General features: G+C 34.3%; 5 protein-coding genes and 1 pseudogene across 6 annotated transcripts in view; 4 read left to right on the top strand and 2 right to left on the bottom strand.

Annotated features, from left to right (window-relative positions):
* Positions 1-4,218: 4,218 nt before the first annotated feature.
* Positions 4,219-5,871, bottom strand: LOC108347041 (uncharacterized). Its single transcript, XM_017586145.2, has 2 exons — positions 5,599-5,871; positions 4,219-4,558 (listed from the first exon to the last, which is right to left on the bottom strand). The coding sequence occupies exons 1-2, from the start codon at positions 5,805-5,807 to the stop codon at positions 4,468-4,470; spliced, it is 300 nt and encodes a 99-aa protein (XP_017441634.2). The 5' UTR covers positions 5,808-5,871; the 3' UTR covers positions 4,219-4,467.
* A 2,293-nt stretch (positions 5,872-8,164) lies between these two features.
* Positions 8,165-11,072, top strand: LOC108346452 (uncharacterized). Its single transcript, XM_017585532.1, has 6 exons — positions 8,165-8,242; positions 8,553-9,085; positions 9,837-10,029; positions 10,124-10,188; positions 10,318-10,528; positions 10,728-11,072. Exons 1-6 carry the CDS (start codon positions 8,165-8,167, stop codon positions 11,070-11,072), a joined length of 1,425 nt encoding a protein of 474 aa, XP_017441021.1.
* Positions 11,073-14,135: 3,063 nt separating this feature from the next.
* Positions 14,136-20,017, top strand: LOC108346451 (uncharacterized). Of its 2 annotated transcripts, none has more exons than XM_017585530.2 (6): positions 14,136-14,275; positions 17,475-18,013; positions 18,486-18,678; positions 18,774-18,838; positions 18,919-19,129; positions 19,550-20,017. In XM_017585530.2, the coding sequence occupies exons 1-6, from the start codon at positions 14,153-14,155 to the stop codon at positions 19,895-19,897; spliced, it is 1,479 nt and encodes a 492-aa protein (XP_017441019.2). In that variant the 5' UTR covers positions 14,136-14,152; the 3' UTR covers positions 19,898-20,017. The 2 variants fall into 2 exon arrangements, with proteins under 2 accessions (XP_017441019.2, XP_052724576.1); XM_052868616.1 differs by lacking the exon at positions 14,136-14,275 and adding an exon at positions 16,791-16,908.
* Positions 20,018-48,905: 28,888 nt separating this feature from the next.
* Positions 48,906-54,308, top strand: LOC108347445 (FT-interacting protein 3). The gene is made up of 2 exons (XM_017586687.2): positions 48,906-49,323; positions 50,985-54,308. Exon 2 carries the CDS (start codon positions 51,031-51,033, stop codon positions 54,055-54,057), a length of 3,027 nt encoding a protein of 1,008 aa, XP_017442176.2. The 5' UTR covers positions 48,906-49,323; positions 50,985-51,030; the 3' UTR covers positions 54,058-54,308.
* Positions 54,309-56,649: 2,341 nt separating this feature from the next.
* LOC108346450 (kiwellin-1-like) lies at positions 56,650-65,553 on the bottom strand (annotated as a pseudogene).
* A 5,017-nt stretch (positions 65,554-70,570) lies between these two features.
* Positions 70,571-72,089, top strand: part of LOC108346448 (probable serine/threonine-protein kinase PBL23) — a 2,233-nt gene continuing 714 nt past the window's right edge. The window contains exon 1 of the mRNA XM_017585529.2: positions 70,571-70,598. Within this exon, the coding sequence (XP_017441018.2) occupies positions 70,571-70,598 (28 nt within the window). The remainder of the gene's footprint in view (positions 70,599-72,089) is intronic.

Genomic DNA, 72,089 nt, shown 5'->3' with positions numbered 1-72,089 from the left:
AAGTGTTCCATTGTGACGCATCTCTCTTTCCTGGAAGTCTACTCGACAAGTTTTTAACTTAAATCTTGTTGAACAAATTATGTACTGTTAAACTATTGTGCAATATATCTCGTTGGAATGAATTCATGTTATTGTGGTAGATACGAAATTATGAATTATAATTGTGATGGTAGGATAGATGAATCTTAAAAACCGGAGTTGGTACATCCCTGATCATAGAGCAGCCCTGGTCCAATCCAGTAAGTTGTGACTAGTCATATGTACTGACGTTTATGGTGAGTTTGATTCGTCAAACATTTGATTCTTCTCCGGTGACCATTTATGGTGATATTTTAGTATTGTTAATTTATTTTGTGATATATTCATTTTGTATGATTTCTGCGATGATTGGATTTTATTGGATTTGAATTTATGCATCTGAACATGATATGAGTACTATGGGGATATTTTGTAAGGGTATAATGTGAGTTGAGGAATATGAGCATGGTATGAGTCTCGTGGAGAGATTTAGTAATGATGTGGTATTTGTGTATATGTTGATGTTGAGGGTCCTGTAGTTGGAGGTTATCCTAATACTTTAATAATCATCCAGTCTCAAGTAGAGAAGGATGAATTATGTGGTGAGAGGAGTAGGAGGTCCTGATCTATGTGTCGATTTTGGACATAGTGTTGAGGACTAACCTTTTGGATGGTATGAAGTATTTTGGAAATGTATTTGTAAGAGGAAGTAGAAGTCCTCACAAGTGCATAACCTCCCCTGACCGTTCATCAACGTATCATCCGGATGAGTGTCTATTGAGTATTGTGGGATGAGTGTCTATTGGGTATTGTGGAACGAGTGTCTATTGAGTATTGTGGGATGAGTGTTTATTGGGTATTGTGGGACGAGTGTCTAATAGAAATTGTAGTGTGATGGGATGAGTATCTATGGTGTAATTGTGGTATGATGGTATGAGGGTGTCTGACATAATTATTATATGATGTTTGTATCAAAGTAATTATGCATGTTTTATAAATGATTTGTTGCATGTTAGCTCACCCTACTTGTTTGTGTTTGTGTTTGGGTATGTGCGATGATCGTATAATTCTTATACGGGAGCAGATGAAGGAATGTCGTCTGATTCAGTGCCAATGAAGAGAAAGATAGAAGAATAAAGTAGAAGAGCTCAAGTTATAATTATGATTTTGTAGTTGAAATCTAAGTTTAAAACATGTATAGACATATATCAACTATGAATTTTTAAGTGTGAGACTACGGGATGTTACCGTAAATGTAATGTTACAATATATAAATTATGAATTATCAAGTGTGAGATATTGGGATGTTATAGTTTATGAAAAACAATACGTAAATATAATGAAATTTGAAATTTATTTTAATAGTATTTTCTGTATAATTATTGACTAATTCCATTTCTAGCGTTCCTTTTTGATACCAATGTGTAGGAGAAATAAATTATAGACGGATTTCATTTTAAAAATTATAATATTTTTTTTTCTATGTTTAACAGGGATAAAGAAGGATTTTAGGAAAATAATAATAATATATATTATGAGATTTATATATTATGAGAGTCTAGAAATTTAATTTTTTTGAATTAATAGTGTGATTAGAATAATGAAATTCATTTATTTTAATATTTAAAATGTAAAGTATAAATAAAAATTTTATAAATGAGTTTCATTATTTTAAAATACACATTTTTTTGATAAAAAATCCTTTTTAAAACTATAACCTTCTCTTTAAGTTATCTTATCAACCACTTGTCCTTGTGAAAGTTAGAGACCGTAGGATCTCTTCTGGTGGTGAACTCTACAAAATCATCTGATTAATTTCTGCAATAGAGTACGTTGATTCTCTGTCAATTTCTTGATTAGTTATTCTTTCTCTCGCATGTAGTTCTTGATTAGCTTGCATGTGACATTTATGCTTGATCTATGAATCCTCATTGATCAATGGTGCTAGTGTTGTGTCTTGATCATGTTTGTGTTGTTCACATGGACAATTTGGATTATCTATGCGTCTAAGGGTTCTTAGATGTTTTACGAGGTAAGAGAAGCTAGTTATCCAGTTTTAAGTTCTGATGCTTTTTCAAAGTTTGAACTGCATATTTAATTTGTCTAAGATTGGTTGAAATTCTGATATTGGTGGTTAAACTTGTTGAATTTCTGTTGATTGAATTGATTGTATTTGAATTGTAATTGTTTAAATTGATGTTGAATTGAAGAAAGGAGAATTTGGCCATTCAAGTAAATTGGTATGCAAATCTGACATTGAAATATATTTTTGAACCAAACTCTAAGTCAGGAATAACAATTTGGTCATCTGAAGAGGTCCTTGTTTCTCCAAAATCATAGAATGAAGTGTATTAGTTCTTGATGTGGCATTGAGTGCACTGTATGGCATTGAGCGACCATTTTATCAATGGTCTGGCGTTGAACGGTGACAGGGCATCATTGAACGTCAATTACCTCTGCAGACATGGAACTTAATTCATAATAATTTTGCTGAGCATGAGGTTTCTTACGCTGAGCGAGAGAAAATACGAGAGTTTTGGTGCTGAGCGCCACCTTGTGTCGAGATTTCCCTATTGTGAAGCCAATGCATGTTTTTTGTGATTTTTTTAATTCTTGTTGTTTTAAAGTGGTTTATATGGATTCAATGCATGCTTATTTAGAATTGTTAATGCTTTATGAATTGTAAACATGACTATGATTATGAATGGTATGTGATGTGAGAAGAATTGCAAGGAGAAATTCTATGATTGGGTGGATGGTTAGTGTATGCTTTATCATAAGAAAGTTCAGAGAGTAGATATCCTGATATACTAACAACCATTGAACTTAAATAGAGTTTAATGATGGTGAGAGAGAAAATGACATGAAGTCTTTACCCTATACTTAAAGATTAACCTCGTAAGTAGTAAGGTGATAACTCCTGTATTTATAACTATGTAGAAATACTACTACGGGTGCATATCTATAGTGAAGCTCTATAACAAAACATGTATTCAGATAATTGAGTTTAGAGTCAACTGCTTATATGTTATGTGATTTATAAAATGTTATAAATGTTGAAATAATATCATATGTTAAACTGTTTTATGAAATTCCTTTTGAATACTAGTTTACCTAATCTTCTTCTTTATATGTATGTGTTGTTTCTCTTTTGTAATAATCACATTTTGGTGTGAGTAGCGGATAAAGTAGGCGATGTCATGTCTTTAGTAGAGGCGATGTTGATGTTGCTGCTAAGTGATCTCTTGAGACTTTTAGTTAAATGTTTCAATTGTTGCTATTTCTCTTTTGTAGAACTTGTAATATTTTGGAGTCTTGAACTTATTCTATGTTAATATGATTATTTACACCACATAATTGTATTGATAATGTGTATGCTAATTATCTATATATTGTGAAATATCATAATTATGATGTTTTATTTAATAATTCATACTATTAAATAAGAGGTTAAATAAAATAAAAAAGTAAATATATATTTTAAATTTATGTAACATCAATATAAGATATTTTACTTTTTAGATTAAGTAATACATATATAAATTCTAATATATTTTAATAACTTTTTAGATTAAGTAATTTAAGTATATAATTAAGTTTAATAGTTAACTAATTTAAATAATAATAATAATAAAACAACAATTTTCAAATTATAAATAAATCTATAATACAACAATTTTTATTTTATATATTTTTGATAATTTTTAAATTTTATGCATTATTAAGTCAAATATATTTTTAGTCTTTAAACTTTAATATAGAATTAAAATTCGTTTTTATTCAAAATTTTAATACAATTTTATTTTTAAACTTTAAAATAAATAAATATAATCATTCAAAATTTTAATACAATTTTATTTTTAAAAATAAATAAATATAATTATTGTATATCAACGACAATATTGTTTTTCTAATGTCGACAAGTTTAATAACCTTGAATTGAAATGATTATTTTTATTTACTTTTAAAGTTTAAAAATCAATGTATCAAAGTTTGGAACAGAAACATTATAAATTCATATTCAAGTTTACGAACTTAAAAACATATTTAATCTCATGTTATTTAATTAAATTATACTTGTTAATTGAATTTATAAATTACTTATAAATGTATTAGTAGATTAAGTTTTAAAAAGTGGAAGAAGATGTTAATAATGAATTTCTCACAACCCATAAAATGCGATAAAGATGAGATAGGATATAATATCAAAGTCAATAAGAAAGTGGCTACTTTGTAATCTTATGGTTGCATTCCAGCTTGCAAGCAATTCCGGAAAAACTAATTGCAAATAGAGGACACAGACTTCAACCAAATTAGGTTTCAATTCTCAAATGCTTGGGTTTACAATCTGATAACAAAAGTTAAATGGTGTTATCACATGAACTACTAGTTGTCTTTAACTCAAAAGACTGTCCACAACAAGATTCCAGTGACTGGTGAAAGTTTCATTTATTTGTTGCGTTTGGCAGCACGCCTTCCTTGGCCCTTCTTTGGTGGTCCTTTCCCTCGCCGCTTCAACATTTCAAGCTTGGATAGACGTCTAGAAAAAAACAAGATAACAAATGATGTTGAATCCTGGAAGTCCATGTAAGATAACTTGTGAAGTTACCAGAGATTCTGACTGGAACATAAAAGACATCCCTCTACTGACTTAATGTACCACTTGATGCAAGACAACATAAGCATATTCACAGCGAAAATAAAAAACAAACATCACCTGATTTTAAACATAGTCATATTCTACTAACTCTCACTCAAACTTAACAGACATAGTCATCAGCCACCATCTTCAATATAAAGTTTATTCTAAGGTTGCTTAAACAGAATATAGTTTGCATATCAGACCTGCACTTTCTACAGTTCTATTTTGAAAAGCTGTAAACCAAGTTCAAAGGCATACAATAGAAAGGGATGACAAACATATACACAAAATGGACAAAATTTTAAAGGGTAGAATTTACCCTCCAGTGTGGAAACAATCCCACCAACAAAACAGTAGACTACTAATATCCACGTATTCAGGGAAGAGGGATGCTAACAAGACACTCCATAAATCATCCTTCTAACAGACATTTCACTGTTAATAAAAATGGTACAAATCACAAGTGAAGACTCATTAACTAAAGTGCGGAACCTACATAACTTTATACTTCTTAATCAATTTCAGCTAATAATAAAAGTATTACATGCATTTCTCATGTGCCAACAAATTATGAAATTCATACCAAATGCAGAACAACATAATGCCGTCCACACACACCAATCGTGTCAACGGGATTTTGGCCAACAGACATTTTAACATCTTCTCGATTAAAGGAAACACAGAACGACAAAAACTGCAAACCAAACTCCTCCACAGAAAAGAAAAACTTGATAATAACATTTCATTCATTAATCAAGATAAGAAAACCACATAAACTCTCACAGGCTACAAAACCACAGGAAACTCAAGAAGAAACCAGAACAAAAAACACCATCAGAGAGGCATAAACACAAACAGATGGTGGGCATTCCCGTGCGGGCGTGTGCAACCAAATTACGATGGACAACAAAGTGAGACAGAGTTGTGAGAGAGAATACTCTTGTTCTTGACGAGCCATGACAAGAGGGTCGTCTTTATTGATGTCGTGAGGGTACCACTGAGCGACTTTTTCACCGAAGAGCTTCATGCGGAGAATCTTGTGTGGAGATTTCTTGCCAGAGGGATTCAATTGGTGGCCGAAGATCCTTGCTCGTGCTTCCGGCACTCCTTGATTGATCGCTGCAGCCAACATCTTCTTCAAAGCCATCTTCGTTGTTTTCTGAGTCGCTCTGCCACTCAAAAGGAATGAGATGGAGGCCAAGCGGTTTAGTGAGATCATTTTGTTGTAATCACATTTTAACCCCTCAAATATTTGTATTTCCAATAATGTCCCTGTTTTTTTAAATTATGAAATTCATGTATTATGCTACCCAGACTCTTACCAAAAAATAAAATACTGTGTTTATATATGAGAAATATTTTTATTACATATTTCAAAGTAAAAAAAAAAATTAAAAAAATATATTTTTCACACTTTTACATTTCACACATTATTTCTCACTTTTCTATTATAAAAGTCAGGGTAAATAAATGTAGGTGTATCATCCTATTATTGTAAAAAAAATTAATAACTCAACCTATAAAATATAATAATAATAACTTGAAAAAATAGTAAAAAATAACATGCTTTTAATATATATATATATATATATATATATATATATATATATGTATATATTAATGTATTAGTCATTTATGTGGTAAAAGGGAAATGAAAATAAAAAACTAAAAAAATTATCAAAAAATCAACCCAAATCTAAAGATCAACTATTTCAAAAATAACATATTTATTAATTAATAGGATTGACAATATTTCGAAATATGTGAATATAAAAATTAAGAAACTTATTATAAAATGTATCATCAACGTTCCAAACTTAACTAAATATTTCTAGATGATTAAATATAAACAAAAAAAATATTATGAACAAATTTTATATCTTGAATTGAGAAAGGTTATCAACGATAACTTTATCTCTCAATCTAAAAGTATTCTATTTGCCCTAAAATGATTTTAACACTATGATTTGTTTTGATTTAGTTATATCTTATTATGTTGTGAATACTATTAGCATTATATTTAGAATTAATAACTTGAAAAGTTTCTATTCACGGAAAAACGTTGTGAATATTGAGAGAACAACATCAAACGATTTTATATCAAGCAATCTATGATCTAAAAATCGAATATAAAAATAAAAAACTAAAGAATTATTTGAAAATTGCGTTGAAGACTTAATTATAACATTACCATTCAAAGGATAAAGATTTGAAGATTAAATCAAAAGTTTATTTGTTTCAAGGGTTTCAACGATCATATGATTTGAAGACTTCAAATGAAGAAATACAAATATGGAAGTTATTGAGAGAAATCGAAAGAATAAATTTTAACGTATTTCACGGAAGAAAAACTAAAGACTATCTTGAAGTATACATTAGAAATTTCCTTTGAAAATACCAAATGAAAAGATTACGAGCTTAAACTACACTCTCTTGCTTTTAGAATTTGTCTCTTATATTTTATTGAGAGTTTTTAATTTAAGGAAAAAAATTAAGAAAGTATCTAAAGAGATTGATACTCAAAACCTAGAAAGGTTTATGTGCTTGTTTATAATCAAATTTTATTTAATTAGTAAAACCTCTTAAGATATGTGTCCAAAAGAATTGAATGTAATCCATAAGTTTTGGTGAACCAAATATAAATACTTTATATAGACATAAGTATGTGTCACATAAGACAATCTACAAATAAAACTATAAACTCTATATATCATGTTGATTTCAACTCAAAATTTTTGTTGATGCAAAAATGTTTAATTTTCAGTAGCAACATATTTTGTTTTACATTTTATTCCATAAGTTATACACCAATATGCTTAAAGGATTCATATACTTTCACACACAAAAAGATATCATGAAGGGACGATGGTTTGCGTTACATTTGGTGATCATAAATTCAAATTGTAAAAGTTCAAAAAACATGTTAATTTGTAATTTTTAGATAAATTTTTAGTAAAAGTAAATTATGACAGGATTGACCTTTATTACTTGTTTAATCAATAATTTTTTTCATAGTTATTGAGTTGATTCTTTTTGCATTGTATTCTTGATTTAATTATATTTAAATTGAGTATAATAATGTAGTTTTTGGAGTTATGTGGAAGTTGAAGTTTTTGGATGACCTGAACGTGACTTGCAGAAAATCTTCCCATGCAAGCTTGAATAAGTTGGAGGCTTGAGCAGGCTGAAACGTCCCATTTCTAATAAACAGTCTCCAATTAAATAATTTTAAATAAGAAAATAAAAGTTAATTAACATAATTTCAGTGTCTTAATTAATCTGCTTTAAGATAACCAAATATACTATATATAGTGTATACCCCTTAAAACTAGTCTTCCATCCGAAAGGCAATGAGCAAAGTATAGTTGCGTCATGCAATTGGCACAGCATTCCTTGAATAAGGTGCAGTTAGTTATTGCTAATAGTAAACAACAACAGCTTGTGTAGAATTCTAGGGCTAATATCTCTCATTTCATTCACGCTGGCTATGAGTTGTTTACCACAATGATCAAATGGATTTTCGTCTCCATCATCGTCTTGGTTCTTTTTGTTGCAAGCTCTTTTATCCTCGAAATCGATCTTGTAAGTGCTAATTTCTTCTTTTTCAATCTATTTTTTTCTTTTTCTCCATGACCTTTATACAAAAATCATTTTCATTTTTTAAGAATTCGTGTAATTTTCATCCTTAAATTCATCAATTTGCTACCCTCTTCAAATGTCAATTTATTATTAACCCTTCTTTGAATCATGTTTAAACCAGAAGGAGAAACTTCTATAGGAGGCAGTACTAATTTATTATTGGTGTCTCAAAGATATATTTATATAGCACTTAATATAAATATTGAAACTTCTATATATATAAATAATAATCGTTTTACCTTTTGTTTTTCAGTCCAGAATAGGAGGCAGTACTCTTAGGAGAATTATTATATTCAATAACCAACCAAATCAATTCTCAATTAGTTGCTCTGATGGGAACTCAACAGAAACATGTTCATCGTACTATCCAACAAACATTGAGTTTGAAGATGATTCACCAACAACATCATGTCCAGAATACTTTAGATGGATTCATGAAGATCTAAAACCATGGAAGAATACAGGAATCACAAGGGAAATGGTTGAAAGAGGGAAAAACATTTCACATATTAGGCTTGTAATTGTAAATGGAAAAGCTTACATAGAAAAGCATGGCAAAGTGTTTCAAACAAGAGATATGTTCACAATATGGGGAATTTTGCAGCTCCTAAGGTTGTATCCAGGAAAAATACCAGATTTGGAGTTAATGTTTCAATGTGGAGACAAAACTGTGGTCAACAAAAAAGATTTCCAAGAACCACAAATTTCACCACCACCCGTTTTCCATTACTGTGGAAATGAACAGTCATATGATATTGTCTTCCCTGATTGGACCTTCTGGGGCTGGTAAAGTTTATATATTGTCTTTATAGTAATACACTTACAAATATATTTATTTTTACAGGATTATCGATAAGGAAAGATGATTAAAAATCTAACTATAAGTCTAAATTTTATATTAGATAAAAATAAAAAAGTTGAATATTTTATAAAGTAAAAAACTTATAAACATATTATTTAAGAGTTTGAGTTGGAGGTTGTCTTGATTTATTGTATGTATTGAATTCAGTTACATTGTGTTTCTTTTATAAATCTCTCTTGAGAAACCTAACAATTTTATGCAGCCATTAATTTTGTCTAGAAAGGTCTAAATGTAGGTGGAAACCTTTTTCATCCCAACTTTTCATAAATTTGTTTCTTCTATAAACTTTTTATTTAAAGAAAATAAAAGCTAAGGAAAACATATCATAGTTTTATATTTTTTTTTTCTAAAATTTATTATTTTAAAGTTTTTGATTGAAAATTGTGTTAATGTTTTATGTGTCGGACTGTGATTTTATTATTGTAGTGTCTTCTCTATAAATTTTTCTTGAAAAATTCATCAATTTTATATATTCATTAATTTTGTTTAACCTAAATATGGGTGGGAACCTTTTTCATTCCAACTTTTCATGAATAAATTTCTTTCCTCTATAAACTTTTATCATGAATATCATGTTTGAAGGCATGACTTGATTACTTTTTTTTTTTAAAGAAAACGAAAGGAAAAGGGAAAAAATTTCATAATTTTATCTTCTTCATTTTTTTTTCTTACTAGGGCTGAGCTTAACATAAGACCATGGGAAACAACATTACATAATATACAAGAAGGCAACAAATTAGTGAAATGGAAGGATAGGATACCCTATGCTTTTTGGAAGGGCAACCCCAAAGTGTCCTATGTCAGGGGAGAACTAGGCAAGTGCAATGCCACAGAAAACCATGATTGGAATGCAAGAATATATGGCATAGTAAATAATTTAAACCCTAACTTTTTGTGTCAATTAGGTAAACTAATGCAGTGATTTCTTCAAGACGAAACTAACCCTTTTCTCTTCTTTTCAGCAATGGCAGAACGAGAAAGCAAGCCATTTCGAGAACGCAAAACTAGAAAATCAATGTACCTTTAGGTACTAATGTTTTCAAACACTATATAATTATTATAGTCAGGTTTAGTTTGCCTTTTGAATCTGTTGCACGTAAAGAGTTTTTCGTTTCTAAATTTCAAACTTTGTTCATGTTGGGTTTTATATGTTTAGATACAAGATCTACACAGAAGGGGCTACATGGTCAGTGAGTGAAAAGTACATAATAGCATGTGACTCAATGACCATGTTCATAGAGCCTAAGTATTATGACTTTTTTACAAGAAACATGTTACCTTTACAACACTATTGGCCTATCAGCATCAGAAACATGTGTGAAGAGATTAAGTATGCAGTGGATTGGGGAAATTCTCACCTTCACATTGTAATCACTCTCTTCCTTAATTTGTTTTTAAATCATTTCTATGCTTTAAACAAATTACTCTTAAATTGAAAGTATGCTAATTTCATAATGAAACATGCACTTAATTTCTAGCTATACATATGACATCATTTTTAACATTAACACTTAAAGTTTTTGTCTGATTATGTTTTAAAAAACTGTCAATTTTGATTAATTGCAGGCAGAGGCGATTGGCAAGAGAGGAACAAACTACGTTGTAGAGAATTTAAAGATGAAATTTGTGTATGATTACATGTTTCATCTGTTGAATGAGTATGCAAAACTCATGAAATTCAAACCAATTATACCTACAGAAGCTGTTGAAACTTGCGCTGAAAGTATGGTTTGTTCTGTGCGTGGTTTAAAGAAACGTCTTTTTGTTGAGTCCATTGTGACTTCACCAAGTGAGACACCTCCATGTACAATACCTCCTCCTTATACACCACAAACTTTGAAAGACTTTCTGCAAAAGAAGCAAAATCTGTTGAATCAAGTGAAGACAAGGACGATAGATATAAATGAATAAAGGAAGGTCATTTGATCGTGTTGTACTCTATATATGTATATGTAGATGTAGTTGTTGCACAAATGCAACATTCTTAATGCATGTCACATTATCAGGTAGTTGTAGTGTAAATTCAACCTATCAAAAGTTGATTGAATATTCTTTAAAAGAACATTTTTTTTTGTAATTTTATATTAGGAAAACAAAAAATTCATTTTAATCATATTGAATATAGCTTCTTCTATTTAATCATATCATTCTATCATACTCTTCATTTTCCCATTATGTTTTAATTCTTGATTAGGGTAAGAAAATTTATAATTTTTAAAAAGTGTTAGGATCAACCATTTAACCTTAAGGGAAATTAATAAAGATTAGGTATAGGTGTGTATTGTTATAATTAAAATTGAATAAAACTTAGGTATGACATATTTTGTAATGTTTAAGAGAGATAAATAAAGTAAAGGAAGATATCTTGATATTGTTTGTTTTAACCCAATTAGAGGATTGGTAAAAAATCATATGATTTGGTATATATATATTTCAAAAAATCATATATTTTAAAAAAGTGATTCTTTTTTTCTGATTATTTATTACTCATTAAAAACAATAATAGTGTTCGATTGACATAGTTGTAACTTGCCCATATCAAGATAAGTTATTATTAATAAGAATACGATTAAAATTTGTTCTACTTGATAAATTTTATGAAATTGATATCCATTGCATGGTTGGTTTAAACCATGTTATACTTTTTAAAAAAAATCCATCAACTTCCTTTGCAAAAAAAAAATTGATATGTGGCTGGGTTCATAAATGGTGTTCTTGCATTTGTTTTGTTAAGATGTTTAAAAGAGACTTATTTATTTTATTTTTTTAATTCAACAATAAAATGGATATTAAATTTTACAATAAATCTGATAAAATATTTGTTATAAGAGATGAGTGAGAAAACCAGAAAAAGACGAAGAGTGAGAGAAAAAGGGGCTGCCATGACAAATGGTAATAGCAAAAGTCATAACAACATTAACAAAGTAGAATGAGGAAGAGGTCGAGAGAGAAGAATCAACGACTACAATAACAAATGAAGAGAAAAAAAAAAGGAAAAAAGAAAAGAAAAAAAAATCAAATTACAATATTAATTAACGATAAATAGTTATTAATAAATAATTATTTATTTGTCAATAATTAGTGACGAATTTTATTTATTTATCAATACAAATTTATTGAGTGCCAATAATTTTAATTTACAAAACAAACTTTTGTAATCACCAATGAATTTTACCCACCAAAATTTTGCTTTTCTCAACGAAATAAGCACCTCTATAAATTGTGTGTGTTTTATTTAAACATTTAACTAAATTTTTTATATCTAGAACCGCTCAAGTTTTCTCAAAGCAATTAAACATATCTTATCGGATTTCATTATTAAAAAACACATAAAAAGAACGATACAATAAAATTGGTGATTTTTTTCGTATAAAAAAATGTTTCCGTGAAAAAGTGACATTGTTAACGACTAGAACAAGATGAATTTCGTTTATAAAGGTTTAATAATAATTGTTTCATGCCATGTGCCAAGAGTTAATTGTTTCTCTTTTAAGTAACGAAATTAATAATATATTTCGTTTATGACGAAATTAAGATGTGATTAGTCAAACCATGATTAGGCTTTCCATTTCTTAGGACTTGTTTGGTGTAAAAATAATATTGATAAAAATAAAATAAGAAAAATGTCTTCAATGAAACCCCAGTTTCATTGCACTAAGACGGATCTCACACACAGTTTCTTGAGTTATAAGAAAATAAATTACATTAATACCACACATATAAAATAGAAAAAAATGATACGTAAAAATGCATTCACCTTCAAAATAAGCATTTATATATTTTATCACCAACCAAATAACTTTAATGATAATTTAAAGGAGACAATGAAAATTAAAATGCAAGCAATGACAAAGTTAAAAATATAAAATTTTAATATTTAATCATGCTATTTTAATTTTTGTAAATATTATTAATTTAATAAATATAAATTAAAAAAAATTAAAAAAACAAATTTTTGATGTTTTGACAAACATGATTTTATGGATGATTAGATTGGGTTTTAAAGCAATGAAATCTTGTAGCCCAAAAAAGTGTCAGTAGTTTTCATATATCCTATAATTCGAGTAATGTTGACTTCATCATTATCTTTATACAATAAATTATGTAAAATAGATAATAGCATTCAATTACATAAAAAAAATATTTCTCCACATTTTTTGGGACTAAAAATATTTTTTACTGAAAATAATTTTGTTCAATTAGATAAAATTATTGTGTAGATACAACTTTCATTCTTAATTTATTTAGTTAAATATAGTTAAATTTAATACCACTTGTAAATAGATAAAATTATATAATACCACTTGTAAATAAATTTTATAAACATTTTTTATTTAGTTAAATATAGTTAAATTTAAAAAGATGTTATAGAAGATTAAAATTTAAAGAAACGATAACAATTATTTTAATTTAAAACTTTTTTACTTAAAGAATAAAATTGAAAAACAAAATGTAACAAGAGAAATTATATATGCATATAGTTTACATAATTTTTTAAAAGAAAAAAAAACTTGCTTATAATATTTCAAAATAATAACAACACGAAAATTTATTTACTTAATTTAACATACGGGCGGCTGCACTATTCTTTTACAACATAAGATTTTCCCAACAAAATAACACCTTATTTTCATAAGCCAAATAACATTAATTCATGATACGGTTAATTTAATTAAGTTTATTTTTTTCAGAAGCTAAAGTTAAGAACCACTTATGTTAGACTACAACAACTTATGTTTAAAGCACACACACAACTAGTAATTTATTAAAGTTATATTATATGGTCCTTGTGATTTGTTAAAAGCTATAGATACGATTGTTTATACATGGTTGAACCTTGACTAGATAAAAATATGTTGTATATTCCATTGTTAAGCAAGGTTTGAACCTTGAATATAAAAATATTATTAAGATCCAATATTTGAGGTAGTTGGTGCATATATGTAGTGATACACCATGACAAAATTTGCAGGAGTTGAAGAACTCCATTGATGATGGCTAAGAATCAATCATTGAGCAAAGAGAGAAAGTGGGTTTCAACCTATGGCTTCTTCTCCCTCTCCTTCCTCTTCTTCTTTGCTACAACCAATTTCTTTGTCAACTGGGTTGATCTTGTAAGTAATCTCTCTTAATCAATATTCATCTTCTTAATTAGTGTTAATTGTTTCTGATTAACTATATAATCACTTCTTTTAGCTTTTCCTTCTTTCTCACTCTCCCTATGTTCTTCATGAATGATTCAATATCCCTTTGCATCAAGCTAAAGGCTGTTGTGTTATTGATGATTTATAAACTGAATTTGACTTCAATTTGAATTGTTATTATTATTATTATTTTTAGTGGTCTTGAAATTACATTTTTACTTTTTTACTTCATATCAAGTAAATATATCATATATATTAATTTTGAAAAATGAAAATATATAAATTCCTAAAAGGGTAAATATTTCTTTTATAACTTTTTTTTTAATTGAGAGAGAAAGATGAATGAAAAGGTAGGGTTAGAGTAGGTTTAGGGGGAGAGAATTAAAATGGATCACGTAAAAATGAGATTAAAGTCACTCCCACGTAATAACTTTTGTATTAAAATAATATTGAAATTTGACTTGGTTGGTGTGTAATTATGAATCCATGAATTTGAGTGCATGTTTAAATTCATGAAACAACTATGACTATAATTAATGAAGATGCGAAAGAGAGAAAAAAAAAATAGAGCCTAAATAATTATATTTTTCAACTATATGTAATAAAATTCAATATCTTTGAGCCAAATTCTGTCTCTCAGAATCTAAAAAAAAAAAATAGCTTTTCATGTTGACTTTCAAGTAAATATTAGTGAAAATAATACTGTTTATTCAGTTAAGTACAGGGAGGATATATATGGTTTATTATTACATACTTTTCTATTTTATTTCTCATTTCTTTTATTTCTCTCATTATTGTTTTATTTATGTTCTACAATTTTTTTAATTTTCATTCCCTTTTATCCCATCATAATTGTTTCTTTCTTTTCTAGCAAACCAACCTAACCTAGGTATACGATTATAGGCAGCCAAACGTTAAAGCACGAATTAATATACTATTTCAAAGTTACGCACTAATTACCTGTTTCAAAGAAATTGAGACCTATTGGCATTAATTTCTTTTATATAGATGTAATTTTTAATTTAATGTTAATTTATACATAAACTAGTTTATAAAAATAATTTTTTATTAGGTATGTCAAAATCAACATTTATATTTATACCAAAATTAAAAACAATTTTTACTTTTCTCTTTTAGAAGTTTTTGAAGAGATTTGTTTAAATACATCAAAAACGTGTTTAGACGAACTTCTCTATAATTTTTTTTTTCTGAAGAAAAAAAATAAAATAACTTATTTCATGAGCTAATTTATAAATATTTTTTCATATAATTTCTTTAGTATTTTTAACCAGTGCATATACTAATTTTCTTTTAGGAAAATGTAAACAAATTATTTTTATATTTCTCTCCTAACGAACTCTAAGATTAATTTTGAAAACATGACAATTTATTAATTTAAATTCTTTCACATAATTATAAAAATGATTTATTTTCTTTTAAAACCAAACACAGTTTTTGGTCTGGAATTTCGACATCAGCTCAATTAATTAATCAAATTTGCTAATATTTTTTCAAGAATTTATTTTCTTAAAGTTGTTAAATTATTAATTAAAAGGATGTGTATTTTATTAAGTCTATACTTTTAATTTTTCTTAACTGACATCATCGCTAAAAAAAAAATCTTACTACATATGAATTGTTAAATTTGTAACCTATTAATGTAAATATTTATTTATGTTATTTTTCAAAGAGAAATGCTAAATATTGTTTTATGACACTTACAAGGAAAATTAACATTTTTATTATATTAAAAAACCTAAACTACTTAATTTAACGAATAGTTTTTCAAAATAATTCAAGACTTTCAATAAAGTATATTTACTGTTGATTACACGGTTATTCCCTTAAAGCACTTTGTTAAACAGAACATTTATTTTTCAAATTACGTTCCCTAAAAACTTTAAGCCCAAGTTGTATTTGGTCCCCTAATTTTGGATTTTATTTAATTTAGTCACTATATTTTCAAATATCCATAATTTCAGTCTAATATATTTAATTCTTTTTTACATTTTAATTAGTTAAATTATTTCTTGAATAACTTAAATGAATATATTAGGTTTAGATTTAATTTGAATAAAAGTGAAAAATAAATAAACCACGTGTAAAAATTGAGAATTTGATAAAAAATGTTTTTTTTAAATCAAAAGACTAAAATATTGTAAAAATAAATAAGGATACCAACAAAAAAAAATGGCATCCAAATTCATTTTGACCAAACTTTTAACTGTAACTTTGCTAGATGCTTAAGGCCTTACCCTTATATATACGGTATGCTACACGATTTTTACCTAAAAGCATTAAATTCTTCATTAAGAACATTATACTTCATAATAAAAAGATAGATATATACTTAATGTTGAGAAAGCAATTAAAAAAAGTCTTGAGTGGTTAATATAATTAATTATGAATCAATGACTTTAATTAACCAAGTATTCTTAAGAAGGTGCACTGAGTTTTAGTATTAATAGTCAGCAACAACATCTTATAAAATTCTAAGGCTAACTCCTCCCATTTGATTTAGCAAGATGATCAAATGGATTTTCTTCTCCATCATCATCTTGATCGTTTTTGTTGCAAGCTCTTTCTTCTTGGAAGCTGATTTTGTAAGTAGCTTTTGTTATCCTTTATACTTTGATCTATGTCTTGATCAAAACAAATTTTGTATGTGTTTTTAAAATTTGTCTCTCCTTCATATTCATTTCTTTTAATCGATTGGTTTGTCTCCTTACCCCCAAATAGAATGATTTTTCATGACATATAGATTTTAATTATACATACTCGAATTATATGTTATTGATTGAAATATTTTACATAGATATTATACACTATATGTTTTATAAACTTAAGATATACTCTCGTATGAATGTAAAAGATTGGAGTACCAACTGATACTTAATTTATTGATTTTTTATTTTATTGATAAAAAAGAGTAAGTTTTCAATTATTTTTTTTGTTTTTTCTTTGATTATACATATGGGCACACTTCATAGGACATTCTAAGAAAAAAGAAATAAATTTTTGCATAAATTAAAGTTAGTTTATGTAAAATTTTAAAAATAAAAATTCAAAGAAATTATATGAATTTTTATATAATTAGTTTATGATATGAATATTTCTTGGAAGCATTCTCTTGATTGATGTAGATGCATATCTCTTGAGTTTTTTGCAGTCAAGAATAACAAGCACTACTCTTCTGAAGACAATTATAATATTCAATAATAAGCCACAACTCCAATTTCCACTTAACTGCACTGATAAAAATTCAACAGCAACATGTTCATCGTACTACCCAACAACATTGGAGTTTGATGGTGATTCAACTACATCATGTCCAGATTACTTTAGATGGATCCATGAAGATCTGAAACCTTGGAAGAGCACAGGAATCACAAGGGACATGGTTGAAAGAGGCAGAAATGTTTCACATTTTAGGCTTGTAATTGTAAATGGAAAAGTTTATGTACAAAAACTTGGCAGAGTGTATCAGACAAGGGATGTGTTCACAATATGGGGAGTTTTACAACTTCTGAGGTTGTACCCTGGAAAGATACCAGATTTGGATCTAATGTTTCAGTGTGGAGACAAGACTGTTATACTGAAAAAAAATTTCCAAGGACCACAAGCCTTGTCACCCCCTCCTGTCTTCCATTACTGTGGAGATGAAATTTCCCATGACATTGTCTTCCCTGATTGGTCCTTCTGGGGTTGGTAAAATTTCTATTCCCTTTATTCATTATTCTAATTTTATTAGATTATTAAGGATGAGTTTAAGTTTCATAAACATGAGAAAATGTAACAACATTAAAACATATTAAAACACGAGTCTAATCTACGCATAAAAGATTCACACAATTTTTAACTTAAAATTGTTAGACAATAAGTTCATTGATGTTTTTTTTTATACGATGTTTAACTTTATCTTTTTAATAAGTGAAATTTAAATTCACACTTGAATTTATTTAACTTTATCTTTTTAATAAATGAAATTTAGATTCACACTTGAATTCGTTAAAAAAATAAATACTTTGTAAAAAAAATATCTAATTTTGAATTAAAGGTGATATTAATTATTTATATGGATGGATTCGTGTCTTATTGTTATTAGTCTCTCTCAATCAATTACATGTTTTTTAATTCCACTTTTGAAGATATAACATGATTTCATATATTTTGGTTCTAGGCCTGAGATCAACATAGGACCATGGGAAAGAACATTACACAATATACTAGAAGGCAATAAGAAGACCAAATGGATAGATAGGGTACCCTATGCTTTTTGGAAGGGAAACCCAGCAGTGGCTAATATTAGGAGAGAACTCATGAAGTGCAACCCTACAAAACAACAGGATTGGAATGCAAGAATAGAAAGCATAGTAAATATATAACTTTAACCTTGATTCTTGATTTAGGTTCATATACTTCACTAGTGATGTCAAATTCAAATTAACCTTTTTCTTTCCCTTTTCAGCAATGGAACAGGGAGAAAGCAAGTAATTATGCGAATGCAAAACTAGAAAATCAGTGTACTCATAGGTAAATATTTTGTGCTTTTCTTTTGAATCCATTGATACATATATGCTACTTACTAACTTTTGAAATTTTTGTGATGAAAGATATAAGATCTATATAGAAGGAGCTGCATGGTCTGTGAGTGAAAAATACATAATATTGTGTGACTCAATGACCTTGTTAGTAGAGCCTACGTATTATGACTTCTTTACAAGAAATATGGTACCTTTACAACACTATTGGCCCGTCAGCCCCAGAAACATGTGTGAAGACATTAAATATGCTGTGGATTGGGGGAATTCTCACCTTCAAAATGTAATCACTTTTCCCAATATTATTCATTGTTTTAAAGTTTTAAGTTGAAAATAATATCAATTTCTTATGTAAATTGGATTAAAATTTTATAAGGGTTGTCTTTCAACTAATTCTTCTCATAAAACTTATAAGTGTTGAGAATATAAGTATAAGTCTAAGTCTCACATTGGATAGAAATGAGAAAGTAGAGCATTATATAATGTTGAAAGACCTATTAACCCATTGCCTTAAGGTTTTGGGTAAAGAGTAGTGTCAATTCCTTATGTGATTGAGTTCATAACTCAATGGTATTGTGTTTTTCCAATAAACATCTTCTTAATAAACCAAACAATAAGTGATAACCAAATACTTATAAGCTCGTTACCTTTGTCTCATTGATATTCTGTATACTAATGATGTTTTGAATTTGAAATGTTGCAGGCGCAGATGATTGGAAATGGAGGGACTGACTACATATTAGAGAATTTAAAGATGAAGTATGTGTATGATTACATGTTTCATTTGTTAAATGATTATGCAAAGCTCTTGAAATTCAAGCCAACCATACCAGAAGGAGCTATTGAGATTTGTTCTGAAAGTATGGCATGTCCTGTGCAAGGTTTACAAAAAAGTTTCATGGAAGAGTCCATGGTGAATTCACCAAGTGATACACTTCCATGTGTAATGCCTTCTCCTCATACACCCCAAACTCTCAAACAATTTCTGCAAGAAAAGGAAAATCTAATCGAACAAGTAAAGAAAAAGGGTGTCAATAGCATGTTAGTGTAACAAATTCAACTTCTCAAAATGAGTTTCATTATTTTGATTAAAGGAGCATATTTTTGTCAATTTGTTCAAAAATTTTAGTTTCATCTTGTAAATTTAGAATATTACATAAATACAAAGTGCAATGCCTTAGCTCAACACTACTAACTTTGGTCTAGCTAATACCAAAAGATTAAAGAATTAATATATCATTCTCTTCTATAAGTTTATAAACTAATGAACAATTGATATATCATTTTAACATAAAGGAAAAAATTGATAGAGAAAATATAATTTATTGGTATTTTAGTTTCCATATTAACACATTAAATATGCTAAGGTGTGAGGTCGAGTAACTTCTAACACCTTCACAATTTTCTCTCCTGTGTCGTCCGGTTTCGCTCCTGGATCTCCTTCTTCACTCTTCCGTTCGGAGGTGCTCCTGCCAAAGGTTCTCGATGCTTAAGTCAGTAGATAGTCCGTTTGGTAGGTTTAATTCAACAATAAATGCACAATAAATGTGAATCACCTACCTCTTACCTTTGACCTGTATTTATAGTTTTCGTTATGGGCTTTGTTTGGATCAACAAACCTTAATATAGGCCCAATCACAACCCAATCACCCATAATCAACCTTTTACCTTAATCATGACACAAAGTTTTGCTTACTGTCAGCGACCGACCAACCATGCTCAATGTTCACCGATTGTCCAGGGTACCCGTCCGGACACCCTGGTACACTAGGCTCCCCAAGCCATAGACAATTAATATTCGTTACGGTTTGAAAAGAGAATAGATCTTGTTCGGCCTGTTTAAAAGATGTTTTGGCGAGAAACACACGTGTCGCTCTAGGGCAAGCTGTCGTCCCCGGGTAGTGGAAGCATCATTAAATCTGGACCATTGATCGTGGCCGGTTTTAACGGCTACGATGCAGTGGCGATTTTCTTAAAATTTTACTATAAATAGGGGTGTGTGGTGTCGTCATTTTCAAACTTCTCTACTCACTCCTTTGTATATCGTTCGGTACAATATTCTTTTTCAAAGGTAATTAATAAATGGATACTATTCGTTTGAGTTCTTCAGATGGGTCAACGGGCAGGGACAACGGTGGTTCGTTCGACGGTGATGGGTCTTCCTCCCCTAGTTCTGTGTCGTCGTCCTTTCTTGAGAGGACCGACTGGGAAGGCGGATCGGAATCAGGTTCCCGTGTTTATGGCGACGAGAGGTCATAAATGGAGTCTCACTCTTCCTTCTTATAGGGGAGTCGACGTCGATAGTGAGAGATCAGAACCGGAAGGTGGTTGGCCAGTCATAAGGGGATACAGGTGGGCCTCACATGATGTGGGCCTATATGTGTCTGACTACAAGACTAAGGAAGAGCTGCAATGGTGGGCCGACCGTTCATTCGTGGTGCGAGACGAATACGACGCTTGTTTGATTCGATTGGGGGTTAGTCACCCCAATGAAGGGGTTTTTCACGGAAAAGGATCCAGCATCGAAGATTTTTTCTTCGTATACACTTATTTGTTCAACCAATTGTTCGTTCGGGCGCCCTTCACGTCATTTCAGTCGGCCAGACTTCGCGAGTTGAACGTGGCTCCTTCTCAACTGCACCCGAACGGTTTGGCTTACATACAGGCCTTCGTGGTCGTCTGTTCGGCTCTGGGGATCACTCGTTCGATGTCTGTGTTCCTTCATTATTTCCATGTCCGACCGCTCGCCAAAAAGGGTTGGGTATCATTGACCACAGTCCAGGATTGCTGTTTATTTAGGCCGTACTCGGAGTCTTTTAAGAATTTCAAGAAAAGATACTTCAAAATATTAATTGAGGAGGCCAGTCGGTCAGAGTTTTATGATGAAGGGGACGTTCCCTTGTTCCCCTTTCATTGGACAAGGGACCCTCGTAAAATAAATGCTACGCCGGTCGGCATAATGACCCATGTTGAAGTAGAGACCGTTAGAATGATTAACGACTTGCCTTGACGCCTTCCTGCCCAAGCCTTTATTGAATGCCTCTACCATGAGAATTTTGATCAGATGGCTTTCGGTATGACATTTGTCACTAGCTGTGTTGTTTTGATATTAACTTAGCTAAATTTTTGTTTTCCTTCCAAGCATCATGTGTCTCCTCGCTCCCTAGAAGACCAGCTACATCACCTCTGTAAAACAAAAAGAGTTACCGGCTCGAAGATAAGGGATCCTCGATCGACCGGTTCTAGCCATGCGACAACAGTCGCCCAGTCTTGCATAGTGGCGAAGCTGGTCCATGATGCGACGGTGGTGAAGGTTGTACAACCTACTGTTAGTAAATTAATGAAGATGAAGTTTTGATGATGTCCAAATCAAGTCAAGAACAAACAAGACTCATGAAGAATGATCTTTGAAGGCTTGTAATCTTTTGTAATAATTGTATGAACATAGGAAAATTAGTAGTTTTATGTATGCATTCAAAAGTGATGTAAAAATAAGCCATAAGCAAAATTCTGTGCAGTGCTAATCGATTAACAAGAGGTGCTAATCGATTAGCGTTAATCGATTAACAGAGAGTGTTAATCGATTGTTCCAGAGAGCCATGGAGAAGCGAGACAGTGCAGTGCTAATCGATTAACAGAGGGTGTTAATCGATTAGTGTTAATCGATTAACAAGGGTTGTTAATCGATTAACATAGTGAACGTTTTGAAAAACTAGCCGTTTTTAGAGCCGTTGAAGTATCCGTTGGGTTGTTAATCGATTAACCACTGTAGCTAATCGATTAACACTGTCAGAAAGGTTGAAAACGAAAAATGGAGGAGCCTTTGGATGAGTCTATAAATAGACTCTCATTTTCTCTCAAGAAGAATCAACTACTCTTCCCTTGTGCTCAAATACTCTGAAACTCTTGAGAATTGTGTGCTCTTGCTCAGCTAAGGAAACTCTGTCTGTAGAGTTGGTGAAATACTGCTACGGTGATAGAGGAATAGCTGGTTCATCCTTGGTGCATCTAAGGAAGTGTTTGGAAGAGGAATTCATCCTTCGTGAAGTATTCGGAGGAAGTGTTTCATCCTTTGTGAAGATTCAAAGGAGGTGTTGTTTCATCTCTTGTGGCTTCAAGAGAGGTGTTTTCTAAACTTTTACAAATTGTATCTGTGTGATTGTAGTTTGTAATAGTTTTGTGATTAGTGAAGTGTTTATCTTGTTTTGAGATAAGCGACTGGACGTAGGATTGGTAAGATCCGAACCAGGATAAAATCATCTGTGCAAATTTCTCTCAACCTTACTCTACTTTATTGTCTTTATTATCTGCTAAGTAAGTTTAATTGAGTAGAAATTTTTAAGGCACACGTTTTTAGTAAGAACCAATTCACCCCCCCCCCTCTTGGTTTGTTATTCCACGCTAACCATTCCGCTGCAGCCGCTTCTGACAATTGGTATCAGAGCTTGCTTTGATAGTCATTCAAATGGCAGGATCACATCAAACCTTTGCAGAGGGTGCATCAATCAATAGACCCCCACTATTCACTGGTGAGAACTTTGCATTCTGGAAGGTAAGAATGCAAATATTTATGGAATCTATTGATATAGATATTTGGGATGCTGTTGTATCTGGTCCTTTTGTTCCAATTAACAATATGCAGGAACCAAAGCCCCGTGACCAATGGACTGCTGAAGATAAGAGAAAACTTGGTAATGATGTAAAAGCTCGTAATATTATTTCATCTGCTTTAACTGTTGACGAGTTTTACAGGATTTCTATTTGTAAAACTGCACAAGAAATGTGGGAAGTACTTAGAGTAACCCATGAAGGAACAGATGATGTTAAGAGAGCTAGAAAGAATACTTTAATCCAGGAATATGAAATGTTCAGGATGAAGCAAGGAGAAACAATAGTAGATGTTCAGAAACGCTTCACCAACATAGTAAATCATCTTATTGGATTAGGTAAGTCTTTCGATACTGATGAGCTTAATATAAAAATTTTGAAATCTTTAGACAGGTCTTGGCAACCAAAAGTGACTGCAATTTCTGAGTCACAAAATCTCAACACAATGACCATGGCGGAATTATTTGGAAAGTTGAGAGAGCATGAACTTGACCTCGGAAGACTAGATGAAGAAGAAGCAAAAACTAAGAAAAAGACTCTAGCCTTCAAATCTGAGGTAGAAAAGAACAAAAGCAAAATGGAAGATGAAGACTCAGAAGAAGATGAAAATTTGAGTCTACTAATCAAGAGGTTCAATAGGTTCATGAAATCAAAAGGCAAAGGGAGATTCAGAAATGAAAAGAGAGAAAATCAAGGATCTTCCTCAAACTATAGATGCTATGGTTGCGGAGAAAAGGGACACTTAAAAGTAGACTGCCCAAATCAAAAGAAGGGTGAAGAAAAGAAAGAAAATAAGTTCTTCAAGAAAAAGAAAGCATACATCGCATGGGACGATGACAACGAATCAATTTCTGACTCGAGCAGTTCTGATGAAGAAGCAAACATATGTCTAATGGCGGATGACGATGACTCTGGAAGCCAAGTAAATACATCTAACGATTCAGATAATTCTAGTCAATATGATAGTGAAACTGAATTGCATGATACTTATGCTGCTTTATTAGTAGAATCCGAAAAATTAGATATAGCTCATAAGAAATTGAAAAAGGATTTCAAAGAGGTAAAATTAAATTTTGAAAATGTTCTTGAAGAAAATAAAAATTTGAAAATTACTTCTGAAAATTTCTCTAAAATAAATGATAATTTGAAAACTGAATTTACAAATTTATCTGAAGAAAACAGAAGTTTGAAAAATAAATTTTTATATCAAGCGGAAGAAATTAGAAATTTAAAAAGTAAAGTTTTATATTATGAAAAAGAAAAATATGTTGCTAATAATGAATGTGAATCTTGCATAAAATTCAAATATTTTTCTGAAAATACAACCACTGGAGAATGTAGTAAAAATAATGAAAATAAGGTTGTTAAAAATAAGTATGTTCCTAAAAATAAACATAATCATAGAACCCGTAGAACTTGGGTAGAAAAAGGAACAACTTATAGGAACACAAATGTTGCATCATGCTTTTATTGTATGAAAAAGGGTCATACATCTAATAAATGTAAAATTAAGCATTATGGTGTTCCAAGTGGTAGATATGCTTGGGTTGTAAAATGATTTTAATCTTTTAAATCTAACCCAAAGGACCCATACAAAGTAGTTGGGTACCTAAATAGCTTGTTCTTTTTATGTTGTAGGAATTATCAAAACCAAGGAAGTATATGTGGTGTCTTGACAGTGGATGTTCAAAACACATGACCGGAGATAAAAAGAAATTTACAAGCTTCCGGAAAAAGGAACGAGGCTTTGTCACCTATGGTGATAACAACAAAGGAAAAATCCTTGGAATTGGAGATATTGGAAGTGAAGATACCTTGATGATCAAAGACGTGCTATATGTGGAAGGATTAAAGCATAACTTAATTAGCATTAGTCAATTATGCGATAAAGGATTCAAGGTAACCTTCGAACAAAATTCTTGCACTATTTATAAAAATGATTCTTCTGAAATTGCTTTGAAAGGAATTAGGCATAACAATATTTATTTGATTGATTTAGAAAATGCATCAAATAGGAATATTTCATGTTTAGTAGTAAAAGAAGAAAATTCATGGTTATGGCATAAAAGAGCTGCACATATTCATATGCAACAATTGAATAAACTCATTTCTAAAGACTTAGTAATTGGTTTACCAAAACTAAAATATGTGAAAAATAAATTGTGTGATGCATGTCAAAAGGGAAAACAAGTGAAATCATCTTTCCATTCGAAAAATGTTGTTTCTAGTTTAAAACCCTTAGAACTTTTGCACATGGATTTATTTGGTCCCTCTAGGATAAAAAGTTTTGGAGGAAATTATTATGCTTTAGTTATTGTGGATGATTATTCAAGATATACTTGGACTTTCTTTCTTACTCTTAAAAGTGAAGCTTTCAAAGAATTTAAAAAGTTTGCAAATTTAGTTCAAAATGAAAAGGACTTGAAAATAAAGGCTATTAGAAGTGACCATGGAGGTGAATTTCAAAATGAATCTTTTGAAACTTTTTGTGAAGAATATGGCATTTCTCATAATTTTTCTGCACCTAGAACTCCTCAACAAAATGGAGTTGTAGAAAGAAAGAATAGATCCTTAGAGGAACTTGCTAGAACTATGTTAAATGAATATAGTGTTCCTAAACAATTTTAGGCTGATGCTGTGAGTACTGCATGTTATGTATTGAATAGAATGCTTATTAGGCCTATTTTGAAATGTACTCCTTATGAACTTTTTAAAGGTAGAAAACCAAATGTTTCACATTTAAGAATTTTTGGATGCAAATGTTTTGTCTTAAATAATGGAAAACAAAATTTAGGAAAATTTGATTCCAAATCCGATGAAGCTATTTTTCTAGGATATTCTCTAACTAGCAAAGCTTATAGAGTTTTTAATCGGAAAACACTTGAAATAGAAGAATCTGTGCATGTTGTCTTTGATGAAATTGTGGACCTTGAGGTAAAACCTCTTGAGTCAGATGAATCAGATGCAGGTGAAAATGAAGACTTGCAAAAGACAACCAATGAAGAGAAAATGAATAATCCTCAAGATGATGAAGATCTAAACAAAATATGGCAACAACCTAGAGGATTATCATTGGACAACATCATTGGCGACATATCAAAAGGGGTAAACACTAGAAGAAATTTAGTTAATTTTTGTATGAATGTAGCTTTTATGTCGCAGATTGAACCTAAGAACATTAAGGAAGCTCTTCAAGATGAACAATGGTGTATAGCAATGCAAGAAGAACTCAACCAGTTTGAAAGAAATCAAGTTTGGGAATTGATTCCTAGAGAAGATACTCATCAAGTAATTGGAACAAAATGGGTATTCAGAAACAAACTGGATGAAGATGGAAACATCACCAAGAATAAAGCTAGGCTTGTGGCTCAAGGATATAGTCAAGAAGAAGGTATAGATTATGATGAGACATATGCTCCAGTTGCCAGGTTAGAGGCAATACGTCTACTTCTTGCTTATGCATCTATAATGAAATTTAAATTATTTCAAATGGATGTTAAAAGTGCATTTCTAAATGGTTTTATAAAAGAAGATGTGTATGTTGAACAACCACCCGGTTTTGAAGATTTCAAATTTCCAAATCACATCTATAAGTTAAAGAAAGCACTTTATGGTTTAAAACAAGCACCTAGATCTTGGTATGAAAGACTTAGCAATTTTCTTTTAGAAAATGATTTTAATAGAGGAAAAGTTGATTCCACCTTGTTTATTAAAAGAGTCGGAAAACATATTTTGATTATTCAAGTATATGTTGATGATATTATTTTTGGATCAACTAATAAATCTCTTTGTGAGGAATTTGCTAAGACTATGCAGGGTGAATTTGAAATGTCTATGATGGGAGAATTAACATTCTTCCTTGGTCTTCAAATTAAGCAAATGAAAGAAGGTACGTTCATTTCTCAAACTAAGTATTGTAGAGAAATTCTTAAGAAGTTTGAAATGGACAAAGCAAAGGAAGCATCTACACCTATGGGAACCTCTTGCTATCTTGACAAAGATGAGTCAGGTAAAGAGGTAAATCAAACTCAATATAGATGCATGATAGGTTCTTTGCTATACCTTACTGCTAGTAGACCGGATATTATGCAAAGTGTTTGTGTGTGTGCTAGGTATCAATCTAGTCCTAGAGAATCTCACATTACAGCAGTTAAAAGAATATTGAAATATCTTAAGGGAACTGCATCATTTGGTTTATGGTATCCATCTGGAACGGAACCTAGTCTTGTAGGTTTTTCAGACGCAGATTATGGAGGTTGTAAGATAGATAGAAAAAGCACTAGTGGAACATGTCATCTTCTAGGTAGTTCCTTAGTTTCTTGGCATTCTAAGAAACAAGCATGTGTAGCCTTATCTACTACTGAGGCTGAATATATTGCTGCAGGAAATTGTTGTGCGCAAATTTTTATGGATGAAACAGCAATTAGAAGATTATGACATTCACTTAGATCATATACCACTTAAGTGTGATAATACAAGTGCAATAAACCTTACAAAGAATCCCATAATGCACTCTAGAACAAAGCACATTGAGATTAGGCATCACTTTCTTAGAGATCATGTGCAAAAGGGAGATTGTGAGATAGAATATATTGATACTCAACATCAATTAGCTGATATTTTCACCAAAGCATTGCCTAAGGATAGGTTCTATGAGCTTAGAAGAGATCTAGGAATATTGAAAATCTTTTAAAATTGGACATAGGTAAAAATTTGACGTTTTTCGAAAATCAGCGTCAGTTAATCGATTAACACGTCCTGTTAATCGATTAACGTTAATCGATTAACACACCCTGTTAATCGATTAACACACGTTACAGCCTGAAAATTTTTTTTTTTAAATTTCTAGCCGTTGCGACGGCTAAAAACGTTCCTTGTATGCTTGCCTCTTTGAATTCAATAAAAAGTATGTTGTTTTTCTTATTATTTCTATGCATATATGCTTTTATTAAGGGGGAGTATAATTTCTAATATATTTAGGGGGAGAAATTATTCATCACTTTTTAATAATGATCAAAAAGGGGGAGAAATATTTAAAGCCTTAAACTTATTTCTAAGTACACTAACAATTATTTCTTCCTTAAGTTGTGTTTCAAATACAGATTATTACCAAAAGCTTTAAATCAAGAAAGTTTTGATCATCATCAAAAAGGGGGAGATTGTTAGCAAATTAATGAAGATGAAGTTTTGATGATGTCCAAATCAAGTCAAGAACAAACAAGACTCATGAAGAATGATCTTTGAAGGCTTGTAATCTTTTGTAATAATTGTATGAACATAGGAAAATTAGTAGTTTTATGTATGCATTCAAAAGTGATGTAAAAATAAGCCATAAGCAAAATTCTGTGCAGTGCTAATCGATTAACAAGAGGTGCTAATCGATTAGCGTTAATCGATTAACAGAGAGTGTTAATCGATTGTTCCAGAGAGCCATGGAGAAGCGAGACAGTGCAGTGCTAATCGATTAACAGAGGGTGTTAATCGATTAGCGTTAATCGATTAACAAGGGCTGTTAATCGATTAACATAGTGAACGTTTTGAAAAACTAGCCGTTTTTAGAGCCGTTGAAGTATCCGTTGGGTTGTTAATCGATTAACCACTGTAGCTAATCGATTAACACTGTCAGAAAGGTTGAAAACGAAAAATGGAGGAGCCTTTGGATGAGTCTATAAATAGACTCTCATTTTCTCTCAAGAAGAATCAACTACTCTTCCCTTGTGCTCAAATACTCTGAAACTCTTGAGAATTGTGTGCTCTTGCTCAGCTAAGGAAACTCTGTCTGTAGAGTTGGTGAAATACTGCTACGGTGATAGAGGAATAGCTGGTTCATCCTTGGTGCATCTAAGGAAGTGTTTGGAAGAGGAATTCATCCTTCGTGAAGTATTCGGAGGAAGTGTTTCATCCTTTGTGAAGATTCAAAGGAGGTGTTGTTTCATCTCTTGTGGCTTCAAGAGAGGTGTTTTCTAAACTTTTACAAATTGTATCTGTGTGATTGTAGTTTGTAATAGTTTTGTGATTAGTGAAGTGTTTATCTTGTTTTGAGATAAGCGACTGGACGTAGGATTGGTAAGATCCGAACCAGGATAAAATCATCTGTGCAAATTTCTCTTAACCTTACTCTACTTTATTGTCTTTATTATCTGCTAAGTAAGTTTAATTGAGTAGAAATTTTTAAGGCACACGTTTTTAGTAAGAACCAATTCACCCCCCCTCTTGGTTTGTTATTCCACGCTAACCATTCCGCTGCAGCCGCTTCTGACACCTACGCCTATTGTAAATTTAGAGTCGTCTAGTGCGGCTGCTGTTATGGTCGTTCTTGCCACAGAGAAAAAGAGAAAATCCAAAGAAGGGGAGAAGTCCTCTTCCAAGAAGAGCCGCTGGGAGGGAAGTGTTCCTCGTCCTATGTCGGGCGGCATTTTTGACCAACTGTTTGCTATGGGCGATCAGGTCAACTTTCATATGAGCTCCTCGCTACGGGCGGTTGTTGAGTCAAGGCCGAATTGGTCAAGGCCAACGAGATGATTGACGTTTTGAACGATAACGTGCAAATTGAGCACGAAGAGGGTTTTAATAAAGCCCTTCGCCAAGTTGCTTACCTCCTGGGGGTCGACGCTCTGGCCTCCGGGTTTGATATTATGAAAGATGTATTTGAAGGGATCATGCTGCCCATTGAAGACTCTCCTGGTGAGGACGCGGGGTGGCCAACGTTGAAGATCGTTTGGCTGATGATGGTGGAAATGAATAGTTTAGTTTAGTGGAAGGGGGGTTTATTTTTTCTTTTTGTTAAGCGTGGTCGGGGGCCAGACACTTAGGTTTTGTTAGTGTGTCTCGCCAGTCTGCTGATACTGTTCAGTGCACATCCCCTCCTATCAATATTTTAATACAAGTTTGTTTCTCTTTACTTATATAGTTCTTGTTGTTTCGATCGGCCATTGACCATTCGCCTCTGACATCTATAGTATATCTTAAGTTATTTTAGAATCGTCGTTTGGCTTTGAATTATGATCATGAATCGATAGACATCTGGAGAATTGACTTGCTCATAATAGCTGGGCGGTAGTGGTTCTTTTGGTGAACTCGTCGTTCACTGCCCGACCAAGTTGGCAATGGTTCCATTAGAAACTCTCCGTTCATCAACTTGGTTTTTAGCTGGATCGGGCGACAGTGGTTCATTTGATGAACTCTCCGTTCACCGCCCGACCAAATTGATAGTGGTTCCATTAGGAACTCTCCGTTCATCAACTTGGTTTTTTAGTTGGACCGAGCGATAGTGATTCATTTGATGAACTCGTCGTTCATCGCCCAAGCAAGTTGACAGTGGTTCCATTGGGAAGTCTCTGTTCATCAACTTGGTTTTTTAGCTGTTGGTGTGCTAGTCGTCTGGTTTAAAAGTGTTCTGAGAGTACTAATTGGAGCATTCTGGATACTGTATTAACTAAAAAGAGGAATACAATACAAAGATTTAACTAAAGTAAAATTTTAAATGTGATGCATTCCAAGTGTTTGGGATTGGTTGTCCGTCCGGATTGGTGAGACAGTAAGCGCCATTCCCAAGGGCTTCGGTGACCTTAAAAGGTCCTTCCCATTTCACCACCAGCTTTCTGTGGGTTGCCGTCCGGCGTGCTTCACCTGTTTTTCTCCACACCAAGTCTCCTTCCTAAAAGCTTTTGGGCCGCACTTTGGTATTATACCATATCTCCACCATTCTCTTACACGCTTCCGCTCTCAATACTACTCGGTCTCTTCACTCGTCCACGGTGTCCAGTTCTACCCTTAGTTCCTCCTCATTCATGCGGATATCCTCTAGTTGCCGTTGTAAAGAAGGTTCTCCCAACTCAACTGGTAACATGGCGTCAGTGTCGTACGTTAGGTTGAAGGGCATTTGCCTGGTCGTCCTGTGTGGGGTGCATTTGTATGCCCATAGGACCTCCGGGAGCTCGTCAACCCAAGCTCTCTTTTTCTCTCCCAATCGCCTCTTCAGCTCTGCCACGATCGTTTATTTTACAGCCTCAACCTGGCCGTTTAGTTGAAGGTGTTTGACCGAGCTGGTCACATGTTTTATTCCCAATCCTTGATAAAACTCACCTAGTCTTTTATCAATGAATTACCTTCTAGTGTTAGTAACGACCATTCTGGGAAGTCCAAACCAGCAGATTAACTTCCACACGAATTTTTGCACCTGGTGTGCGGTTATCGATGCTAGTGTTTCCGCCTCTACCCACTTAGTAAAAAAGTCGATGGCGATTAAGAGAAACTTCTTCTGAGACTGTTTGGGGGAAATGGCCCGACAATATCCATGCCCCACAGTGCGAACGACCAAAGGGAAACAAAGGTGTGCAAGGCTGTCGGTGGAGCGTGGGTGTCGTTAGCATGCGCTTGGCATGTTGGGCATCGTTGCACGAATCGCTTGGCGTCTTCGTCCATGGTGGGCCAGTAATAACTTGCCCTGACCGCCCGTGCCTTCAAGGTTCGCCACTCGGTATGGAAGCCACATACTTCGTTGTGGAGCTCGTCCAGCACATATTGAGGTTCGGGTCCTAAAAGGCACTTAAGAAAGGGGTTGAGAATCCTCTCCTATAGAGATCTCTTCCAATGACGAGATAACAAGCGATTTTTCTGGCGTCCGCCAGGCAGACAGTTTGACCAGCATCTTGTTGGTCCATGAGCCACCTAATCTCCGTTCTCTAGTCATCCGGATCTACCGTGGCCGTTGTCAGACATTCCACTGATGGTTGTGATAGCACTTGTCTAATGATTGTCATCAGTTGTCCCTTTTCTTTTCTGTTGGCCAGTTTGGACAGTCTATCAGCCGGGGCGTTGTCCCCTCGGGTAATGTGCAATATATAAACATTTTCAAAGTACTTGGCCAGAGAGGAGGCTTTGTGGAAATATTGTAGCAGATGGTCGTCTTTCACTTGAACTTCATCATTCATCTGCTCTACCACCAACTGTGAATCCGTTCAACAGGTTAGCCTTCGTGCCCCCATGTCTTTGGCCAGCTCGAGTTCGGCCACCAGAACTTCATACTCCGCTTGGTTGTTAGATGCCTGGAATTGAAACGTAAGGAGTGCTCCAGTAGAAATCCGTTCGGTCCTTCCAAGACTATTTCGGCCCTACTACGGGTCCGTCCGGATGCGCCATCGACGTACAACACCCACTCAAAAATGGAGCTTGTTGGATGTAACTCCGTCGCGAAATCTACAAAGTGTTGACCTTTGACCGAACCCCTCGGCTCATACCGAAGGCCAAATTCTGACAATTCGACCGCCCAACCTACATACGGCTAGCCAGGTCGGGTTTTCTCAAATTTTTCAAGATAGGATGATCTTTTCGGACTACAACCCGATGGCCTTGGAAGTACGGCCATAGGCTCCTACCCGCATGAAGTAGCGCCAACGCTACCTTCTCTACTTGAGCATAGCGAGTCTCAGCGTCTTGGAGGGTTCGACTTACAAAATAGACGAGCTTTGGTTTGGGTTTCTCTTGGAGGAGAACAACACTAACGACTTCCTCAAATATTCCCAAGTAAATCTACAGATCTTCCTTCTCGACCGGTCGATTCATGATCGGAGGGCTGGTTAGTACTTCCTTCACCCTTGCAATGCTTCTTCGCATTTTGGGTCCCATTTATCTCTTGAAGCCTTCTTCATCTTCTTCAAAACGGGCCAGATGCGTTCGACCATCTTGGGTATAAAATGAGAAAGGGTGGTCAGTTTGCCTATTAACCGTTGAACTTCCTTCAAGGTAGAAGGGCTCTTCATTTCTAGAATGGTCGAACATTTGTCCGGGTTGGCTTCGATCCCTCGGGCTGTCAACATGAAGCCTAAGAATTTTTCCACGCTTACGCCAAAGGTGCACTTTGTTGGGTCCAACTTCATTCTGAAGCGCCGGATGTGACCGAACACTTCTTCAAGGTCCTTCACATGTTGAGTCTCAAATTCATACCGTACCACCATATTGTCGACGTACACCTCCATGCATTGTCCGATATGATCTGCGAATATCTTGTCCATTAGTCTATGATAAGTTGCTCCGACGTTTTTGAGGAAAAAGGCATGACCTCGTAGCAATAGTTTGCCTTCTTAGTAATGAAGGCAATGCTCGTCTAGTTAGGGGCATATATAGGTATTTGATTTAAAGCCTGAATAGGCATCGAGAAAACTCAGCATTTTATGGTCGGACGCCTCGTCCACCACGTCGTCAATGCTTGGCAGAGGGTGAGCATCCTTAGGACAGCCTTATTCAAGTCCGTGTAGTCCGTACACATGCGCCACTTCCCGTTGGCTTTTTTCACCATGACCACGTTGGCGAGCCAAGTGGTGTATGTCACTTCACTGATGAAACCCGCTTCTTTTAGCTTGGCTATCTCCTCCTCAACGACCTTCCCCTTTTCGCTCCCTATTCGTCTCTTTTTCTAGGTGATCGATCGCGCCTTCTTAAATAGTGATAACTTATGAGACAAGACAGAAGGATGAATTTCCAGCATATCGACAGCTATCCACACGGAGAGGTCACAATTGTTCCATAGGACCGTTTGTAGGTCTCGCTCGGCACCCCTGTCCAAGCCCCTTGCCATCATGGTGACTTGAGAGTCATTTTTTTCTAGCCTGATCGGCTGTAGTTCCACTAGAGGCTCCATCCGATCGTCGATATTCATTCAGGGGTCTAAGTCCGCCATGACTACCTCCAATCTAGAGGTCTTCCTCCTGGTTGAATGAGGGTACAATTTCAGCGCTGCGACATAACATTCCCGAGCCGCCCTTTGGTCTACGCGGATGATGCACATATCTCCCTTATCCGTCAGGTACTTCATGGTAAGGTGTGGAGTCGACACGATGGCGCCAAAGGCATTGAGGCATGGTCGGCCGAGCAACACGTTGTATGAGGTGTTCGCTTCGAATAGTAAAAATCGCACCCTCTTCTCATCGCCTCCCCATCCAGCCCCGAGTCGTGTATGCAGATCCACATAACCTCTTGTGTCCACCCTCTCCCCGACGAATCCGACTATTTTCTCATTGTACAGGACAATTAAATCTTCTTAGATATCCATTTTTTTGGAACGTCTTCCAATATAGGATGTTTATTAAGCTGCCCTTGTCAACCAACACTTTGCTCACACTATAACTCTATATCTCAGCGGTGATAACCATGGGGTCATCTTGGTCCGGGTCAAGTGCGTGGAAATCTTCGTCGGTGAAAGTGATGGGAGGCATGGTCTGTCTCGGCTTGTCGACAGCGTGGACCGATCGTAGGGCTCTAACGTGCCATTTGTTGGCGGAGGCGGAAGACCCCCCTTTAGCGAATCCGCCCGAAATCGTATTGATGTGCCTGTGTAGAGGTCGGTCATTGCTTCTGCTACGGCTCCGACTTCTACGTCGCTGCTACTGGGGACGGTCATTCCTTTCATTCCTGTGGCGTCTATCTTCGTGTCCGAATGAGCTTCTTCTGAGCGGACTACGTAGGGGCCAAGTCAATTGTTCCGTCAGTCGATCTACCTCTATGTACTTCTTGAGCTGACCCGCCCAGATCAGCTCCTCAATTTTGTCCTTTGGTCACACACTCCTCAGTAGTGTGGCCCATGTTCTTGTGGTACAGACAATGTTTATTTTCGTCCGCCCTTGGTGGTGTCAGACGTCGCTTGGGTTCCGGCATCAGCTCGACATTGAGTGCTTCTTTAAGTATCTTAGCCCGGGAGGTGTTCAATGGGGTGTATTGTTGAAAATGAGGTCCTCTAGGCGGTTCTTTTGATTTCAACCCACCGATTTGCGACATTTTGAGTTCTTGCTGCTGTGATAATTGGTTTCCGTGCTAGGTTGCATGCCCGTCCGAATCTTATTCAATAACTGGGTTCTGCTCCTTCCTATCGTTACATAGGCTTAGGCTACTTCTTATGCCGGAGCAGAATTAAGGCTTTCGTCTTCGCATTTTCTCTAAGGCCTATTGAACGGACTGCTACATAAGGCTATATTTATCCGCCGCTGATCTGATCCCGCTTTAACCTGGCCTATCGTGAAGAAAGAAAGTCACCTCAAAATGGGCCCCGACCCCTATGGAGGGCGAGTTCAGAGTTAAGACCCTTTACCCGCCTGACAGTCTTTTGATATCGGTCCATAAACACCTTCAATGTTTCCTCCTTTCCCTGTTTGAGATTCACCAGCTCAAAAATAGTAAGGTCCTGAGTGTTGCTGCTTGCAAATTGACGGTTAAACATACACCGTAAGCCCTTGAAGTTCTCAATGGAATTGAGGGGCAGGAAGTTAAATCATTCTAACGCCTTTCCCTCCAGCGATAAAGAGAACGCTCGACACCATATAACATTACTGCTAGTGCGGAACGCCATCGTGTTGGTGAAGGTCTTGATGTGGGCCTCTGGGTCGGTCGTCCCGTCATATACTTTGAATTATGGCGGAACGAATTGTTCGGATATGTGAACATTCATGATTTCTTAGACGAAAGGTAGTAGGACGGACGAACTTTCGACCTTTACTACCAATTGTTTACTCACAGCGATACTCTCGGAAAGGGCGGACTTTGCCTTATTCCCCCGTCTCTAGGCTAGGTCGGCTTCCACGTCTCATCCAGCATACTACTCTGTTAAGTTCCTTCTCCCTGAGTGGTCTTGTCGCGCTCTTCCTCGCCTTTCTCTCCCGCTTCTATGCTCTTTTCTTTGGCAATCCGAGCTGAGCACTTGGTCCAAACGACCGCTAATTCCTCCTCATGATGTTGCTGCATCTCCTCCATCTTTTGTTGCAACATCCTGATCATCTTCGTTGGGTATTTTGTTCTCATGTTTCTCGTGGTCACCATTGAGTTTGTCAAGTCACTCGGCCTCACGGTAGGCGCCAAAATGTTTCGGTTGTGAGGTCGAGTCACTTCTAACACCTTCACAATTTGCTCTCTTGTGCCGTCCGGTCTCGCTCTTGGATCTCCTTCTTCACTCTTCCGTCCGGAGGTACACCTGCCAAAGGTTCTCCGATGCTTAAGTTAGTAGATAGTCCGTTCGGTAGGTTTAAATCAACAATAAATGCACAGTAAATGCGAATCACCTACCTCTTACCTTTGACTTGTATTTACGGTTTTCGTTATGGGTTTTGAATCAACAAATCTTAATCTAGGCCCAATCACAATCCAATCACCCATAATCAACGTTTTACCTTAATCATGACACAAACTTTTGCTTGCTGCCAACGATCGGCCGACCATGCTCGATGTTCACCGACCGTCTACGGTAACCGTCCCGACACCATTGATGAAATTGTGAATAAAAATACATAATTTATGTACAAATGTAGGTGTTATTACATCTTGGAAGTAATATGCGTTTAAACATTTAGAATATTATTAATTAATAAATTGAAAAATTAAATAACCTAGTCATGGTCGAAAGCTAAATGTAATTGGGCCAGAAAGGATCACTGTGCAATATATGAATGGGCTCAAACTCTTTACGCAGTGCAAAACAAATTAGGCAATTACTTCCTGCATTCTAACATTTTCTTCATACACCTTATCATTTTTCCTATTTCCTCCTGAATTTATTTTCCGGAACATAATAAATAATTTCGGATTTTTTTTTCGAAAATCAATCATCCCTTCTTTTATGGAAAATATTTTCTGGAAGTTTTTTATGAGGTGGAAGGAGAAATTTGATGGATGCAGAAAGCTTTGCCCAACAAATTTTCATTCCATCATAGTGCAAAAGCCAAATTCGTTTTCTATTCCATGAATATATAATTTTTTTAAAATTATTAATTTGAAAAAAAAATAACTTTTAGATTATACAATCTAAAATTCATTTTTAACATTAACATTCAAAAAATAAAAATAATTTTCAGATTATATAATTCAAAATTTAAATATAACTTCTAATTATGCAATTTGTAAATCAAAAATAACTTTTAAAAGTTAGAGAAAGTTAAAAAAAAAATTGTATAATTTGAAAGTTATGTTTGACTTCTGAATTACAAAATAGTAATTAATTTACAGACTGCATAATCTTATTCTATTTTACTTTATTAAACAATTCAGAAGTCCCTATTAAAAAAAATTATTTGTGTAATCCAAAAATATTTTTCATTTCTAAATTAAATAACTAAAAGTAATTTATAAATTTCAGATAACATAATTGAAAATAAATTTAATGACTTTCATATTACAAAAATCTAAAAATAGAAAAAAACTTTTTATATTGATAAAAGTGCAGGAGAAAAATTATGAAAGTTCAAAAAGTATTTGTCGTGACAAAACCATACTACTGATGAAAGTTAAAAAATTATAGTATTTTGATATGTCGAAAATGGTCTTGTTAATTGTAGCATTTAATAAAACTACTTTGAGGTAGCATTATATTAATCATACCATAAAATAATGATGTGGTCAAGATGCGTAATGCTAATTAGTTTGTACATGTCAACATTATACAAAATAAGCTTAAACGTGTTACAGAAGCAAAACTCTTCTTGGCACATGCACGTACGTGTCTAGCAGATAAGCATGTTTTAAAACTTTGCTGAATTTTTTATTCACATAAAATAGCATTCAACAAGGACACATGGACCTTATAAAACAACTATATTGTTTGTTTGGTCGTGTTCGCATTATTCTCTAGTACGAAATGTTTGTCTTTCTCTTTTAATGGAAGAACCAGTTTAAGTTATCTAAATTGTTTAAATTATTTGCTAATCAATTTATTCAAACAAGTAATTCCATTTTACTAAACCTAAATTAGAACAATAATTTAACTCTGGTACCTTTTAAAATAATTCAATTTTTTTTATGTAAATCAATTTATTCAGATTTGGGTTAATTTAATTTTGTTCGAATGGTCATATGTTTTTTGGTAATAGAATTTAAAGTTAAATATGTTTTTTATCCCGATTGGGAGTGATTTCTATTTGAAAGTGTTGTTTCTTAATTTTATTTTAGAAATTATTGAATATAATTTCTTCTGAATGACGATAAATTTTTTATATGTATCAAAATGTGTGACATTGCACTTTTTATATGTTTTGTACACATGACAACCTTGGTCTTTCTCCTCACTATTTTTACCCAATGAAACAAGAGCCACCACCACTCACCTTCATTTATCCAATGTCATCTTCATTATCATTCACCTTCACTTCTCAAATTATCATCTCCACTACCATTCACCTTCTCTCTTCCGCTTTTCTCCTTCTTCACCATTCTCATATTTTCATTCGTCTTCCTCACCCATAAAATCACGACATCACACATAAACAAGGAAATGGTGGTTGTTGGCACTATTTTGGCATCTTACGTGGACAACAACGGAGAAAAGTGATGTTAATGACATTGTAAAATGTAGGTGAGAATGAAAAACATCTAAAGCTACATGAAAACTTCTTAAATTGCATTAAACTGAAGTATTTACAATATTACTATTGGACGTCGAATAATCATCATCAAAAGTTATTACGGAAATTGGTAAATATGGTGTTCTGGGGCCTCATCATGTTAGACGACACTTAAGTCATAAACACCTCTTTATCAATTTCCATAATGACGCCTAACAATGATTATTTGATGCTCAAAGTAAACATATCAATTTAATGCAATTTAAAAGGTTTTCACATAGCTTTATATATTTCTCATTCTCATTTACAAATTACAACATTTTAGCAATGCATTCACATTTTATTATACAAACACTATGTCTCATTCATGACTACATCAACCAAATGAATTCTAAAGATTACAAGAGCTCATATAATCAATCCACATCAATATCAATCATAACTCAAAGCATCAATCCAATACCTTTATTTTATCTTAATTTAATTACACTCGTTCATTCAATCTCAAAATAATACTATCTTTCATATTGTTATTATAAGTTATCCAAATCATGGTAAAATTTCTTATCACTTCAAAACACATTCTCATGATTCACAAATTCAATTCAATTATACCAATCAAACCAATAACTCAAATAACATAATATGTAAACCCAACATAACCAACCATCTCAATACCTTTCTATCATACTTCACAACACCATTGAAATTCAATATAAATTCTCATCACTATCACATTTCAACAATAAGATTTCATCATTAATTTCACATAACTCATTCAAGAAAATCACCCTTATTATAAAGTTGAACAATGATTTAAAGTAAATCTTCATGTCATTGGTCTCATTCTTTCTCAATCATCTTAACAAATTTATTTTTTCAAAAAAAAAGCATGCAAAAACATCAATTTTATTTATAAATGACTAGCTTCCCTTACCTTGTAAACTTTTTCTAGCATTGCTTTTTTTCCCTAAATGACTTTCACCCATAAAATCACTTTATCTACATAACAGAAGGTCTAAACAACAATTAGGATACAATTTTAAGATCTCAATTAGAGGAAGTTTCATCAAGAACAAAGAGAGACAAGATATAGTCAAAAGGAAACTTGCATGTGACAGAAAACAAATTGTTCTATATAGAGAGAGAAAAACATAAATTCAAACTCACTTAAAAGAGAGATCAAATAGGAACTTTGATAGTGTTCTTCACGTACATCACTCATGTGGTGTTGGATCATAAAAAAAGAGGATATGAATGTGTTAGAGATTTGGGTGACAAAAGGAAGATCATTAAGGGAAACTAGGGTTTGAAATAAAAGAGGTTCTTGAAAAAAAATTTGGGACCAATCATTTCTAAAGTTAGGAAATCAAATATAATCAAAATTTCAAATGCTGACCAACTTCAATTTTGTATTATAATTGAAGAACAAAAACATATTTAACTCTAAAATTTATATTGGATATTACATTAATGAGTAATACTATTCAAAAATATTTTAATTCTTTGAAGTATATATATATATATATAATATTTCTATTAAACCTATAAAATTGAAATTATTTTAAAAAAGAATAATTTTTTGAAACCTACATTTATGGTTTAATTTATTTAATTTTTTCTTAGAAAAATCAAATTTTCTTATATAATTTTATTTCGAATATGTTTTCAAATGAATTTCTTTCTATGATATACCTCTTTTCTCTTACTTATGACTTCAAATTAGGGATGATAATGGGTTGGATCGGTACGATATTCGCCATGCAAAAAAACAATTGTATCGTTACTCGCCCCACTACTAGTTAGATATCCTCATAAAAAAAACACGGATTTTTTTTTTCAATTCACAAGTACCCCGTTAGATACTCATTTTCTACACGCGAATATTTTAAAAAAATATTATTTTATGAGTTTTTATATGAGATTCAAAATAAATTGCAAAAAAACACCAAATAATATTTTTTGTCAACAAAGGAAAATAATAATATATATCGACAACAAAACTAATGCAATGTTTTCCTTTTAAGTATATGATTAAAGATGTTTTCCCAATCCTCACAAAAAATGGGAGTTAACAAGGACTTAGATTAGAACGATGTTTTCTTTTTTGGACACATTGAAATTGAACTGTCAAATATATTCATTTTATATTTTTTTTTATTTGAGGGAAGAACTAGAGATGTTAGTTCTCTTGAAGTTTTTTCTATCTAAACCTGTTTGATTCTAATTTTGGATAGCTCTAGAAATTTTTGACATAATAATATACCATAAGGCCATGATGGTACCTTTGTAGAGGTTTGGAGTTGAAGTTGATATAACTCAATGCAAACATGCAATACTTATCTCAAACTATAATAAAGATCTATTTCATGGTACAAAGGATTAAGACACTAAAGAATAACAATTACAACACGAATCTTCGAATGTTAGAAACTCATCGTGGTTTAAACACCTTAAAACATTCATAACCCATAGGTTTGAAAGGTAAAGCATAATAAACATGAAATTGTAATATAAACAAATTTTAAAGCAAGAAAGAACATATACTCATCTGGCCAAACATTGAATATCTAACACATTGCAATAACAAAACACTTAAAATTATCATACAAAAAGGAATTGAAAGGGTAACATAAAGCATACCCGCTGAATCCTTTTGCTAGTGATGGGACACTTGGGTCCGTTAACCCTCTTCTTGTTGCTCTGCAAACGAGCTGTTGGAAATAAACAAAACAAAAGTTATTCTGTTACAGTGTGTGCGGTTGTGTATAAATAGACGTTGTAACTTTCATTTACAAGCTAATAAAGTTCTGAGGTATTATACAGTTTACCTGTGTGCATTTGTGAACTTTGACCGATTGTTTTCTGCATCCCGGTGTTGCTCCGCCGTGCGTGGTGGTAGTGGTGATCAACAGAAGTTGGAACCCTAACAGAGCGCTGCAACCCTTTCTCTCTCTGATTCTCTTCACTCATCTCACTTCTCTCTAAGCACGTGACTAATACGTATTAAAGAGAAAGTGTTATAAGTATGGGAATATACCTTTCTGCCCTTCTACTTTAATATGGTATCAAGAGCTTAGGTTCCTGTCCTGAGGTGTGAAAAGTGAGCATTGTATTCTGGAAGTGTGTGTATCCAGAACTGCAGAAAAGGAGGTTTTCTTTGACTGGGTATAGTTAAAAGATTCAGAAAGAAAGTAGCAAGAAAGGATGGTTGGAATAGGAGGAATTCAGGGGCCATTACCCGTGTTTGATGGCAAGAACTTTGCAGATTGGAGGATCAAGATGTGGGCTGTGTTTGGCTTTCAGGATGTGTTGGAAATCATTGAAGATGGAGTGCCTATGTTGAGTGAAAAGGCAACCCAAGAACAGAATAAAGAACACAAGATACTGGAGAAACTGGACAGCAAGGCCAGGTTCTTGATGTATCAATGTGTAAGTCAGAAAATTTTCAACAAGATCTCTAATGCAGCCACTGCAAAGGAGATTTGGGGAATGCTGATGAAAACCTACGGTGATGGAGATAGAAATGCAAAGGTTAAACTGCAAGCCTTGAGAAGGAAATTTGAAACTCTGATCATGGAGGAAAGTGAAACCGTGGCTGAGTATTTTGATAAAGTCCAGGAGCTGGTTAATAAAATGAGAGCTTGTGGTGAAAAGGTAAATGATGAGTACATAGTAGATAAAGTCTTGAGAACCCTAACTCCCAGATTTGACTATGTGGTGACTGCTATTGAAGAAACCCGTAGAAGAGAGGATATTGACAGTGAGGAATTACTACATTCACTAGAGGCTCATGAGTTACGTCTCAATGAACGTAGGCAATGTCAGGAGCAGGCCCTGCAGGCCAGAGCACAATGGAAAGGTAAAAAGGGGTTCAAGAAAGGCGAGAAAGGAGGAAAGAAAGGAAAAGATTATGTGGATCAGCAAGGAGAAGAATCCACTGAATCTGGAAAAGAGAAGAAGGCAAAGAATGCTGATGGAGAATGGAAATTTGATAAGAAAAAGGTGAAGTGCTATAACTGCCAGAAGTTGGGTCACTATGCAAAGGAGTGCTGGAAAGGTGAAGGGGCCAAGAATAAACCTAAAAGGGCTAATCTGGCCCAAGAAGAATCTGATTCAGAGGCAGTAATTTTGATGGCCTATGATGATGATAAGCAACCAGAAAGCACTGTGTGGTATCTTGACTCTGGCTGCTCAACTCACATGACTGGGAGAAAAGACTGGTTTGTGAGAGTGCAGAGAGTGGAAAATAGAAGGATTAAATTTGCTGATAACAGCGGTTTGGAGGCAGAATGCTCTGGCAGAGTAGCTTTGAGGGGTGAAGATGGTAGAGAAGTGGTTATTGAAGAGGTACTGTATGTACCTGGGTTAAAGACTAATTTACTTAGTCTTGAACAATTACTTCAAAAGGGCTATGTGATGAAGATGGAAAACAATGGCCTGAGCATTTTCAACCAAGAGGGAAAAGAGGTAATCCAGGCTGAAATTTCCCAGAACAGAACGTTTAAAGTGGTGATGGAGGCAGTAAACCATCATTGTTTTACTGCAATAGAAGAGGGAAATGAGTGGCTGTGGCATCTCAGATTTGGACATCTGAATTTTAAAGATCTATCAATGCTAAGTCAGAAGAATTTGGTGACTGGCTTATCAAAGGTAGATGTTCCAAGAACTGTTTGCAGGGAATGTGTCCAATGCAAACAGACCCGTGGCAGTTTTCAAAGATTTTTACCTCAGAAAACTGCAGAGAAAATAGGAGTGGTGTACTCAGATGTTTGTGGCAACAGGTATTTCCTACTATTTTTGGATGACTGGACCAGAAAATGTTGGGTGTATCTCTTAAAGAGAAAAGGGGAAGTACTGCAACATTTTCAGTAGTTCAAAAATATGGTTGAAAGGCAGAGTGGGAACAAACTGAAGACTCTAAGAACAGATGGAGGAGGAGAGTATATCTCCACTGATTTCAGAGACTATTGTGGAAAAGAAGGGATTGTTCATGAGGTTACTCCTCCCTACACGCCTCAACACAATGGGGCAGCAGAGAGGAAAAATAGAACAATCCTAAACATGGTGAGGTGCATGCTGAAAAGCAAGGGGCTACCTAGTTTCTTATGGGGTGAGGCTGTGTTGACAGCCACCTATGTACTAAATTTGTCTCCAACAAAGAGACTTAAAGATGTCACACCAGAGGAAGCTTGGTCAGGAGTGAAGCCAGATGTGAAGCATCTGAAAGTGTTTGGGTCCCTATGCTACAAGCATGTTCCAGAACAGCTGAGAAAAAAGCTGGATGATAGAGGAATTCCACTAGTGATGATTGGATATCATGTTACAGGAGGATACAAACTGTATGATCCTGTAACAGGTGCTGCTTCAGTCAGCAGGGATGTGAAAGTTGATGAAACTGGACAATGGCAGTGGGAGGATAAAGAAAGAGAAAACCCAACCATTGTGTTGGAGAGTGAACCTGCAGCAGAGTCAGAAGCATGCAGGAGGGAGGAGAGTGTTAGAAGGTCCTCTCGGGTTACTCAATTGCCAACCCGTTTGTGTGACTATGACCTAGCATATGATGCTACAATCTCATCAGAAGGAAACTTCGTTCACTTTGCATTAATAGCAGAAGCTGAACCTGTGAATTTTGATGAGGCAGTGAAGGATGAGAGATGGAACAGGGCCATGCAGGAGGAAATTGGGTCAATTGTGAAAAACCAGACGTGGGAACTGACTGAATTACCTCCTAACAAGAGACCCATAGCTCTAAAATGGATTTATAAGTCTAAAATAAATCCTCAAGGGGTTGTGACTAGATACAAAGCCAGGTTGGTGGCTAAAGGATTTTTACAGCAAGCTGGAATTGATTATGGAGAGGTGTTTGCACCTGTGGCCAGATTGGAGACAGTGAGACTGGTAGTTTCAGTGGCTGTACAAAACAACTGGGTTTTACATCAATTAGATGTAAAGTCTGCCTTCTTAAATGGTGACCTGGAAGAGGAAGTCTATGTGGTTCAACCTCAAGGTTTTGAAGTCAAGAAGCACATGGACAAGGTATACAGGTTAAAGAAAGCCTTATATGGGCTTAAGCAAGCTCCAAGGGCTTGGAATCAGAAGATAGATGGATTCATGGTAAGCATTGGCTTTGAAAAATGTGTGTCTGAACATGAAGTTTATGTTCAGTGTTATGAGAAGAAGGACAAGAAGGATATGGTAATTGTGTGCCTGTATTTAGATGATATGTTGGTTACAGGCAGCAGTGATGAGAGAATTAACAAGTTCAAGGCCCAGATGCTACAAGAGTTTGAGATGAGTGACCTGGGTAAACTGAGTTACTTTCTTGGGATTGAATTCACTACAACTGATACAGGTATGATGATGCATCAGTCTAGATACATTATAGACATGTTAACTAAGTTTAACATGGAGCAATGCAACTCTGCTATTACTCCAGCAGAGGTTGGCATAAAACTTGAGAAAGATCCTGAGGAAGAAGCTGTTGACCCGACTGAGTATAGAAGAATGGTTGGGAGCCTAAGGTACTTGTGCAATACAAGACCTGATATTAGCTACAGTGTGGGCTTGGTCAGCAGATTTATGCAAAACCCCAGAGTGTCTCCTCTGAATGCTGTAAAGAGGATCCTAAGGTATCTAAAAGGTACCACTGAATATGGAATTCTTCTGCCTAAGCATGGATCAGGAGGAGAGGGAAGAGTAATTGCTTACTCGGACTCTGACTGGTGTGGGGACAAGGGTGACAGGAAAAGCACAGCAGGATATGTGTTCTACTTTGATGGAGCACCTATCTCCTGGAGCTCCACTAAGGAACCTGTTGTAGCTCTGTCTTCATGTGAAGCAGAATACATCGCAGCTTGTGAAGCCACTTGTCAAGCAGCCTGGCTTGACTCACTGATGAAGGAGTTAAAGATTGAAGGGAGAGGGAAGGTCCGACTGCTTGTTGACAACAAATCAGCCATTGACCTGACTAAGCACCCTACCTCACATGGTAGGAGCAAACACATCGAGACACAATTTCATTTCATTAGAGAGCAAGTTAGCAAGAAGAAGCTGGAGGTGGTCTTCTGCAGATCTGAAGACCAGATTGCAGACATTCTCACCAAAGCACTGAAAGGGGATCGCTTTCTAAAGCTTAGAAAGCAGATCGGAGTTGAAAAACTGAAGCTTTCACCGATCAATTAGTGAAATGAGCTGAAAACTTTGATTTTATTCAGAATCATGTAATCTTTACAGTTTTGTTTAGGAGGAGTGTTGGAAATAAACAAAACAGAAGTTATTCTGTTACAGTGTGTGCGGTTGTGTATAAATAGACGTTGTAACTTTCATTTACAAGCTAATAAAGTTCTGAGGTATTATACAGTTTACCTGTGTGCATTTGTGAACTTTGACCGATTGTTTTCTGCATCCCGGTGTTGCTCCGCCGTGCGTGGTGGTGGTGGTGATCAGCAGAAGTTGGAACCCTAACAGAGCGCTGCAACCCTTTCTCTCTCTGATTCTCTTCACTCATCTCACTTCTCTCTAAGCACGTGACTAATACGTATTAAAGAGAAAGTGTTATAAGTATGGGAATATACCTTTCTGCCCTTCTACTTTAATACGAGCTTCCCACTTGCATCAAATTGAAATCAGAATGCTTACCTGTTGGTGGCTCACTTAGAGTTTTCTATTGAATCTTTATAGAGAACCTGATGACAAAGAGATACATAGAAGCCAAAAAAAGAAGTGCGCAGTAAATAAGATAACATGATGAGGATAAAAGTATAATTTCATTTTTTAAACGAGTAATGATACTCGCGGGTACGGGTAGTACAATATCCGAACCTGACCCGTTAATGAGCGAGTATTAAATTACCTACTACCTGCTATCTGCATGTATCTATTACTCATATCTACTATCTATCCACAATGGATTATATTCGCAAATACCTGCGAACACAGGTTATTTTGCCATCCTACTTCAAACCAAATAAGAGGAAGAAAGGTATAATATTCCAATTTTATATTTTATTAAGAAGTTTTTGGTTGACAAAAGGCCTGAAAGATAATTGTGGAAACATAACCTTATTATAACACCACCGTATTGATCTTGAAAAAGAAAATAAGCAAGGAGGGATGCGTGTGTTTTTCCAAGTGAAAGCAAAATTTGAAATGATAATATAAGAAAATAACAATAAAAACAACAACTATCTACTGAGTTTAAGTAGACAAAATAAAATTAGTTGCTTCATACTTTTTTCATTTAGATATTTTATTAGAACATGGTAGGGTCAAAGTCAATGGTCCAATGTTAAGTGAGTCTTTCAAGAGTTCAAAAACTATCTTTAACTTTAAGTCATTTCTTAGTTGTTCATTCAAACTATTCAAAAGGTATATGCAGGAGACACTCTGATACTAAAGTTAACTTAAAGTAGACCATTTAAATATTAACGATACAGTAAATGCATATCTCATATCTCCTTACCTCAAATCTATATTTATAAATTTTGGAGTAAACTTTAATTGAAAATGACCTAATTACATAATTATACTTTCCTTCTAATTTAACTAGTTATAAGGTTAATTGCCTTGATCACTAGTAATTTACTTTTCTAATTGTTTGACCTTTGGCTTGCTGTCGTAAGATTGTCCATCAAGTTCATAATTAACTATACTATTATAGCTACAAAATGGTTAAAAGATGAGATAAAATATTTAGGTGTTTGAAGAAAAAACATGTTAAAGAATTTTTTTTATAATTTTGAGGTATATTATATTTATTTTATACTTATTTGATCTGTTGACCTTCCACGATTTTTAATTAAATACATAAATAATACTAGTGACTTAAATGAAGCTTACTTATAATATTAGTCATTAATATGTATATAATTACTTATTAATTATATTTCATTTTATACAAGAGTTTTAATTTATTCCATATGACAATACACAGAAAATACAACACTATTTTTTTTGTTATAAATATCATTATTTTTCATATTTTTTAAACTAGTTGGAAGAGAATTGACATATAAGATTGTTTCGTGTCATATGGCATGATGGTAATCCAGAAAAAAAAATGTAAATTTAAAGATACATATTTTCAAAGCATGTAATTATTATATTTTTATCATTTTTTAAAGACACATTTGTCATTTGTCCCTTACATAAGTTTTAACAAAGTTAATGCATGTAAAGAGGATGCACGAATTAAAAAAGAATCACAATATATTTTCTCTCTCGCTCTCTCTTTTATTCGTGCATCCTAAAACTATAAAATAAAAAAAATCACATATAAATCTTTTTGGTATAAAAAATTATAATATATAGTGTTTTACTAAAACTGGTTTTTTTCCTATTCCCTAATGAGTATGTGATAAATAAAATACAAAATAAAGGCATGACTCCAAATTATGTACACCAAATTTTAGGTTTCATTTGAGTCTCAGAATAAATTAGTCATAAAAGGTGTAACCCCTATTTTTTTTTTCCACATTATAATGATTATTTGACTTAGTTTGCACAATTAAATTAAAATTCAACTCTCTAATATAAATTAATTATTAAAAGAAATCCATAGATAATTTATACTATTAAACTTACAACAAAATGAATAAACTTAAATAATGAGAGAAACACGATACAAAATGCAAGGAAGGATGAAACATATTTACTTAGAAAATTTAAATTTTCATATCCAGTGAGATGAAAAACCTTGCTAATTATAATTGGATAATCTAGTAAAAGTGATATGATTAATTAATTCACTATCCATATCACATATGATTATTAATTGACTATTCAGTATCTTTTTACTGAATTTTCGATGTAAACAATCAATAGACTTTATTGGTGCCTAATATTTATTAAAGAATCTATATATTTATATTTTCTTTTTTCCATTAAATTTGTAATTAAAAAGTTAAATTTGCAATTTTATTAAAAAACAATTAATTTTACTCAAGTAAATGATTGCATATTATACTGGTTTACATCCTTGAAAAGAATTATTTAGTGGTTTGAAGACATCACAGACAATTCTTACAGAAAACATTAACATATTAGTTTTTAAAATGATAAAGATTACAAATACAACAAAACTAAATAAAATTTTTTAGAGTACGTCTGAAGAAGAAAATGATTAAACAACTAAAGCATGAACACATAAACTTTGACAGAGAAATGAAGAGAGAGAAAGAGAGTGTTTGGAATTTCAGCCATTGACGAGTGATGTGAGTGGAAAGTGGGGCCGAAGCTAAACTCACCCAACCCAACAGCACGGTATCAAAACCGTGTTTTGAGTTCTTGGACAGACACCCCACGGCACAGTTCACAACAAAAACACTCCTATAACTACTGAACAATCCGAAACCGACCTGGTAAAACGTCAATTTATGTGTGCACTTGACCATTTTCTCTCTCTTAACCTTCTCAGAAACCCCCATTTTCTTTTCCTTTCTAGTTTCCCTCCCTTTCTCTTCTAACTCCTCTGTTGCCACCTCAATCTCACTTCTTTTTGAGTTTTTCTGTTCTGGGTCTTCCCGGGAAGTCTCAAAACTTGAAATTTCAGGTGTGTTTATTCCTCTTCTTCTTTGTCATGGGTTTGTTTTGCTTTTGGTTTTATTTCTATGTGTTTGTTTTTCTGAGTATCTGTGGAATGTTTTTGATGTTATTTTGTTCGATTTTGTAGGGAAGGGGTTTATTTTTAAAAGGATTTTTGGGGTTTTATTATTATTTTTTAAGTTCACTGCTTTGGCCTCAAAAGTTTTTTTTTGGTTGAAATCTTCTGGTATTGGGATTTTGGCCAGCCTGTAGCAGAAAATCCGGGTCTCTTTTTGTGCTTTTTTTTCTTACCTGGGAAATTTTTTTATTTTAATTGGAAATTTGGGTAAGGTTCCTCAGAAGATCAGCTTTTCTTCTGTCAAAAAAATTGTTTTTTCGCTCTTAATTTTGTAAATATTTGATAAATGATTAGGTCTTATGGTTGCTTTTCAGCTGAAAGCCTGAATTTTGATAATAAGAACCTGAATGGGTATACATAAACACTCGCGCGGTTTCATGATTCACGGATCAATGGATTTTTTTTTCTTTTTCATTTTCTTCTGAAGGTTCCTGTCACACGATCTCATGTACTGTGTTACAAGGAGTCATACCTTTTTCCCTGTTCTATGATGTTGCTGTGTTCTATTCTTTTGCAATCTTGGAAATACATTTTTATGTTGGAATAAAAATAATTTAACCTTTGTTTTGATTTTAGTCTTGCTTCTTTATGTGGCAGAAAATATTGTGGGCGTGGTAGTTGAAACTTTTAGAATTTTTCTTTTTCTTGCTTGAGTTTTAAGAATAACTTGTTTTTGATAATGATTTGATATCCATCTTTTTTTACATTTCTTTCCATTTTTCTGAAGGATTTTATTTTTTTTTTTTTTCCATTTTTTTTTTCATATCAGCGGGGTGAATCATGTCATACCTTGTCTTATTTATGACAGAAACCAACTGAGTAATAATTTATAACCCATGCATAAAAATAAAATAATAAATCCTGTTGCTTTCCTTTACATACGCACACACAAAAAGTGTATCTATTTAGCAGTATTTCATTTATATTTGACATCCTTGGTCAATTTTTATTATTAAATAAATAAAATGCCACATAAAGCTTCTTGCCTTTCTTTGATAATTCAGTCAAAGAGAATGTTTTTGTTTAAGTAATGTTTATCTCTTGGGAATTTCCACATTGTTGACTTTGAATATTTTGATATGAACTCAAAGGTTTTCAAATAAAGTTGAGCTTGGCCAATATGGTAATGTTGTAGCCAGTTAGGTCTTCACTTTACAGATGCTGTCTTGCGTTCTTTGTTAGGACTTCTGAGAATTTGTCTGCCTAGAGAGTATGATTTTGAAGCTTAGATGTATGATAGAATGCATCTTTGAACATTGATAAAGAATATGAAAAAATTGATGGATTAAAGATATGCTTCTCTTTTGTCTATGAATTAGAAGGTAAACTTTCATTATTTAAGCATTGGATTTTCATCCACTGTCAGGGTAACTAGTTATACATCAAAAGCAAACCATATAGTGCCATGTATCTTAAATCCTTACGAAAACAATGATGTTACTATTTCTTTAACTATTGACAATGATAATACAGAGGACATGACCAAGTTACTTAGATATATTGAAATATACAGTAATAAGCATGAACCTTGTTTCTTCCCTTCTTTTCAGGTGAAACATCTCTCAAGTTTTTCTGGAATCTAATTAGTTATTGGCAATGAGCAATCTGAAGCTAGGTGTGGAAGTTGTGGGTGCTCATGACCTCATGCCCAAAGATGGGCAGGGATCATGTAGTACTTATGTCGAACTTCAATTTGATGGTCAGAAATTTCGGACTTCGACTAAAGAGAAAGATCTGAGTCCTGTTTGGAATGAGAAATTTTATTTCAATGTTACCGATCCTAACAAATTGCAGACTCTGACTCTTGATGCCTGTGTGTATCACTATAGCAAGAGCAATAATTCCAAAGTCTTCCTTGGTAAGGTCCACCTCACTGGACCCTCATTTGTCCCATATTCTGATGCTGTTGTTCTTCACTACCCTCTGGAAAAGAAAAACGTGTTTTCCCGCATAAAAGGGGAGCTTGGTTTGAAGGTATTTGTCACTGATGACCCCTCAGTAAAATCCTCACACCCTCTTCATGAGGTTGAACCCTCTACGGACGCAGTCCAACGCTCAACCCCAGATCAATCACCAGTCTCATTTACAAATTCAATCCTGAATGTTTTTTCACGTAAGAAGAATGACACAAGGCACACATTTCACAACCTTCCAAATTCAAATGAAGAAAAGCAGCATAAATCTTCTTCAGAATCTGCAAAGGCTGGTGTAGTAGACCATGGGAAGCATGAGATTAAATCTGCACTGCCTCCTCCTAGAGTTTTCCATGCATATCCAGGTTTGTCCTCTCCAATGGATTATGCACTCAAAGAGACAAGCCCTTATCTTGGAGGTGGTCAAGTAGTTGGTGGGCGAGTTAAACGAGGATATGGGCCAGCCAGCTCCTATGACCTTGTTGAGCCAATGCATTACCTATTTGTTCGAGTTGTAAAAGCTCGGGACCTTCCTTCAAAAAGTGTGACTGGTGGCCTTGATCCTTACGTGGAGGTAAAGGTTGGGAATTTCAAAGGAGTGACGAAGCACTATGAGAAAACTCAAGATCCTGAATGGAATCAGGTGTTTGCCTTTGCTAGGGAGAATCAGCAGTCAACTTCGCTTGAAGTTGTAGTCAAAGACAAGAATATGTTACTAGATGGAGTTGTCGGCGCTGTGAGGTTTGATCTGCATGATGTTCCTACCCGTGTTCCACCAAATAGTCCATTGGCTCCTGAGTGGTATAGGCTTGACAAGGGTAAGGACAAGAAGAAGGGGGAGTTGATGCTAGCTGTATGGTTTGGTACACAAGCTGATGAAGCTTTTCCTGATGCCTGGCATTCTGATGCTCTCACTCCCGCTGAGCTCTCTTCGTCTGCATATGCTCATATGCGATCAAAGGTTTACCATTCACCGAGATTATGGTATTTACGGGTTAAAGTGATCGAGGCACAGGACTTACATGCATCAGAGCACTCCCAAATCCATGATGCCTATGTTAAGCTCCAGATTGGTAACCAGATTTTGAGGACAAAACCAGTTCAATCAAGGAGCATGTCTCTACGCTGGGATCAAGAGCTGATGTTTGTTGCTGCTGAACCCTTTGATGAACATCTGATTGTATCAGTTGAAAATCGGATTGGTCCCGACAAGGATGAGACTATCGGAGTTGTTGCTGTTCCTTTAAGCCAAGCTGAGAAGAGGGCTGATGATAGAGGTATCCATTCCAGGTGGTATCACCTTGAAGAATCAATGTCATCTGCAATGGATGGGGAACATGAGAAAAAGGAGAAAGATAAATTCTTTAGTAGAATTCACCTCAGTGTCTGTCTTGATGGTGGTTACCATGTTTTTGATGGGTCAACTTATTATAGCAGTGATCTCAGAGCCACATCAAAGCAGCTCTGGAAGAAGCCAATTGGTGTATTAGAAATTGGCATTTTAAGTGTTCATGGACTTCATCCAATGAAAACCAGGGATGGAAGGGGAACAACAGATACATACTGTGTGGCAAAATATGGGCATAAATGGGTTCGTACTAGAACCATCAGTGACAGTCTAAGTCCTAAATACAATGAGCAGTACACTTGGGAGGTTTATGATCCATCTACAGTTCTCACTGTGGGGGTGTTTGATAATGGACAACTCAGTAACCCAGATGGTAACAAAGATCTAATCGTCGGTAAAGTTCGGATTCGGATCTCAACCCTGGAAGCTGGCCGTGTATACACTAATGTATACCCGTTACTAGTGCTACATCCTTCAGGTGTCAAGAAGATGGGCGAGTTGCACTTGGCCATTAGATTCTCCTGTTTCTCAATGGTTGACTTGATGCAGCAATATTTCAAGCCTCACTTGCCAAAAATGCACTACAAAAGGCCCCTTAACATCATGGAGCAGGAAAAGCTGCGACACCAAGCAGTCAATGTTGTTGCTGCACGACTGAGTAGGGCAGAGCCTCCACTTAGAAAGGAGGTAGTTGAATACATGTCTGATACAGATTCTCATCTTTGGAGTATGAGGCGCAGCAAGGCCAACTTCTACCGGTTGATGACAGTGTTTTCTGGAATTCTCTCGGTTGTGCGATGGTTGGGGGAGGTTTCCACATGGAAGCATCGTATAACAACAGTGCTGGTGCATGTTCTTTTTCTGATGCTTGTGTGTTTCCCTGAACTTCTTCTGCCAACAGTGTTTCTATACATGTTTGTTATAGGCATGTGGAATTGGAGGTTCCGTCCTAGGTGCCCTCCTCACATGAACACCAGACTCTCTTATGCAGAAGCTGTGAGCCCAGATGAGCTTGATGAGGAATTTGACACCTTTCCCTCCTCCAAGGGGGCCGACGTCATTCGATGGCGGTACGATCGTTTGAGAAGCGTGGCTGGGAGGATTCAGAGTGTTGTTGGAGATTTAGCTACTCAAGGTGAGAGGATCCAAGCCCTTGTGAACTGGCGTGATCCTCGTGCCACCACCATGTTCATGGTATTCTGCTTTGTGTCTGCCATTGTGTTGTATGTGACACCCTTCCAGCTGCCTATTCTTCTCACCGGATTTTACCTTATGAGGCACCCCATGCTCCGGAGCAAGGTGCCGCCGGCGCCAGTTAACTTCTTCCGCAGGTTGCCGGCTCTCACCGATAGCATGCTGTAAATGGACAGTCTTGTATGTTCTTTCAGAACTTATTTGCTGCTGCTGTCAGTGTTTTCAATATGGCATTCATTTTTGGCAGTAGTTGTAAAATCATTGGAGCGATCTCACTTAGTTTTGTTCATCAAGTGTTCACACAGTGCATGCAAATGCATACTTGGTGTGTGGTAAACTCCAATGTAGTTTTCACGTTAATCGGCGTTTTGAACTTTTGTTCTATGCATGCTTGAATGGCTAGTGTCTCTGTTCAATAATCTGTCAAGTCAAATATCTGCAACTAAATTGTCCTTTTAAGAGTACGGAAATGATTTTTGGGTTCAATTTGTTTTACCTTAAAAGATCAGTGTACAACATTTTGTAAGTATTGCAATCAAATGAAACTTTAGGAACACGAAAGTGAGTTGTTAACTCCAAAACGAAACTTTCTTTCTATATTTTTTACCGGTCAATTTAAAGGAACAGGAGAATATTAAACAGATTATTTTTTCCCCAAAATTTTAAGATAACAAGTTTCTACGTATTTTTTTATAAATATATGTACAGTACATTTTGTTTATTTTTATGAAACTCATAACAATAAATAAATTAATTTTTATGTGATTTTCATGTGGTCCAAATCTCTAATCAATCACTGCCATATCATTGCTATGATTATTGTTATTAATTAATCGCTTTATCATCTTTTCTATCAATTGTCATTAAATTATTATTATTATTATTATTATTATTATTATTATTATTATTATTATTATTATTATAATAGTTACATTTGACAAAATCTAGCAGAAACTGAAAAAGACACTTTAAATTACAAAAATAGTTGAAACGGTTGAAAATATAAAATAATAAAGGTTTAAGTTCCTAATAAATTTAAAAAAAAATTAATTTTAATTGAATTCTTAATAATTTTTTCTGGTCAATTGAATATTTAATAAATTTATATTTTCAACTGAATTCTTGTTAAAGTTTTATGTTTATTAGGTCGTGTGGCAAGTGGTTGACGTTATTTTTATTTGTCATGCTCATGTTGAATTATCGCAACATGTTATTTTATTATTTAAAATTTTTATACTTTATAGTTTTATAGTTTTATAATTTTTAATTTTATGAATTTTGGTGCGTTGTGTGGTGGCTTGTGCAATGACGGTTTTCTTTCGTGTTTTGGAGAGATTGAAACAGATAATTTAGCATAGTCACCTTACGAGCTGGTGCAATGTTGATTCTGGTTCTGTGTCGCAGTGATGGTTTTGGGTCTGGTGAAATGTAAAAGGTAGTGTTGACAAATCTGGATGAACCTGTTCATATATGTTTTTTGGGTTTGCTATACTCGTGGTTACGTGTCACACTATGGTAGGTTATTTTAGGTTAGGTCGAGCATTGTTGTGGTGTTGACTCATGTAGTTGTTTCTTAGTTTGGGTCAGGACGTTAGGTTGTGTAATGATGATAAATAAATATAAAATAATTTGATTTTTGAAATAAAATAAAATAAATAATTAATTTGAGTTTGAATAGATAATAAATATTTAATTTTTGGTATTGTTTATAACTTTGAATGAGCTTTTTGAATTAAGAAATCAGTGAATCTTGATATTTTAAATGTTTATGTTTATATATATATATATATATATATATATATATATATATATATATATATATATATATATATATATAAATAAAAGTATTGGTCACTTAAGTTAAGATTAATATTTGATCCGATTGCATACACACTTGTGATGATAAATGTGTGATAATTATAAGACTTTGCATATCAATGATAAATTGATCCAAAAATAGGTTTGTTGTTGGACATATTTTGTTATCAATGTTTGATCATTACATCAAGATATCTTAGCAGTTAATAGTATTATCCAAAAACTTGATAGTGATGTGTATTAGGTGTCTTGAGATGAGGTAAACCATTATTTGAATATATTTATAATTATTAATTCTACGATGTGTGCTTAATTCCTTTATTTTTCTTATACTAAATACAACTACAATTGCTTCAATATTTGTCAACATAAATTCGGTTCTGGTTCTCAACGGTATAAATTTTAAGGATGGGAAAGAGAACATAGAGATAGTTCATGGTTACATGGATCTTGATCTCACATTAAGGATTGACAAACATTCTCTTACATACTCAAGTACCACTCATGAAAGGAGATATTATAAGAAGTGAGATTGCTCAAATCACATGAGTTTGATGATTAGTAAGTGTGACATTCCAGAGGTCTTTAGAGGTGCTATATCTAAAGAAATTACAAGTGCTAAAGATTTCCTTACTAAAAAGCGTTTTGCAAAAATCCATAAGGCGAAAATAAATATGCTTCTTTAGAGTTTGATTTCCATAAAGTATCAAAGGCAAAGGAAATGTGAAAGTACACCATATTGCTTAAAAACTGAAGGCGTTGAAACTTGAGTTATTAGAAGATTTACTTGTACACTTAGTTTTGATCTTTCTTCCTTTACAATTTAGACAATTTAAGGTTTCTTATAATTGTGAGAAAGAGAAATAGTCTCTTAAAGAACTCATTTCATATTGTGTACAAGAAGAGGAGAGACTGAAGCAAGAAAAGGTTGAAAGTGCTCACTTAACTACTACCTCTAATAACAAGGGCAAAAGGAAGAAACTGAGAATCATAAGAATGAAACTGCTAAAGGTTCACCACAAAAAAAAAAGAGTTTAATAAATGTTTCTTTTGTAAAAAAGTTGGACATATAAAAAAGGATTGTTCAACATATTATGCTTGGTATGCAAAAAAAAAGGTTGCCTAAGCTATTGGAAGCCAATTGATTCTGAAAGATGGATCTATGTTGGAGATGGAAAATTGATAAAGATGAAAGTTGTAAGATATTTTAGATTGTTATTGTATACTAGTTTTTTATTTAGATTTGAAAGACACTTTAGTTGTATTATAATTTAGGCAGGATTTGATTTGATTTTTTTTGTTTGGACAAATTATGTTAATTGTGTTCATTGTGAAATAATGAATTCATATTGTCTTTAAATTCAAAGGTTGTTGGAACCAGTTCACTTTTAGCTAATGAAAATATATATATGCTTGATACAGTGACTTCTTATATTGAATCCTTAAATACGGAATTGCATGGTACTAAGCATAAAATTGATTTAACAAACCTTGTTGTTTGTTTTGAATGCGTTAAAAGTAAACATACTTATACATCAAGTTCAAGGACTATAAATTTTATGATCCTAAATTAAAGATATATTTTTTTGAGACATGAACAACCATATTCTTTGAAGATATTGAGTTTGGGGGAAGTATAAGGTTAGAGACGGTCTTAGAGGAAGAATTAGTGAAAATTCCATATTTGATTCATACAATTACTTATGGTGAAGCAAGTTCAGAACCTCTTGCAAGTTTACAAACTCTATAAGAAAAAAACTCAAAAGATCCTCAGAAACATGTGCTTCATGAGAAGTATAAGTTTATGCAAAATAATAAAGTTTGAGAACTTGTCCCATTACCAGAAGGTGTGAAACTCATTGGTAGTAAGTGAATATTGAAGACCAATAAGGATTATAAGGCAATATGGAGAGGTATAAGGTTCGTCTTGTAACAAAGACTGTACTCAAAAGGAAGGGATTGTGTTTTTAAAGATACTTTCTCTCTAGTTTCATTGAAAAAAATCTTTTAGAACAATCATGACTTTTATTGCACATTATGATTTAGAGTTTCATCAAATGGATGTCAAGATAACACTTCTTAATGACAACATTGACAAAACAATTTATTTGGTGTAACCAAAACATTTTGTATTAGAAAACCCAAAGAATATGGTTTGCAAATTGATAAAATCCAATTTTAGGCTAAAACATACATCTTGTCAATGGTACCAAAAATTTCATCAAGTGATTCTTTAATTTGGTTTCAAGATGAATGTTATTGATGATTGTGTGTATCACAAATTCGGTGGGAGCAAGTATATTCTCCAGTTGCTAAGGAAGACAAATTTAGCCTCAATCAATGCCCAAAAGGAAATTAGAAAACTCCAAAAATGCAAAAGATCTCCCATGCTTCAATTGTAGGGAGTTTGATGTATGCCCAAGTATGTGTGTATTTAGATATAGTATACATGGTTAAGGTATTAGGTAGATATTTAAGGAGTACATGAATGGATCATTGGAAAACAACCAAAAGAGTTATGAGGTATTCCAAGAGAACAAAAGTTTATAAGCTCACATATAAAAGGTCATATCAATTAAAGATCATTGGGTATTTTGACTCAATTTTGCAGGATGTCAAGATAATTTAAGATCCATTTTAGGTTACATTTTCATGCTAGCTGGTGGTGCAATTTCTTAGCCTAGTGCCAAGCAAGCCTTTAGGCTTCATCCACTATGGTTGTAGAATTTGTAGCATGCTATGAGACATAAATCAAGGAATATGACTGAGTTTTTTGTCACAGGATTACGCATTGTGGAAGAATGTGAAAGAAAACTTAAGTTATATTGTAACAAGAAATCAGTTGTATTGTATTATAACAACAATAGGAGCTTAAGCAAGTCAAAACACATTGGCATCAAATTCTTGATTGTTAAAGAAAGGGTACAAGTGGTCAGATTTCCATAGAACACTTAGGGACAAACTTTATAATAGCAAATCCTCTTACTAAGACTCTTACACCTAAGGTGTTTCATGCACATATTACTCATGAGGAATATTTTTTTTATGGGAGTTAGTCACTTTTGTGTGTTTGGGGTTCTAGATTGTTACCAATAAGGAGTTTTGGTAAATTTTGAAGAAATTTGTTTTGATGATGCTACAAGAAGTTTTAGTTGAAGAAGATATTAGAATTAGTTAAAAGCAATTTGTAGAAATTAAATGTAGTAGGAAATTCTTGTAAACCTTGTAAACTTGCATTTTTAACTGCAATAATCGATTATGATTAAGCAATAATCGATTATCACAAGTCTTACTTGAATAATCGATTATCACTTCATATAATCGATTATCACATTTTTGAAAACCTGTAACGGACTTGAATAATCGATTATCACTTACAATAATCGATTATTCATGGCAGTTGGGAGCTGATCTTTGGCACTCAGTGTACTTGGCTATATATTTTGTTTTGGAGAAATTAGAATACAACGTTGTTGAACAGAAGCTCTAGCAGAATACTGTTTGTCAGAGGAAGTTCTCAGAAGCTATAGTTCAAGTTCCCTTGCTTGGTCTCGTGAACAGGAGAGACTCGCGTTTCGTGTATCGATTGTCGGAGCAAGCTCTCTTCGAGTTAGCAAGGTGCTCTGCCTGGTCTCGTGAATAGGAGAAGCTCGCGTTTCGTTTGTCGATAGTCGGAGCGGTTCTCTTCGAGTTGGCAGAGTGTTCTTCTTCCGGTTCGTTCGTCGAAGGAAGGTTTATTTATCTGCTTTATTAACAATTTGTTGTAATCTGTGAAACATCTTTTTAGTGGAATTGTTAATCACTTTTTATAGTGATTAACGACTGGACGTAGATTCTGTTGAATCGAACCAGTATAAAAATTACTCGTGTGATTTTCTATTCCCTACACTCTTTATTTTTACGCATATCAACTGTTCGATAAATTTTCTGAAAGAAAATTATTTTTACAAATTTATCTTAAAAAGGTGACCGAACACGCTTTCCATTCTCTTTCAAGTTTTTAATTCCGCTGCGTGACTCTATAACGGTACCGATTGTTCCGACAATTGGTATCAGAGCTTGCTTTGATAGTTTTTCAAAATTTGCGAAAATGGCCGGTCACAATCAAAACCATGTATATGCTGAGGGTGCTTCCATTAACAGACCTCCATTGTTTACTGGTGATAACTATGCTTTTTGGAAAGTGAGAATGAAGATTTTTATGGGGTCTGTTGATAGAGGCATCTGGGAAGCTGTACAAAATGGTCCATATATTCCTAAAAATACAGTTGATGGTGTGGAAGTAGAAAAATCATATTTTGACTGGACTGTTGAGGAAAATAGAATAGCCCAATTTGATATTAAGGCTCGGAATATAATTTTATCTGCACTAACCATTGATGATTTTTGCAAAGTATCTGTTTATAAAAGTGCTCAGGAAATGTGGAAATTTTTAAGAGTCACTCATGATGAAGTATCGAATGTGGCTAAGTTGACTTGTTCGAATTCATGCTCTACATCAAATTCCTTAAGCTCAAGCGATTCAAATGAGCAAGAAGATCTATGCTTGATGGCCAACGTTAAATCATTTGACAGCCAAATCTTGAAGAAAAAGAAGGACTATCAAGGTTCTTCTTCAAGTTTCAAATGTTATGGATGTGGTGAAAGAGGCCATCTGAAAGCTGACTGTTCAAGAAACAAAAGAAGTAAAGAAAGAAAAGAAAAGAAACTTCACAAGAAAAAGAAGGCTCACATTGCTTGGGTTGATAATGACTCAAGTAGTTCAAGTGATTATGTTGAAGAAACAAACTTATGTTTGACAACTAATGTTGATGACACTGCAAGCCAAGTAAGTTGTTCTAATTCTGAATCTAGTGAATTTGATTTGCAAAAAGCTTTTCTTGAATTGCTTGATGAATCTGAAAAATTGAATGTTGCTCATAAAAATTTGAAAAAGGAATTTAAACAATTGCAAATTAAGTATGATAATGCATTAGATGAGGAAGTCATATTAAGAAACAAAGTTAGTAATATTGAAACAAAATTGTCTGAATATAATTCAAATGAAAAACCTGTTGAGTGTTTATCTTGTAAAAGTCACATGTTTGACATTGACATATTGGAAAATTTACTTTCTAAAGAAATCAAGCCTATCTCACATGTTCAAAATGTTTTTAGGAAGAGCAATCTTAGAAATATAAACATGCATCTTCATAAAAAGTCTAAAGTTAAGAGAACTCGTAGAGTTTGGGTTGAGAAAGGGAGTTTTGTGAAAAACAAGGTGCATGATGTTTGTTGTTTTTATTGTATGAAAAAGGGACATACTTCTAACAAATGTAGAATTAAACATTTTGATGTTCCAAATGGAAAATATGCTTGGATTCCTGTTATAAAGTAAATTGTCTCTAACCTCAAAGGACCCAAATGAGATTATGGGGACCAAAACTCTATTGTTTTTACTTTGCAGGTTAAGTTTTCAAAAGGATAAGAGAGCTCTATGGTATTATACTCTTTGAAGTGATGCTACAAACCAGGATGTAACTCCATCAAGTGGTATCCAAAAGCCTTCATTCAAGCACCAAGTATTTGAGCTAAGTGTTGTTTAAACTGTGATGTTACATCTTGTTTTTATTTAATCTTCCATTATTTGATTACTGTTATATTCATTTAAATGAGTTGGTTGATAGATTTTCATTGGCATTTTTAGATAATTAAGTTATTTGATGATTGAATTGGCATTTCCGCTTCAAAGATGTTTTCTGTGGAGATCTATTTATATGCATGCCATATGAGCTATGATTTGCTCCGCATAAAGCTTGATTGCAAATTGTGAAAATCACTGTAGAATAGTCTTTAAAAGCAGTTGTCGGAACTGCATTTCCTTGTTTGAGTCAATTTTCCAGTTTTAAATTCTGGTTTGCCAATATTTCATGGATAAAATCCATTGAACCAAGATAAACAATGTTATTGAATTAAATCTGATTACTGCATATTGTTGTTTTAATTTTTATATATGTTGTTTTATATGCAGAGTTGAATTCATTGGGTTGAACAGATTGGGATATGAGAGTGCATGAATCATAGTTGTTGTTTTGAAAGTTGTAAATTGTGTTGTCAAAGTTAGTTTTTTTTAACTAATTGTGCTAGCTGAAATGCTTTCATGTCAAACCTGTAGCAGCTGTGATCATTTCCATTTAAGCTACTGTTGCATTCATTTTAGTTTATAAATTGGTTGCTTAATCATTGATATCTTAATTGTTTGAAAAGTGGTTGTTGATTTCGTGGGTTAATTGAGTATGCTAAAAATTAAAAATTGCATATTTAAGGGGTATCTTTACTTTATGAACTTAGAAGAGAGTTAGGAGTGTTAGACATATCTTAGAATCAAAATCTATGCAAATTTTTGCATTTTTCGTAAACTTAACGCTTCATAATCGATTATCACTAAGTTATAATCGATTATTCATGTTTAAAATTCAATTCTGGAAAATCTTGAACAGATAATCGATTATCATTATGCATAATCGATTATCATGCAATTCTGGGCAGTAATTATTGAACGGATAATCGATTATCACGAGCCATAATCGATTATCGCGCTGACAGTTTCAAAAATAGAGCCGTTGGAGCATCCCATAACGGTTATAAACGGCCATAAACGGCTAACTTTTCCATTTTTCTTATAAATAGCCCCCCATAATTGATTATTAGACACTCTTTTGCACCTAAATACTGCTGAAATCAAATCTAGAGCTCAAATCTTCTTCATTTCTCTTTATCTTCTCAAAATCTCATTTTCCCATTCTTCCTCCATGGCTGACTCAAGAAGGCACCGTCGCAGAACAGCTGGAGCCTCCTCTTCTTCTCAACCACGTCTTGCAAACATAGATGGATGGATTTCAGATCAAGGGAAACACGCAGACTTTGTTAATTCTTGGCAAGAAAGGAAGATCATGGCGGTAAAGTTTATTCGTCTTGACTTTTTCCGCTTCTATGGCTTTCAATTTCCAAACACTTTTGCTGAGCAGGGATTAACGCATCTGTTAGAACAAAAAGGCTGCATTTATCCTGATCTGATAAGAGTCTTCTACTTCAACTTGCGCTATCGAGATGGGATAATATCTACTAAGGTCAAGGGAGTACGCATCATTTTAGATGATGACATATGGACCAATGTTGCTCAACTTCCCATCTGGGATGATGCTGTCAAAGTCCACTTAGGACTTGAAGATTTCAACAGGATGATGACTTTTCAATCCTTCCTACGTCATCCTGAACGACAAACAAATCGAAGGCAATTACTGGTTGGAGGCTTTAAAGTTGAAGAAAGGATGATCCACTACTTGATTGTCTGGATTTTATGTCCTAGAGCAACCAACCATGCTCAATGCTCTGAGCAGGATTTACTTCTATTGTATGGGATTCTAAATCACATACACATCGATTGGCCTGCTCTCATTGCCGACACAATGGTAAAAGCCAAGAAATCCCATTCATATCAACTTCCCTATGCTCTTCTTATCTCTAGGATTTTAGAATTCAAAGGTGTACCTGTTGAAGGAGAACTAGTTCAAAATATTGAAACTGTGGGATCAGAAATTGGAGATACAACCTTTCGTCAAATGGGATTCATTACTAGAGGAAGATTCCTTATTCACAAAGATGATGATCATCCTGATGTAGATGAAGATGATGACATGGACACTCATATGGCTGACCCAGTAAGTGCTGCTGCTCCGTCTGATGCTGGACCATCCAACATACCCTCCTCTTCCTCAACTTCTATGGAAGAACATTTTGCAAGGTTATCTAAACAATTGGAGGATATGAGTCTTGCACAAAAGACTCACTTTGAGGAGATTTATGAGTGGCAACGATCTGTTGATGAGTACATGGTTGATCAATTTCTTGATCTTGATGTTCGCCTATCTAACATCGAGAATCATCTCAACATTCAACCTCCCGAGAGATCTCCTAGTCCTGAGTTTTAGATATAGGTTCTATGTTAGACTGTTTTGTTGTTTACTTGCCATTTCATCTATGTTATAATTTTGTCTGTTATGTGTCTTCTTATAATGTAATATTTATTTTCATAAATAAAATGATCTCTTGATTATATGCATCCTTTGATTAATTGAGGGGGAGATCATTTTTAGGGGGAGCCTTTCACATCCGATCTTTTTGCTTCTGATCAAAAAGGGGGAGAAGAATAATACAAGGGGAGAAGTATAAATTATTACAGGTATTGCTAACCTTGTTTTTTGTTAGCTTGTATGTTTTGCAGGTAAGCCAAACTTGATTTTAAAATTGAATTTTTGATCATCATCAAAAAGGGGGAGATTGTTACCAATAAGGAGTATTGGTAAATCTTGAAGAAATTTGTTTTGATGATGCTACAAGAAGTTTTAGTTGAAGAAGATATTAGAATTAGTTAAAAGCAATTTGTAGAAATTAAATGTAGTAGGAAATTCTTGTAAACCTTGTAAACTTGCATTTTTAACTGCAATAATCGATTATGATTAAGCAATAATCGATTATCACAAGTCTTACTTGAATAATCGATTATCACTTCATATAATCGATTATCACATTTTTGAAAACCTGTAACGGACTTGAATAATCGATTATCACTTACAATAATCGATTATTCATGGCAGTTGGGAGCTGATCTTTGGCACTCAGTGTACTTGGCTATATATTTTGTTTTGGAGAAATTAGAATACAACGTTGTTGAACAGAAGCTCTAGCAGAATACTGTTTGTCAGAGGAAGTTCTCAGAAGCTATAGTTCAAGTTCCCTTGCTTGGTCTCGTGAACAGGAGAGGCTCGCGTTTCGTGTATCGATTGTCGGAGCAAGCTCTCTTCGAGTTAGCAAGGTGCTCTGCCTGGTCTCGTGAATAGGAGAAGCTCGCGTTTCGTTTGTCGATAGTCGGAGCGGTTCTCTTCGAGTTGGCAGAGTGTTCTTCTTCCGGTTCGTTCGTCGAAGGAAGGTTTATTTATCTGCTTTATTAACAATTTGTTGTAATCTGTGAAACATCTTTTTAGTGGAATTGTTAATCACTTTTTATAGTGATTAACGATTGGACGTAGATTCTGTTGAATCGAACCAGTATAAAAATTACTCGTGTGATTTTCTATTCCCTACACTCTTTATTTTTACGCATATCAACTGTTCGATAAATTTTCTGAAAGAAAATTATTTTTACAAATTTATCTTAAAAAGGTGACCGAACACGCTTTCCATTCTCTTTCAAGTTTTTAATTCCGCTGCGTGACTCTATAACGGTACCGATTGTTCCAACACTAGACATTGTCTTTTGAACATATTTGATTTTATAAATATATGGTTTATTATGCATAGATAACACTATATATATGGAGGCATCAACAATGTTGTTGGGACAAAGAGGTTGAAAATCATGGTCTTGATCACATCCCATGGTAGAGTCACACTCGTCCACGACCATGGCCACAACACTTTTGCCATTTGCAGTGATGGTAACGTTGTGGAGGCACCTACTCATGTTGTTAAACCATCTGGTGGAAAGTGCAACCACTGGTGTATCATCAGAATGGTACTTGTTGTCACATGCTGAAGGCCCTCCTCCATCTCCAACCTTTTCAAAACTGTTGAGAATGAGTTCTGCCTTGGTGTTGCTTGACACTGCTGGAGAACATTGTATGTTGTGTACGTCTTCCCTTCCACACAACACTCTGAATCATTCTCTTGGTTGCATTCTCCTGATGGTGGTTTCTTCCCTATGATTCTCCCACTTGGACGACACTGTTGTACTTCACAACATAAGCTGTTTGCTGAAATCATAATCAGCAGCACAACCAAGGATGTAGTTGAGATACAAACATTCATTTTCTATATCTTCTCTTTTTCACTGTGTTGTTTTGCTTGGTGCTTAGTGGCCAAATGGGTGGCTTTAGATGGTAATTTATAGAAACATATGTTCATAATAAGGGTTGGATTCTGCTAGAAAAGGAGCACCATGGTGCTAAAATCCAATGCAAGGTTCCATTCATATTGAACTCTGGTGAGAAAATTTGTAGTGTACGTGCCGTGGAAAGTAAGTTTCCTTGCTTATATCAACCATATATTTGGTCAAAGTTTGAGATGAATGCTGCAATGAGATGGAAATTATTAAGCTAAATTATGACTCATGAATTTTGTAGCTAAAAGCCTCTCTTTTGTCACTTTGCTTGATATTTGTTTCGGTAGGGATTTTGTAGGACTGAGAGACTAACATTTCTAACATGACTCTGCTGTTTTTCGATGCTGGAATCGTGTGCTCTGTTTGCTTGCCTTCAGTCTGGACCGCTGGTTGCCTTCTAGATCGCTCGTTTGTCGACCTCTCTGCTTGGTCGTCACCGGCTTTGATCGGTTGCACTCTTAACCAGAGGGGGAGGTACCTCTAAAAGGTCCTACGACCCTCAAGTTAGGAGTAGTTTTATGAAATGTTTATCACAATTGAATATTTAAGTCCTGATCGGACGTAAGTAGAGCATAGTGGAGTGTGAGTTGAACGTACCTGGCCTTTGGCCTTGTCATTGTACTTATAAATAGTCTCATGGATCTAATCTAGCACAGATCCAATAAAATAAAAACAGACTTACCTTTAGATTTGGTCAGTTGCTCATAAAGAACTTCTCAATATCTTTAATCAGATACCTTCGATTATTTTATCATCCGCTGGACATTTGGCCTAATAATAACTGTCCCAACTATGGCCCAACATCATTTAACCTGGTTGAACTTAGTTGGTGTGGCGTCTGGACCGAACGGTCTTGGATGGTTACCATTCGGCCTAACTACATACGATACATATACCCCCAAGTCCGAGTTAAGTGTTTGGCTTTAGCCATGATTAACTATAGGACTTATATGAGTTTGAGGGAGGTTGCTTTTAGTCGCTGCTCGTCCTAGACCGAACAGTGGACTTTACAAATGCCCTTTTGAACTTTTTACTAAGCCGAGCGGGTCATGATGGGAGTTCTTTTTAGAACTTCTTTCCGTATTGATCAATGAACATTTTATAAGGATGGACAACCAAGCAAGCGAGACTATTCGATTGAAGATGCTTGGATGAGAGTGACTGTTCCTGGAGAACTTCCCAGTAGCTGAATGGATTGAGCGCCTTCGAGGCCGAATGGCGGAATACCTGTGAGGTCGAATGGCCGAGCACCTTTGAGGCCGAATGACTGTTAGGCGATTATTTCGGCAAGTGTACCGAATCGCTTCAAGTAATATAAAATGGTAAGTCCAAGTATCGTTTTCCCAAGAGACTCGTAATACTAAAGAATTGTGCGATTAATAACTCATCCAAACTCCAGAACATAACATCAATTTACAAAACAGGTGCAGAAACATAAATTCATACATAATTACAAATTTGGACTCTGGTAAAGAAAACACTGAGATATGGAAAAAGGTCCGAAATGATATGGATCGGTTTTGCTCAGATTAGATTTCACCACTTTCACTCTTGTGCATAAAAAGTTTCATCTCCTCTCTATTAATTACTAATGTCAATCCACTAAAACACTTTACCCCTAATCTCTTAGGTGAAAAAGTCTAGGTTTTCCTTATCAAATCCCAATGTCTTGGATAATCTAACAGGTGAAACCGCATTAAGAACTAAGATCTTAAGACAACAAGCGATCATCTTCCATCCCTAGAACCAATAATCACTAGGACTCATATTTCAGTTCTGGGTCCATCTTACGTCTCCATAACCCATGAAACCCAAAATTAGTCCATGACATGAACGTCTCCATCACATGCATGCTTTAATCACGGAAATAAGAATACTAGAAATTAACAGAGCAGGCATACATATAATCAAATCATTCTTCAAATACACAAGAATTCAGTAATTACATCAATTCTTAAAAAAATGAAACTGGTTCTCCATTTCCATGGAAGAACCTCAAGCTTACAAACATGGTGGATGGGAGAAGAAGAAGACCCAAGGAGGAGAAAAGAGATGCTTTCACATGCCCCAAGCGGCCTCCATGAGCTTCTGCAGTGAATTCGCGCCTCCATACCTTCGTCCTTGAGCTCTGGGAGGGTTTCCCCCCTCCAAAAACTACCTTCTCTGCCTCTGGTTCGCGTTCTTAAAGAGATGAGTCGTAAGTGATTTTTCGCTGGGCGAACAGGGTCAGGTCGCTGGGCGATTGGTGCAAGCTCGCTGGGCGAGCATCATTTTTCGCTGGGCGCGCGCGCTAGCTGGGCGAGCATATTCCACTCGCTGGGCGAGTCAAACAGTAAAGTCAACGCGTGAACAGTAAAGTCAACGGATGAATAGTTTCGGTCAACGTGTGAATAGTGATTCTTTATTTTCTTCTCCAATCCTTATTTATCTGCAAAATAAACACACAAAAACACTCAAACTGATACAAAATCAACAATATATACATATTATACAACTTTTCATGAGATTTTACTCCATAATGCATCAAAGGAGATTAAAATAAGTGCTTAGGATATGCAATTCTTGGCACTTATCACACCCCCAAACTTGAACTTTTTCATGTCCTCATGAATAGCAAGAGATAACTTAGCCTAAAGAACAATTCAACTGCAATGGTCTAGCAACTCAAGATACAATTTTAATCAAAATAAACAAAATCAATCATGCTTGCTCAACTTATACATCATATTCAAGAGATAATACAGTCTTAGCAAGCTTCACTTCAACCATGGTGCTAATGATTCAAAATCACAAGATAGATGCAATTTATAGATCAACAAAAATGACAAGATGTTTTCATTGAATTCATGGAACCAATCCTCACCAAGGAAAGTGTTTCACTCAAGCACATTGGTGTATAAGGATGTTTTTCATACTCTCAACTATCACAGTGTTACACAAATCAACTTTGCATTTCATTTCAACAATATCAAACACAGTCACAAGCAAGTTACATCACAAGGACTTTTTGAGGCTTGTATTGTGGCTGGGCTCAGAAGAAAATTTGGTTATTCTAGACAACAAAGTACCTTAAGCTAAGAGACCAAACAATTTGATTCATGATATACATAGTCTCTCTTTTGCTCCAAAATTGAATAAACCACTTCTCAACCTATTTCCCAACTCTTTTTCATTGAATTCATGTATTTGTTTCTCTTCTTCTTTCTTCTTTTTCTTTCTTTTTAACTCAACTTATTTTCTCAATGCTCCCTTATGACCAGAACTCCCCCAAACTTAAATCATTCTCCTCAACCTAACAAATAGCTTCATCTCAACTCAAGGTAAGGAGGTTAATGATTTTTCAATAAGCTTAATGTTTCAGGAATGAGAAAGTTTTCTTCAGGTTCAAAGGTTATGCATTGGCTCTTTAGGCTCAAAATGTAGAAGAGGTAGAAGAACAAGATGGCCTTGATCATTTATAACATGCAAGCAACTAGTTCAAATAGAGAAACTCATGCAAAATCAACTGTGATTCCAAAGTAATAGCATTCAGCAATAAACTCTGAGGCACAACATCTCACAGGTTTACTCAGGGTTCCAAAATTTGATAAACACCATGCCAAGAATATCGATCACAGTTAAAAATAAGCATCTATCTAAACAGATACAAGCAACCACAATCTTTGTTCAACACGCTCAACCACATAATCTCAATCAGATTTTCAAAAAAAATTCTCATAGATAAGGAGCAAGCACAACAACTTTATATTCAATTCAAGCATAACAAATGATTCACTCAAATCACCAGACCAATTGCACAAGAACTATCCACAAGGCAAGTCAAAAAGAAATCAAAAACACAATTACTGAAATCAAATAAAACATGAAATTAAAACTGAAAAACCGCTTAAAATGGACTCTTTGCATCTCCAGCAGTGTAGGAGACTAGCTTCACTTTCATCTGCAACATCTTCCTCCAACAGTAGCTTATACTCCGCAACTGCTCCACCTCCCCCATCAGTAGGGGCCTGGCCCCCAGGCCATGCTACATGAGCATCAAAATCTTCAAGTCACAAGGGGCTCAGCTCACACTTGGCTCAAAGATTGATTAATGGTGGCTTTAAAACCTGTAATTTCTAAGGAAGATCTTATCCTGTAACAAGAAAGCTCAAAGCAAAATTAGTATCCCATAATCAATAACCGAAGAGAAGAATCCATAAAACATACTAAAAGAAATATGAAAAATAAAGCAAAGAATTGTTAGGCGATTATTTCGGCAAGTGTACCGAAATAATATAAAATGGTAAGTCCAAGTATTTTGGCGCCTCTGCCGGGGGACTCGTGTCAATACTAGACTTTTGTGAGGTTTCTAACTTGTTTAGTGATTCTTTATTTACAGATTCTTTATTTTCTTCTCCAATCCTTATTTATCTGCAAAATAAACACACAAAAACGCTCAAACTGATACAAAATCAACAATATATACATATTATACAACTTTTCATGAGATTTTACTCCATAATGCATCAAAGGAGATTAAAATAAGTGCTTAGGATATGCAATTCTTGGCACTTATCAATGACCGAGCACCTGTGAGGCCGAATGGTTGAACACTTGATGCTAAATTTTGCTAAGTGGTGTGGGCGTCATTGGACCCTAAATAAATCTTGGAAAATATTATAATATTAAATTAAGTTATTTAAATTAAATCGGTCTAAGTCATGAAAACCGTTCGGTGTATGTCATGTACCCTACATAAATCATTCAGCAAAGAAGAATAATTATCAAAGTACATGTATCTTTGAACAAAGCTACTGAAGCTGTTTTGATGCTCTTGGTGAGTCTTTTACCATGTGCTGTTGAGATGGGTAACACATATATTCCAAATGGTTTAAAAATATTACTATAATATAAATTAAATAATCAAATGAATTTAAGATTGTTATATCAAAATAGTTATCTGTAATGCCGTGGAAGCTTGTTGACGTTGATGGTGAGAGTTTCTTCAATCAGGATTAATATGTAGTGGTCTGGTCGTCATGATGATGTTGAGACTGCGTCCTTGTCTGGTTCCTTGCGGTTTCAACGGGATGTCACTCGGCCAGTAAGCTCTAGATTGGCCAAGTGATTTGTGTATATGATCCTGTCATCTGCACTGCGAGGCCGAGTGGCTGAATATCTGTAAGGCCAAATGACCGAATACTTGATGGTCGAATACTTGTGATTCAATGGAAACTGTCTGGTTGGTAAGTCGAACGGTTTGCAGGGGTTAGGTTCCCTTCTATCTTGATCATTCGGGTTGGTGTGATTATGGCTTGCTTCATTGCAATTTTGTCGATTTGAAGTGGACCGCTCAGGAGGGACTTGTTCCGCCCTTAGCGCCGCAATCTCCTCTGCATGCTCCTCCATGTTTCTCGTGGTCACCATTGGGTTTCTTTAGCTTGCTCTCGGCCCCACGGTGGACGCCAAAATGTTTCGGTAGGGATTTTGTAGGACCGAGAGACTAACCTTTCTGACGTGGCTCTGCTGCTTTCCAGCGTTGGAATCGTGTGCTCCACTTGCTTGCCTTCAGTTTGGACCGCTTAGTTGCCCTCTGGATCGCTCGCCTGCCAACCTCTCCGCTCGGTCGTCACCGGCTCCGATCGGTTGTACTCTTGATCGGAGGGGGTACCTGTAAAAGGTGCTTTGACACTCAAGTTAGGAGTGGTTTTATGAATATTTAAGTCCTGATCGGACGTAAGTAGAGCGTAGTGGAGTGTGAGTTGAATGTAAGTAGAAAGTACCTGGCCTTTGGCCCTGTCATTGTACTTATAATTCGTTTCATGGATCTAATCTAGCACAAATCCAATAAAATAAAAATAGACTTACCTTTAGATTTGGTCATTTGCTCATAAACAGCTTATCAATATCTTTAATCAGATACCTTTGATTATTTTATTATCCGCTGGACATTTGACCCAATAATAACTTATTCAATTATGACCCAACGTCATTTAACTTGGTTGAACTTAGCTGGTGTGACGTCTAGACTGAAGGGTCCTGGATTGTTACCGTTCGGCCGGAATACATACGATACAATATTCAATAGTCTTTGAACCATATAATACGGCATAAAGGCATATTTGGCCTAAGTGTGTTGTTCATTTTTAAATTATTTTCCTAAAATTGTATTTTGTTTCTATTTTAAAGTATGTATCAATTCTGTTTTTACACATCATAGAAACCTATGAAGTATCATCGGCATCAAATGATAGCTAGAGTTATTGACAACAGTTTTATTATGTGATAAACTGATTTACTTTGTTTTTGGATTAGACTTACATTTGATTTTTTTTCTCCAAGTCTTACTAATTGTTAACTATGAAACACCATTAAAAACAATAAATTATTAACCGATGTACTAAAAAATAAATAAAAAAAAGGCTATCACATTAATTATTCATAAAACTGTAATGACTAATACATTAATTCTCTTTAAAATTGT

The sequence above is a fragment of the Vigna angularis genome, chromosome 9 (genome assembly GCF_016808095.1).
Source record: "Vigna angularis cultivar LongXiaoDou No.4 chromosome 9, ASM1680809v1, whole genome shotgun sequence".
NCBI classification, from domain to species: domain Eukaryota; kingdom Viridiplantae; phylum Streptophyta; class Magnoliopsida; order Fabales; family Fabaceae; genus Vigna; species Vigna angularis.
Note: the sequence above shows the minus strand (reverse complement) of the source record. Positions and strands in the feature narration are given on the sequence as shown.

Excerpts from the sequence above, each read along its gene's own strand:
- LOC108347445 (XM_017586687.2), top strand. The coding sequence starts at position 51,031 with ATGAGCAATCTGAAGCTAGGTGTGGAAGTTGTGGGTGCTCATGACCTC.
- LOC108346452 (XM_017585532.1), top strand. The coding sequence starts at position 8,165 with ATGATCAAATGGATTTTCGTCTCCATCATCGTCTTGGTTCTTTTTGTT. Across the intron at positions 8,243-8,552 it reads TTATCCTCGAAATCGATCTT|TCCAGAATAGGAGGCAGTAC; the intron begins GTAAGTGCTAAT and ends TTTGTTTTTCAG. Across the intron at positions 10,189-10,317 it reads GAAAATCAATGTACCTTTAG|ATACAAGATCTACACAGAAG; the intron begins GTACTAATGTTT and ends TTATATGTTTAG.
- LOC108347041 (XM_017586145.2), bottom strand. The coding sequence starts at position 5,807 with ATGGCTTTGAAGAAGATGTTGGCTGCAGCGATCAATCAAGGAGTGCCG. Across the intron at positions 4,559-5,598 it reads ATGGCTCGTCAAGAACAAGA|ACGTCTATCCAAGCTTGAAA; the intron begins GTATTCTCTCTC and ends GTTTTTTTCTAG.
- LOC108346451 (XM_017585530.2), top strand. The coding sequence starts at position 14,153 with ATGATGGCTAAGAATCAATCATTGAGCAAAGAGAGAAAGTGGGTTTCA. Across the intron at positions 18,679-18,773 it reads ATGCAAGAATAGAAAGCATA|CAATGGAACAGGGAGAAAGC; the intron begins GTAAATATATAA and ends TTCCCTTTTCAG. Across the intron at positions 18,839-18,918 it reads GAAAATCAGTGTACTCATAG|ATATAAGATCTATATAGAAG; the intron begins GTAAATATTTTG and ends TTGTGATGAAAG.